Below are 60,948 nucleotides of genomic sequence, written 5' to 3' on the forward strand. Positions count from 1 at the left end.
TCTCACGTCGATCATGTACATCTGCTCCATGTGTATCAATCAAAAACACAAACATAATTTAAATCTTAGAATTAAAGTCTCAGATTGATTTTATATGGTTCCCTGATAGGATTAATTTATTCAATTTGATATATGTTGTGTCATGACTGAATTAGAAGATATTATATAGAGGGGCTGTTGAACGCTTGAATCTGATTGGTTGATGAACATTCTAAGGGGTGCAATTATTTTCAGGGAAACACACAGTTAAAGTACTTCCAGACAGGCCCCATTACATGTCCAAATCCCTTTGTCAAAAGATTTCAGTTATTTTAAATGGTCTTTACATGCAGTCTACAATAGCAAAATAACTAAACCCCACAACATGCAAATCAACATAGTAAACAATGGGATAAAAACAACAAATAATTTCAATTTTTTTATCACAAAATTACAGAAAGCACATACTAATTCTCCTACTCTCTTATCACCTTGGGTGTGTATTATATTCTAATAATTCAACGGCATCAGATATCACTTATGCGATCAATAACACATAGCATTCTGAATGCTGAACATTAAATGTTCCTTGAAAAAGCTTCAATGTTAACCCAATGTAAATGAAATAAATCAAACATTAAACACTATCAAGTAAAAACTCTCCCATTTCACATGAAATATTTCATTTCAAAAAGGCAGGCTGGGAACTGCATTTTCAGTAATGTCAAGAGCAAAAATGGATTAATTACTTCACATTCATCATCCATAATTTAATCCAGTAGACTGCACATTTTAGACAATAACATTAAGAATATTGTTGTGTATAGATCACAGATATGATTGAGTAAATCTGTTTTCCCATATTGTCAGTGCAAATGCCCAGAAAGTGTTTGTTCTCCAAGAAAATTAAAGTTTTTGTCACTTGTTAAAATATAGTAAAAGGAGTATGAGAAAATTCTTTGACTGAAACGGACCAATCCAATTGATGGCATTATAGTTCAGAATTTCATGACTCCAGTTCTGTACATGTATAATATTTTAATGTAATACTGAAGTAATACACTCTTAAGGCATATTCACACCACAGATAAATGCCAACAAACACTTTGGCCGTTGGATTTAGAATTTGATGAAAAATAACTGTCATGTTCACACTGCCCACACAACCACCAATAAACGCTGAATGAACATGAACAAACCCCAATCGACGGCAACAGACATCGACAGGGTTAACACACTGATCCGACAAAACTGTGTGATGTGACTTGGCCTTTAGAAGAAAGGTTTTATAGGGCTTCCCATCATGGGATCAGTTTATGAATTCAGTTTTAATTCATTTTGCTTAGTTGAAACAGCTTGTAAACAGAACAATTTGAAATAACCTAAACATGAAAGTATTATGCAATAATTTAAGATATTTCTCCTTATGTAGAACCTTTTAGATATTTAAAAGAGCCAAGAACCCTTGGGATCTACATATAAAGAACCCCAATGAGCCCTTTTTCTCCCCTAAGAGTGGCATCATAAACTTAAACTGCAGCAAAACCATCCTGGGCTGTGTTTCCTAAAATCATCACAGCCAACTATTAGCACCAGCGGCCTGCAATCTATGATCTGCTCTTTTGGGAAACCCATCCAAGGCCTGTCTAAAGAGTAAGCGTTAATAGTGACAGTAAAATCACATTTACAATTGATAGTAAACAGCTTCAATAAAACTGTCAGCAACAACCCATATAGCGGTCAACCGCATCGATTTAATTCCATTACTTTAATTTTATAACTGTCACGTCATGAACGAACAACTACTTTTTTCTGAAGCCGATCCACTTAATTCATAAAGATGACATGACACCCTTCTCCTTCACAATGTTACCTAACACTTTTAGAACTCACGGAAGAATACACAGCAGGCTCAATAACAATCAAAACAAGCTCACGGCACAAGTTGTCATTCAGCTCATTACTGTACACTCGGTGCTAAAAACGGTGCTATATACTAAAAGTGGGCCTTTGGCTTGTAATCATATGAGGTTAGCACCAAATCTTGGTGATTCAGTGGTTCTTCAGCGGTTCTTTACCAGTTCTTTGGGATGACTAAGGTATAGCTACAGTCTTGTTCAAAATAATAGCAGTACAATGTGACTAACCAGAATAATCAAGGTTTTTCGTATATTTTTTGATTGCTACGTGGCAAACAAGTTACCAGTAGGTTCAGTAGATTCTCAGAAAACAAATGAGACCCAGCATTCATGATATGCACGCTCTTGAGGCTGTGCAATTGGGAAATTAGTTGAATTAGTTGAAAGGGGTGTGTTCAAAAAATAGCAGTGTGGCATTCAATCACTGAGGTCATCAATTTTGTGAAGAAACAGGTGTGAATCAGGTGGCCCCTATTTAAGGATGAAGCCAACACTTGTTGAACATGCATTTGAAAGCTGAGGAAAATGGGTCGTTCAAGACATTGTTCAGAAGAACCGCGTACTTTGATTAAAAAGTTGATTAGAGAGGGGAAAACCTATAAAGAGGTGCAAAAAATGATAGGCTGTTCAGCTAAAATGATCTCCAATGCCTTAAAATGGAGAGCAAAACCAGAGAGACGTGGAAGAAAACGGAAGACAACAATCAAAATGGATAAAAGAATAACCAGAATGGCAAAGGCTCAGCCAATGATCACCTCCAGGATGATCAAAGACAGTCTGGAGTTACCTGTAAGTACTGTGACAGTTAGAAGACGTCTGTGTGAAGCTAATCTATTTTCAAGAATCCCCCGCAAAGTCCCTCTGTTAAAAAAAAGGCATGTGCAGAAGAGGTTACAATCTGCCAAAGAACACATCAACTGGCCTAAAGAGAAATGGAGGAACATTTTGTGGACTGATGAGAGTAAAATTGTTCTTTTTGGGTCCAAGGGCCACAGGCAGTTTGTGAGACGACCCCCAAACTCTGAATTCAAGCCACAGTACACAGTGAAGACAGTGAAGCATGGAGGTGCAAGCATCATGATATGGGCATGTTTCTCCTATTATGGTGTTGGGCCTATTTATCGCATACCAGGGATCATGGATCAGTTTGCATATGTTAAAATACTTGAAGAGGTCATGTTGCCCTATATGCTGAAGAGGACATGCCCTTGAAATGGTTGATTCAACAAGACAATGACCCAAAACACACTAGTAAACAGGCAAAGTCTTGGTTCCAAACCAACAAAATTAATGTTATGGAGTGGCCAGCCCAATCTCCAGACCTTAATCCAATTGAGAACTTGTGGGGTGATATCAAAAATGCTGTTTCTGAAGCAAAACCAAGAAATGTGAATGAATTGTGGAATGTTGTTAAAGAATCATGGAGTGGAATAACAGCTGAGAGGTGCCACAAGTTGGTTGACTCCATGCCACACAGATGTCAAGCAGTTTTAAAAAACTGTGGTCATACAACTAAATATTAGTTTAGTGATTCACAGGATTGCTAAATCCCAGAGAAAAAAAAAAATGTTTGTACAAAATAGTTTTGAGTTTGTACAGTCAAAGGTAGACACTGCTATTTTTTTGAACACACCCCTTTCAACTAATTGCCCAATTGCACAGCCTTAAGAGCGTGCATATCATGAATGCTGGGTCTCATTTGTTTTCTGACAATCTACTGAACCTACTGGTAACTTGTTTGCCACGTAGCAATAAAAAATATACTAAAAACCTTGATTATTCTGGTTAGTCACATTGTACTGCTATTATTTTGAACAAGACTGTATATAGCACCAATACCATATACAGAACCTGTTAAGCCCCTGTATGGTTCTTCAGCAGTTTTTCAGAGGTTCTTTGGGGTGGCAAAAGGTGTTATATAGCACCACTGCAGTACAACGGACCTTTAAAGCCCCTTTAAAGGTTCTCTACACGCCAAAGAACTACTGTTGGTGCCATTTAGCACCATTATTAAGGAAGAAATAAAATGTGACTTGGCACCTCTTATGGGTTCTACATAGCACCATTTGACAAAGGAGCACCTTTAAAGATATGGTGCTATTTGGCACCAAAATTGGTTCACCTAAGATTACAAGCCAAGAACCCCTTTTAGTACCAAATAGCACCAATTTTGTATAAGTTGAACCACTGCCCAGGATAAGCCCAGAAGTTTTGTAAATCACAGGGGACAGCAAAATAACAATCTACTTGTCACATGGTTGCATTTGTTATTCAATGTCGGTTTAAAGAAGGAGAGCTATAATTTTGCGCAACACGTTGTACCATTTCCTCAGTAAGGAAAAGCAAAAATAATATATCACAGATAAATCATAGATTTTATTATAGCACCAGAGGCTATACAGGGGGAGGGAAAGATGTGACAAATAAAACACAGTATGGATTAGATGTACACAGACTCTGGGAAGAGGAAGAGTCATGCACTTCTGTTCTTACTAGCTTTCGTGTTGATCCATTTCGCTGATAACTGGTATAACGGACAAGGTTTTGGGAAGGATATGAACCGGAGTCATCACAAAAGGACATCGCCTTGAAGCATCGGCCCAGTGATCACTGATGAAGTTGCACTGCGTTTTGGGCTATGAGGTGGATGACTATTTGGGTGAGTTATTGGCTTCACTCCACCGAAAGCAGGAAAGGACCACAGTTCAACATACATTGGCCTTTTTTCAGTTAAAAACAAAAACGAGATAATTAAATACTCCTCTTTACATATACACATTTGTGCTGCGAGAGCGTTTCACTTACAAACATATAAAAATACTCATTAACTAGTCTGATAAGAAAATAATGTATAAAAGTATATAGTAAAAACATTTAATCATGTCCATTCAGAAGATCACTTCCATCTTTTTTCTTATATTACATGGTGATAAAAGACAAAAACTAAAACAGTTTGTATCCCTCATACAGAAAAGCACGTTGGAAAAAAGGAAGACGAAAATAAAACTTGACATTATGCAATAGTGATATGAACCCTTGGAGTATGATGCCAGGAAGCAAATTATCACCTGTCAGATTTGAAATACGAGATTTGTCACAGAGATGTCAAACCATATTAAAAAATAGTCTTGAGGGAATGTGGATGTCTGCTGAATGATATAAAATTTTTGATTTTCTCTGATGATATACATGAAAAGATGCCTGTGGTGTCAGCAGTTCAACTGTCCCCATGAAGCAAAGTATTCACGCCGTTTCAGTCACTTAAATACTTTTCCAAACCGATAAAAAACACAAAATAAAAAAATCAGTGTAAAAGTGAATTGATATTCGAGGCCAGAAAAAGACAATATTTTCAGGGAATACTCCTCTGTGTCATCGATCTTGGTGGGGTACCTAGTAGAGAACAAACAACCTATTGTGCACAGAGTGAGCGGACATCGTCAGCACATTGTGAAAACACCATAAATGGAGCAACCTGAGTCTGAAGATAGTCTGTAGAAATCTGAGCTGAGAGTCAAGGCGGCTTCAACAATCTGGCTACAAGAAGAATACATTTCACAATACAGATAGTTCAACCAAAGATGAAAATTCCTAGGTCGTTCCAAATCTGTATGACTTTCTTTCTTCTGCAATACAGAGATAATTTTAAAATATGTTTACTTTTTATCAAATTAATGAAAAACAATGGGGCCTAAAAAGAATTAAACGATGATAAAAAAATAGCCCCCCCCCATTCAATATGACTATATAATAATCATTCTTATTCAAAATATTTATATGTATTATTTCATTATACAAATTAAATTATTAAAGACAATAGATATTATCATTGTACTGTAAAATAAAAAAATATTGAATAATTTTTTTAGTTTTTTTTTTTAAAGAACAACAGTAAAATTAAACTTCTAATATTTCTTAATTTCAAACATTGAACAATAGATATTTTATTTGGGCAGAAAACAAAAGGAGGACCTCAAAGCTTCTCGTTTAAAATGTTTTCTAGATGCAGGCAATTCAAGTGGATTATATTCTTCATAAGAGAAAATATGGAAATGCAGTGAATAGAGATCTGGTTTCTGTATGTATGTGTGTATATATATATTTTTTTAGTTTTGTATAGTTTTGGTTTATAACAGCTTTGGAACACGAGGGCAAGTAAATTAATTTTCATTTTTGGGTGAATTATCCTTTTAAAAGAATCTAATCCATACATGCCAAGAAGTCTTACAATGCAAACGAAGAAGACAGAAAAAAATGGCATCGACCAAACAAGAAGTTGGCAATCTGACTTCACTGCTGACAAAATCGGCATGTTAAAGGCGATCTATGTACATATCTGCGAGAACATTAATGTTTTAATTCATGTCAAAACAAGCTGGTCAACCTCACACAGGGTACTTTGCGACTGAGTTCTGTCGTTATAAAGGTGGCCTCAACTCACACGAATCTTCACTTATGTACAATCGTTGCTTAGTATATGGAAGTAAAAACAGATATAGCACAACACACACACACACACACACAAAGCTTCAGAAAATCATCTCACTCTAAACGTCGGTGACTAAACGTCGTCTGCAATCCCAATGGTGTTTTGTTTAGTCTTTCGATCTTAGCAAAAGTACAAATGTCACAAGGCAAGAGAAAAAAAAATCCTTCAAAATACAAAAAAAAAAAGGAATTGTGTGTGTGTTTTATAGCAAATTTGTAAGAAGCGATGTTTAGTGTTGGGGGCACGATTACCATATTCTAGGTCACACTGATGTCAGTACTCTAGTTGAAGGTAGAATGGTGAGTTCGATCAAGGTTTTGTCAGTTTGGTTCTTCTAGTAGTGAAGTCCTAGAGGCACAAATGCCCCTGGTAAGGCTATGAGAAACACTGCTGTTTTGAAGACATGCACATGTAGAAAGGCAGCGAGTTCATCCGCACAGGACGTGATGTCAGAAGGCAGGGTGGGGGGCAGGGACCGGTGACAGCAGCTGGGTGAGTGGCGGCAGTGAGAGGCCAATTAGACAATCACACAATGGCAGCCGCTCTTATCCTTCTCTTTGCGCGTGGGCTCCGGCGAGGGTGGGCACTCTTGCTCCTGGAACTTCCTGTGAGAGGACGTGACAATCAGCCAATCAGGTCTTGCTCGGTGTATAAATCTTTGAGCTCAAGTTAAGATCTGCCTTTACACGTCATCTGAGACACTTGGCTTCTAACTGAATTTCAATTGATTTAGTTATAGTTAACTAAAACTCTTTAACGGTCATGTAAATAAAGCTAAAATAAAATATAAAAACAAACAAAAATGAGAAATGTTGACTTGGTTGTCAAAGTTTAAGCACTAAAGTTACTAAAATTAAACCTGAAATAAAAATTAATTCAAGCTAAATAGAAATATAAAAAAAATGAAAAGCACATAAAACTTAAACTAAAATGAAACTAAAATGAAAGCTAATTCAACACTATAATAGTGTATAAATAATACTAAAATAACACTGGACTGAAAATATTTGAGGCACACACATATTATCAGTATATTCACTATGTTCAGAATACAATAGTAATTATCCAGTATGGTATAATCCAGTAAGTATTTAGCGCTCAGTATGCAGATTTTGCTGTGTATAAAAGAGCACACTAGGCAAGACAATTTATCCCACAATGCAATATGCCTGTTTTGATTTTCCAATTTTTAATATGACACATTAAAGGAAGTGTATGTAAGATTGTGGCCAAAACTGGTACTGCAATCACTTTTAAATGACTGTAGAGCGGTGTATCCCCTCTCCCCCTCCCCCCTGACTCAAGGGTGCCAGATAGGCTGCAGGATCCAGCAGGAACGTTTGTAGCTGCAGCTGTGGTAACTAGAGCAGATCTGGCAACCCGGATGCCAAAACACTACTGACTTCATGATTAGCCGTAGGGCTGGGCGATATGGCCAAAAAAATTCGATTTATGATTTTAATTGATTTTTTTTTTCCTCCTACTTAAAATGCATCTGCATGACGAAGAAATTGTTCAAAACAAGTTTTAACTTTATTTTGTTTAGGTAAAATATTTGCGGCTTGGTAGAGTGCCTACCTGGGGTGCAAAACTTTCAGCATGTGAATAACCCAGACCATTCCACAGTATAAATGGGCACCATATTTTTTGCAATATACAGTATACATATCAAAGGTTTATTAATTGATATGTTTATTAATTGATATTACAACAGTAATAATGTGCAAAAAAAGTATAGGTAAAATTTAAATGTTATGCTATTTAATAATATGCTAATGATATTATTAAATATAGATTACCATTGGTCTTCAATAGTCTCCCACTGAACTGACCGACAGCTTCAGTTATTATAAAATGAGCTCTTTACTTGCTTTCTGTGTGATTTAGTTTTTCATGAGACTTGGTACTTTTCTCCCTATATTAGGGAGTGGAAATGGCTAATAAATCAATAAGTGCTCTTCTGCTGGTTATAGTGGTGGGCACTGCATATCTTTTTTTAATAAAAAATTGCTTGTTTGCCACAAAATGGATTAAACATTAAAAATAATAAGCTAAAAGACTATTTCTTTCACAAGACCCCTTTAAACTTTTAGTTTTACAAACCATCACATTAAAAATAACATATTTTGGATATTTAGAGCTTTGAAGTGCTGAAAATAAGTGCAGCAAGTGTACAAATAAGTGTACGAAACCATTGGAAAGTGCTTGAATTTCAATCTTAAAAGGTTGTACGAATCCTGAGATAAATAATGACAACAACATTAAATCCATGTGGTTTTACTACAGTAAATCATGGTGAATGTTGGTGATTTGTGACCGAGACCCCTGACCTTCGATATCTGTGATATCTGTGGTTCATAACAGAATTCTGTGCCGAACGCTTTCACTAGATCACAGTAGCGATGTTATTAATTCTGTGGTGAATTTAAACGCTCTCTCACTGGATCTCCAGCGCTGTGTATCGTGTCCGTCACCAGATCGGCCCGTGTATGAGCTCGCACAGCATTCGTTGTCCGCGCAGCTCAAATGAGCACAGTTCCGTTCAGACTTCAAACACACTTCACAGCGGGGTATTGTTAACTGTTCTGTGAAAAACTGAACCAATGACACTGTTGTTAGACGCTATACTTGTTGTTTGTGTATCTCTGTGGCACTGGCAAATGCGCGGGGGAGGGCTGAGCCATTACGGGAGCCCAGAGGGAGCGTCGGCAGATTTGAAAGAGAAAAACGATTTTCATTCACAAAAATCGACATGAAACTACAAACTCGAATTAATCGATAAAATCGATTTATCGCCCAGCCCTAATTAGCCGATAGGTGGAGGGTGGAGCTACAGGCCAAAACACAACTTGACAACATCAACATCAGTTGAGGGCGGCAACAACAACTTTTAAATGACAAAATCCTGGCCGGACTACTGTCAGTGATATAAGTATTTGAAATTAACATGATTTCTTAATGTCTAGTGACATATCAGGGCCATTTTATGATTCATTATATACATTTCTTACATAAAGTTCCTTTAATTAAAGTAATCAACAGCAATCTATTCATGAACTATCTGATTGGACTGCCAAAATGAAAGACATTTTTACCCATAAAATTGGATTGAAAATGAAGAAACTACATATATTTTTGTGGTGATAACTAAACAGCACATGCTAAATATAGAACATAATGATGTCATATGACAACATTTACATATGTTTTTTTTTTTTTTTCTTCAAAAACAGTGTGCAGTGCTAGTATTCCATTGCGACAGCAGCCTGCTGTTTGAGGGCTGCCACCATCTGGTGGTTCCACAGCTTTGTATGACACGCTCACCTTATGACTCGGACTAGCTCGTGGAAAGCCTGGTCTACATTCATCCGGATCTTAGCTGAGGCCTCCATGTATGTGACTTTGAGTTGTCGGGCAAGCTGCTGTCCCTCCTCCTGTGTCACCTAAAAAAAAGAAAACTCCGGAATTAAAATCCAGCAAGGCACTGAATCTTTTTAAACATTAAACTTGCTTTTGGCTTGATATTGATTAAAACAGTACTTCTTATAAGTTACTATTCATAAAGGCAATTGATGGCGTTAATTAAAACGTTCTCCGTTCTGACACTAGGTGGCAGCGCAACACAATCTGAGTGTCTTTCAATGGCAGAATGCACTCAGTAACCCTGTATCTTTTATTACCATCTCTCTTCTTCACAGACACACATGCTCTCTGTGATATTTTTCAGCCTTTCAGTGCTCTTCATTGATTTTCAGGACTGAATTTCATCCACACCGAATTGCCTCTTAACAGTGACATCGCGCTCTGGGTACTACAAGTGTACAGTATGTAAATGTGTCATTTTAAAACAGAAGCTCTACAATGGACACAATAGACTGCCAAGTCATGCTATGATTTCAGTGCAGACAAAGAGTAAAAAATGTTTGTATCAATACTGATTGATTTATTGCAGCTCTCTGAAATTACAGTACTTGAAGTGATTCATGCCACTCACTTGTCTCTGTTGCTCAAGATCAGCTTTGTTACCCACTAGAATCATGGGAAATTCATCCCTGTCCTTCACTCTCAAGATCTGTCGTTGGAACTTGTAGATCTCTTCAAAGCTGAGGAAAACAAGGTGATACATAGCCATTAAAAAGGTTCAAACAAGAACCTGCAATGCATTTTCACACAAAGAATAACGAAAATATAAATATGTGAATATAGTGTAATGTTATATACAATAACAGTCAAGTTTTAGAACGGTAAGATTTTTTAACATTTTTAAAGCAGTCTCTAATCCTCATCAAGGCTCTATTTATGTTGTGAGAAATACAAAAAAGCTGTAATATTGCGAAATATTATTTAAATATAAAATAACTGTTTTCTATTTGAATATATTTAAAAAAGTTATTTATTCCTGTAATGCAAAGCTGAATTTTCAGCATCATTACTCCAGTCTTCAGTGTCACGTGATCATTCAGAAATCATTCTAATATGATGATTTACTGCTCAAGAAACATGTATGATTATTACCAATTTTGATGAATAGAAAGTTCAAAAGAATAGCATTTATCTGAAATAAAAAGCTTTTTTAACATTGTACTACCATTTAAATGTTTTGGGAAGGTAAGAATTGTATTCATTTTTTTTGGTAAAGAACTTAAAGTAATGAATACATTTATTGAGCAGGGATGCATTAAATTGATCAAGTGACAGTATAGACATTTAGGCAAAAAGCCTAAAAAGTATAGGCTTTATATTTTAGATAAATGCTGTTCTTTTGAACTTTCTATTAATCAAAGAATCTTGAAAAAATCACAACTGTTTTAACATTGATACTAATCATAAATGTTTCTTGAGCAGTAAATCATCATTTTAGAATGATTTCTGAAGGACCATGTGACACTGAAGACCGGAGTAATGTTGGAGATGGTAATGGAAATGCTGAAAATTCAGCTTTGCATCACAGGAATAAATGACATTTTTAAAATATATTCAAATAGAAAACAGTTATTTTATATTTTAATAATATTTAACAATATTACAGCTTTTTTTGCATTTCTAATAACATAAATGCAGCCTTGGTGAGAAGAAGAAACTTCGTTAAAAACATTTAAAAAATTGTACCGTTCTAAACCTTAGTGACTGGTAGTGTATATATTACTGCACTCTCTCAATCTTTAACTTTGTAGAACATTTTTTAAATACTATAATGGAGTACACCAGCGGTCATTCTGCGGAGACACCTGGTGTGTCAACTTGAGGGGAACAAGGGGATAAAAAAAATCTCTTTATATTGGCCGATATGGTACCAATATATCATGCATCCCTAACGAGGGGATTTTCAGAAATAATGAAATGAAAGTGCACGTACATACACACACAAAGCAGAGCTCTTCCTCTCCACAAAACCTAAAAGGAATGCAAGCCCACCCTTCCAGCTGATGAGCTCTATCTCTCTGTTTTGGGCCACAGAACTGCATTACAGTACACAGGATGACACGAGGTCACTTGGTTCTCATGCTTTTGCAATAAACTTTCCAGTTACGCTGTAAGGCAGCTAGAAGCCATCATATGGAGAACAGTGTGTGTGTGCTGGGGAGGAAGGACACTGATATGAGGTCTCTGTTGATTCTAACAGTTCGAGCCGTTTAAATGTCATGCAGGAGGAGGAAGTGCTTGTCATGGGCTCTGGAGAGACAGTGAAGAGTGTGTGTTCAGAGAGGCCTGTGCCATCGGCTCCGAGCAGGGTAATGTAAACGAAGGAAGGAAAGACTGTTTACAGCATAAACACAAAAGTGGGAAGGACCCTAAGAGGGCACAAACACTCCCAAAACAGCTGATCACATACCAAATTCCTCGAGCATACACACTGCAGTGTTTGAGATCGGTTTATTTGCATGTGCTGGGTTTCACTCAGACAAAACCTGGGGCGTATATTAGCACTAATTTTACAGTTACAGAAAGTGTGAATGAGTGAAAGGAGGGGGGCATTAATAAAAAAAAATGGAAAGACAAAAACAGAATGAAAGTGAAACTGAGACAGACAATGTAGGGGAAAGGGGAAGAAAGAGAGAAAGTTGAGAGAAAACGTGAGTGGAACATTGCTCACCTTCCCCGGTCAGTGACAGAGAAGACGAGAAGGAAGCCCTCCCCTGTCCTCATGTATTGTTCTCTCATGGCTCCAAATTCTTCCTGTCCTGCTGTATCCAGTACTAACAAACACAGAACCGCCACGTTAGTCTACCACAAGCTCACTTCAGCCACATCATCAATATAGGTTTTCCATTAAGTAATTGATCTCCTATTCCATTCATATTTCTTTATCTATGGCTTATAGTGCCCCATTACAGTTCTTCGAATATATATATATATATATATTCAAAATCCTTTCATGCAGTGTGTAATAAAGTTGTTTGAGAATACAAACACTTTGCAAAGTTTTAAAGCCGAAAGTGCACAATAAAGTTATTGTCTCTCGCGAAAAATGAACAGACTCGTAACCACCTAAACAAGTTGTTTGTAATTCGAATCTCACTGCTTGGTGGTCCTACGTCACTAGAAAATAAATTTGCATAATGCCAGGCTATGTTGTACTCTGTCCATCCATGAACAACTTGACGAGCCATCAAACATCATTACTAACACTTGCAACCTGTAAGTAGGATTAATTATTGTATATATTTTCTACCGGGTGCTCAAAATACGTAGTTTTGTGTTTTATATTATCCAAGATTCTGGCTAACTCATGTTATTACTGGCTTACTGAAATAGTTCTAAGCAGCTAAAGGCCACTATTACCTAAAACTGTCTGTTAATGCAGATTGTCTGTCGTTCTTACTACTTTGAGTAAAGATAAAGGTTGGAGCAATTTGTGTTGCATCAGTCATTCGCATTAGTGCTGGACTAATGCATGTACTGTTATTGATACAGTTCCTGTATGTGTACCGCAATAAATTAGAAATATACACATCAGTTTGTTGATGGACATTAATGCTGATGGCGAGGAATTAAAGATGAAACATCTCAATGTACCTCAAATTGAGTAGCATCACTGAGAAACTTCCTGCTTAAGGCGTCCTTGCTATGGAGGTTCAGGTTGAATAATGAGTTCACCCAATGTTTCATCATCGGACTCGCTCTCGGATTAATATGGTAAAATCAACGTCATCATTGCTGTCTTTAAAGGGTTAGTTCACCCAAAAATTAAACATATATCATTAATTACTCACCCTCATGTCGTTCGTTACTTGTAAGACCTTCGTTCATCTTCGGAACACAAATGAAGATATTTTTGTTGAAAGCTGATGGCTGAGAAAGGCTTCAGATAGGCCTCCATTGGCATTCAGTTCATTTCCACTCACAAGACCCATAAAGGCACTAAACACATCCATACAAAGTCCATCTCACAACAGGGGCTGTACAGTATTTTTACAAAGCGACGAGAATAGTTTTTGTGCGCAAAAAAAATCTAAATAATGACTTTATCCATCAAGTTATTGTCTTCTGCGTATGCCTCGGACGTGAACTCACGAAGCACCACGATGCACGCGTGAGAATATGACGCAGATCCGCCATTCGAACACATGACCCAGAAGCGAGGAACTTTGTTAAAGTTTTTTTTCTTCTTTTTTTTCTAAAGCACGATCAGTGTAGAATTCAACAGCTTAGATATGGCGTGTCTTCCCTTCCTCTGCTTGTAAACAAAGTTCCTCGCTTCTGGGTCATGTGTCCGAACGGCGGATCTGCGCCATATTCTCGCGCATGCGTCGTGGTGCTTTGTGAGTAAATGTACTGAATGTCAATAAAGACCTTTCTGAAGCCTTTCTCAGCCATCAGCTTTCAACTAAAATATCTTAAATTTGTGTTCCGAAAATGAACTAAGTTCTTACAGGTGTCCAACAACATGAGGGTGAGTAATTATATATTTTCATTTTTGGGTGAACTGATCCTTTAAAGTGTGTACAATCACTGACCTTTAGGAAGCCTCCGGATGGTGCTGAAGTTCAGTTATGGCGGCTAGCTTCCGAAAAACACGCAGTACGTTGTCAGCCAATCACAACAGACTGGGCCATCTGGCCAATCAGAGCAGAGTTTGCTCTCGGAAAGGAGGGATTTAGAGAGACTGATTCATCCGTCAAGTTGTTTGAGAATCATTGAAAAATGTGGTGATGAGCAATGTCTATTATGAGAAACTGTAGGACACTCCAAAAGAAAATTAGGAGCCTTTAAAGCTACACTGTGTAACTTTTTTAGCTTATTCTTAGCTAAAATCACTTAGTTCTTTCAAAAATATATGTGCTCATTAATGTATATTTACTTCTTTCAAGTAATAATGCATTCTCGTAATATTATAATATACCATTGAAAATGCATAAGTGTTAGGGGTTCGGATGGCGGTCGCCATGTTGCTCCTCCATCTTGAAAGTACATTTGCCAAAGAGGGACATACCCGTAAATTCAAGCTTCGCTTTTCGCGTTTTTACACTCGATGGCACCGTGTCGAATGTGAAGAGGAGGATTGCTTGAGGCTGCTATATGATGATGGAGGATCACTCTTAAGCCCCTTTCTAAATGCACTTCGGACCCGCAATATTCCCGGAACATTGCCGGGTCGCCTTCTGTGTGAAAGCAACCACGTCCCGGAATTGATTACCGAATTCGACCCGGGTCGGGGACCTAGTAGCATTGCTGGATATGTATCAGAGTCGCCAAGGAAGCGGAAAAGAGAATTAAGACGGCAACGCAACGGGCAAATCAACAAGACAAAAGTAAATATTGGAGTGGCCTTTCCAAGATGGAAAGAGCTCATGAGGAGCAACGATTTTAAAAAGAACGCCGACGTTTCCTGCTTTCTTCTCGAGAGGTAATATTAATTCAGCCTTTTATTGTTGCTTGGCTAATTATATCATGGTGTGCTGAGCATAACACTAGAACGACGTCTAGGATAGTTTTCCTCGCGTCAATGATGAAAAAGTATTGTTTACCTTATAACATAAATCAGTGTTCTATGACGGATAACATGAGATTAATATTTGAATTGCATTATAATTTGTTTGCCTTACGCTAGTGATGTCATATAATATAAAGAATAACGATAGCACTGATAAAAAAAGTTACTTTACTAAGATTAGCTTGCATTCGTCTGGGAACCTGATAGCTGATGTTAGCAATGAAATGGTAAAAAAATAACGAAAACGTAAAACTATTATTCATTTTACATATATTAATTTGATCATGGATCATTTGGCAAATTAAATAACTGCAAATTATAATAGTTTTCAAAAGTAACCTCATCACTTGCAACACTCACCGAAGAGGTCGAACTGGAAGCCATGACTAAATCGGCCACCGTAGGAGTTGAAACGAAATCGAAATTAAGAGGAACAGAAACTATTATACACTGGATGGTCATATACCATTTCACCACTAGATGGGGGAAAATATCACACAGTGTAGCTTTAAAACAGCATAATAGGGGCACTTTAATGTAGTTCTGACACAAAGCACTTCAGTTTACCGATGATCATCTATATCTTCAACCACGAAGCTCAAACAGCAATGCACAACATTAAATAGATTTAGTTTAGTTTAGTTTCTTATAGAGCACGTTTTTACAGCCTCAGGTGCAGCCCAAAGTGTTTAGTTTAGTTTAGTTTAGTTTAGTTTAGTTTAGTTTAGTTTAGTTTAGTTTAGTTTAGTTTAGTTTAGTTTAGTTTAGTTTAGTTTCTTATAGAGCACGTTTTTACAGCCTCAGGTGCAGCCCAAAGTGTTTAGTTTAGTTTAGTTTAGTTTAGTTTAGTTTAGTTTAGTTTAGTTTAGTTTAGTTTAGTTTAGTTTCTTATAGAGCACGTTTTTACAGCCTCAGGTGCAGCCCAAAGTGTTTAGTTTAGTTTAGTTTAGTTTAGTTTAGTTTAGTTTAGTTTTAGTTTAGTTTAGTTTCTTATAGAGCACGTTTTTACAGCCTCAGGTGCAGCCCAAAGTGTTTAGTTTAGTTTAGTTTAGTTTAGTTTAGTTTAGTTTAGTTTCTTATAGAGCACGTTTTTACAGCCTCAGGTGCAGCCCAAAGTGTTTAGTTTAGTTTAGTTTAGTTTAGTTTAGTTTAGTTTAGTTTCTTATAGAGCACGTTTTTATAGCCTCAGGTGCAGCCCAAAGTGTTTAGTTTAGTTTAGTTTAGTTTAGTTTAGTTTAGTTTAGTTTAGTTTAGTTTAGTTTCTTATAGAGCACGTTTTTACAGCCTCAGGTGCAGCCCAAAGTGTTTAGTTTAGTTTAGTTTAGTTTAGTTTAGTTTAGTTTAGTTTAGTTTAGTTTAGTTTCTTATAGAGCACGTTTTTATAGCCTCAGGTGCAGCCCAAAGTGTTTAGTTTAGTTTAGTTTAGTTTAGTTTAGTTTAGTTTAGTTTAGTTTCTTATAGAGCACATTTCTACTGCCTCAGTTGCAGCCCAAAGTGCTGTACAAAGAAATCAATAAAAACAAAGGAAATACAAAAACACTACATCTCACGTAATTTTTCAAATCTTGGAGGAATAAATCAAAAGTAGATCAGTACACTTAAATCAGATCGCGAAATAGACTAGTGTCTGTGGATATTAAAAATCCTTAATTCTGCATGTTCTGCATGTCTCTGAGTGAATGAATGGTCCTATGTCCCACACACACTGAAGCACGCATGAAAGCAGTGTTTTGAGCCTTAGTCGCCTCACTATATGACATGAATGCATGAACTTCATCTCTAGAGCTGCTCTGAGAGTCACTTTCATTTTAGGAAAGAAAAAATGTATAATGAATATGTAATATGGTGCATATACACAAAGAAAAATTGTGTACTGTGCTTGATTAAGTGAGACTTCTTACAGCTCTTGCAGGTTGTTGCCCTTGTTTGTTTCGTTGCTTCTATTGCTCTCCTCTTTTTGTAAGTCGCTAAAAGTAAGTGGATAAAAGTGTCTGCTAAATGATTAAATGTAAATGTAATACAGCTCTGGAAAAAAATTAAGAGAAATTTTGAAATCAATGTTAAGTGGTGTCTTAATTTTTTTCAGAGCTGTATTAAACAAAATTCTCCTCTTTAGAGTTATTTTTTCTAGCTGACTAATGAGTTTATGAACACTGGATATGGTTTTTCTGAGGTAAATGTGACGTTACATGACATTGTTTAATGTGATATGATAAAGATTTCGGTATGTTGTACTATATCTTTTAACACACTTTCAGATGCTCATTCATGTCTGTTTATTTTGCGCTGTAACTGGCATTAAGGCGGAGGATGGACGTCATTTTAAATCTGAAACTTTGTTTCATATCAATAGTAAAGCACAGACTATTGCGATTTAATGGATGCGAGGCGTGCTATAATGTCCCGTTCATTCATCAGATGAAAACAGGATGACTAAGAGATTCTTGGGATTTAGGAATCGATATCAGCTCGAGAATGACAATTGATTAAAATTGAGAAATCGATTAAAATTAGAAACCTAATTTTTGATTACGTAATCCAGAAAAAATAAAATCCAAAAAACTGAGTTTCTGAGAAAGAAAAAAAAACATTTTATGGAATTGATCTTTCATAATTTATTGTTAAATCATTGATTTAACTGTGCTTTTACTGAATGAGCAATGTGCCACTGTACATCCGACTGATTGCACCTTATCTTATCTATGCATCATCTTTTTACTCTTTTTACAACTGTTTTAGTTTACTTTTGTTCTTATTTTTGGTTATTGTTATTTTATCTATACATCATCATTTTATTCTTTTTAATTCTCTTTGCAAATTTTATATTTTCATTTGAGTTAAATATGATGAGTGAAAATGGAAAATGGGTTTGATGGAAATAGCAAGTTTGACAAAAAGGTTTGAGTATGTGGAAATCTGTGGAAAGGTATGATGAGTGAAAATGGGTTTAACAAGAAGGTTCTTGAGTAAAAATCAGGGAATAGTGATTGAAATGGATGTTATGAACATAAAATGAATGAGAGGTGACCTAATTAAGATGGTACATGTATGTAGACTGTAAACTGAAGAATGTTTTATTTTTATTTCAGACCACTATTGTGTATTTGACTACTTTTATTTTATTTTTAATTTTTAATTATCTTTACAACTGTTTTAATTATCCTTGTCCTTCAATTCTTGCACATGGTTTACTTATTTATCATGCATGTTACCACTATTTTAATTAATTTCTATGTAAAGAACTTTAAATTGCCATTGGGTATTAAATGTGCTATACAAATAAGCTTGCCTTGCTGTGTCTAATTATTAAAATGTAATGAAACCATTAAAACTAATGGAAATAATGGAATTTGAGAAAAAAATATTGAATAATATTTTAAATATATATATTTTTTTTAACTTAATAAATTATTGTTTAAATTTTATGTTTCATGATTTCAATGAATTAAACATGCTTTTGATTACGTAATCCAGAAAAATGTAAACAGAAAAACAGAATTTAGAAAAAAATTAAATGGAATTTGAGGGCAATAATCTAAACAGATATCATAGGGCCCTAATCAGTGCAGCGATCAGGAGAAGTTTTCTTCCTAGAATTTTTTTAAATTACATTTAAAGCATTTCAAGACTTGAAGACTTTAGTAGATGCTTTTGTCCAAAGTGACATTACAGCACATTTATGATAGACGTCCCACCGTACAAGATTGCATAATGCACAGAACAGTAGCAAAATGCACTAGTTCCTCTGTAATTTATCTGATCTCTATGATGTATTATCAAATCATAAAGTGCTACATCTTTGCTGCCGGTTAGCAGTATGTTGTTTCCCTACATCCTGTGATTTGTTTGACAGTCAGGCTACCCCATCCATCTGCGGCATACTTACTGTCCAGCCGCGCAGGCCTCTCATCAATCACGCACTGCTTTGTGTAGGAGTCTTCAATTGTGGGGTCATAGTCAGTGACGAAATATGACTAAACACAAAAGGAGAGAGAATACAAACACAAGAAAGGTCAATATCACATCATATTCCAAAAATGCAGTATGAGGAGATAGGAAGGCATCAAGACACATCCAAATTCAAAGTTTGTGTCACATCCTTTCTACCAAGATTCTAGCTTTTAATATACCACAATCCTGTGCATGTGCTTTGATGGATAGTAAAATGAATGGAAGAATTTCATTTAGAAATGTAATTTCTTTTAATTAATGGTTTAATTTTCTACAAAGAAATAAGCTTTGTACTAATCAAAATGTGCTTGTTTATATCTAAAGCTCACTTGAATTCATTTTAGATCATTAGACATGATGTTACTGTGCCCTGGAAGCTTGTCTGAAACCAGTTTCTCTTTTGAGGAACATTCATACACAAACATGATTAAAAACATCAGCTTTGATTCAGGGATCTACATGCATAAAAGAGCACTTGTTTTGAAAGCTATGCTAAATGAGGGCTTATACTCATAACACAACCCAACAGACAAACTGTTCTGATTCTTCTGAAAAATAAAAAGAGACATCCGCTCATGTGTGTACACTGCAAACACAGACTCCATGTCAACATTATTTGTGTGGCCCTTTGTTTGAGGTTGATAATTACAGTTAATTAACCTTAAACTTTTTTTGTCACCACAGGCTGTTTCTATGCTAATCTGAACACGGTATCAGTTTGTAATGAAAGGGGGAGTTGTAAGGAAGCATTTTTCACATTTTTCCCATATTTTCTGTGCCTCCTCTCCCAGGAGGCTGTTTAAGTGACGACAGCTGAACGTTATGTTCAGGCTTGTCTCTGTGTCAACTGAACACATGCTTATGCTCACACACAACAATGCCAAAGCAGTAGCTTCCTATTTTGAGTTTGACTATTGACGTTCTTGTAACCGCTAGTCGAGTAATCTGTTTTTAGCAGTGAAACAAGAAGCACTCCAAAAATGAGAGTAGGGCTTAGCTTTGTTCTCCTTTCCGCATCAACCATTCAATGAGGATAGTTTTAACGTTTCAAATGTCCTGTATACTTTACAATTATTCTAAATTAATTACTATGTAGAAAATAGTAATAGTATAGAATGAGTAGGTTACTTCTGACAGGTGGTATATACACTCCCAACAAGGCTGCATTTATTCGATCAAAAATACAGTAAAAACTGTACTATTGTGAAATATTATTATCGCAATTTAGAATAACTGTTTCCTATTTTAATACATTTTAAAAAGTAATTTATTTCTGTGATGGCAAATCTGAATTTTCAAAAACCATTACTCCATTTGGTGCTCAAGAATCATTTCTTATAATCAATGATGAAAAACATTTTTTCATACTTTTTTAAAGTTAAAAAAGAACAGCATTTATTTAAAACCCTGCTGTTACCATTACACATTTCTTTACAGTCGCTTTTTTATCATTTGCTTTGAATGGTGGTATATACATCCTTGATGAATAAAAGGTTTAATTTCTTGAAAATTCTTATCTGACCCCAAACTTTTGCTTTTGAGTAAAGTCGTGGTTCCACTGCAGGAACTTTCCCCAGGAACTTTGCACCTGCTGGCGAGGTAGTACCATAGACTCTTAAAAAAATAAATAAATAATTGGATGTAGTGTCCGTGGTGTCACCCTTAGGTTTCTGAAGAGCATTTTTGAAGCCTAAAGTCGGCTGTTGGTATCTTGGCAGCGTGAGATTAGGGCTGGGCGACATGGCCAAAAAATCATATCTCTGTATTTTTTGGTTGAATGGCGATACGCTGTATATATCCTGGTAATTTCTAAGTTTTTCTATTTGGATGGGGAAAGAAAATCTGTATAAAAAATCTTTAATAATAATTCTATTTCACATTCTGCCCAGTGATGTCCTAAAAACATGTTGATATTGAAGACTATAAACAAATACAGTGAATGTAAGGCTATGCAATATATTTGGGGGTTTACACACTTTGGGAGTTTACAATCTAAAAACAAAATGAATAATTTTGTTTTAACATTCACTAAACTAAAAATGAAAATAAAAACAAAAGCAAATTATCCTATATTTATATGCATTACTCCATTATAGTGGTCACTTTCATAAAAATATTCCACATATGGCACATTTGTTGTCCAACATCAAAATTTTGAAACGTATATTTTAGTCAGAATTATTGCTTTCCTCTATTGCGTTCTGTCTGTTTGGCGCGTATGCACGCGACGGCGCTCCTGCACGGGAGAATTAAGTTTAGCGGATATTTACTTTTAGAAGGCTCGTCCTCTCCGGACAGCAAAGTGGACATATGTGCAGGACTTTCTAACATTTTCAGATCGAGAACATACCTGTGAAATGTAAATTATGCACTGAGGAAAGCACCACTTTTCAAACCCACATTTCACACCACATTTCACACACACCACACCAAATTTATATTTTCTTTAAATTTATTAAACAGCGCGAGTATTTATCTGTCAGTCAGCACAAGTAGCCTATGAGCGTCTGACAGGGCAAGCTGCTTTAAAGTATACGGTTTAACTCTATGTATATGTATATGTATATATATATATATATATACACACATATATAAAACGAGGACAAATTTTATTATGCACTTTCCCTGCAATCAGCTCACTGCGTAGCCTACTCAATTATCAGATGCATTCGTATCAATCAGCTATTTATCTCTATACACGGTATTACCTCATTCCGAGATGAGGTAACTTGATGACTAACAGAGAGCAGACAAAAACAGCAATCCACCACTTTAAGTGGCCTTAATTATGCAGAACTTTAAGGTTTAATGTCATTTAAACAGATGAGTAAAAAAATTCACCCCCCTAACAGTTATCATGAAGGGCAAAATTAGCTGTATAGACCAAAACCAATTTTTATATCAGGCTGTAAAAAAAATTTTTTTCTGCTGTAAAGTTGGGCATTATAACATGGGGATTTGACTCCCTTTTGGAGCGTGCCTCTAGTGGCCATTCAAATTGCAGTTTAAGTCATTCAAGAGAGACCGCAGGAGTCCGGGAGATTGCCGTTTGGGTAGTACTTTTTACTTTTTGTTTCAACTTTTGAGGGTGGCAAAAGGGCGCTGATTGGTTGAGTTCATGCAGCATTTTGATTGGCTGACTCTACGCAGCATTTTATTTCAATCACCAAGTAAGTTGTGGCGCGTGCAGTAAAAGATGTTTGCTGTTCGAATCAACAATGAAGTTTAAAAAATACGACAGACGGACGATGACGAGGTTCAGGCTTTATTATGCTTATATGCGGAGTGCGAAATCCAATGGGAACTGGAAAGTCGCTCACAGTCCTAGGTCACCAGAATAATCTTCACAGTAATTTAGACTGTGATGGAAACGCAGACAGCAACAGGTCTGGGAGAAAAGGATTCCAGGGACAAATTGTTCCGGGTAATTTCAGTGGAAATGGGGCTTAACTTAAGTCTTGTGTTTGTTTGGCTGTTTATTTTCTATAAATGTATTAAGGGCTTTGTGTAAAACAAGCATAAAAAGGCTGCCAATTTACACAATATTCACTAAACAAAGATACGCTCCCTGAAAACAAGTCTTGCCTTATGTAATTTTACTTCTTAGGTAAATGTATCTTGCTTTGAAGCTGCAGTGGGAATATTGTAGAAGCGTAGAAAATAAAAAAATCTAAATACTCTCCACTACAAAACAGGGATTCCTGCTCCAAACCGACATGTTTTCTGATTGGCTTATGCAGGCTGTGGTCAGATTCCTAGGCCATTACAGAAACGTTATATTATAAGACGTCTATTTCAGTGATAACTGTCACGTATTATAAACATTTTCCTGTTTTATTTGTTGTTGTTTTTTTAAGGGCTACAAAACAATGGTTTATTTGCCAAGTACTTTTACATTTAAAGTGCAGCCAAAGTACATTTGCAAATGTTTTTGACTGTGAGCAAATGCAGCATGTATGTATGTGCATTGACAAGAAGACTGAAACCACTCGCACTCCTTTCTTGACATCAGTCATCCTTTCACACAGTGGCTCGTCTGTATGCACTGCGTGCAAGACTCCATCACGTCCACTTTCCACTGTTCAATTATTCATCAGCAGTGCTGCATATGCAGTTGACTTCATTGCTCACTCGTCGCAGCGGGGATACAGGCAGAATGAGGTGAGAGAGAGCAAGGCAGACAGATAGAATACCTGCTGCTAATTCCAACAAATTCACAATATTTTAAGCACTGCACCCTGCATTTCAGCCACACGGTAAAATACGCACGTGAACTCAAGAACAAGCCACCAGATTTCGTGACAAGGCTACAGTCAATTGAGAGTGAAAGTGACACTTTAGAATGATGAGTAAGATAGAAAGAGAGTTGAAAAACATCAGCCTGCATGTGATCAGTCAGTCCAAACCTTTAGTCATGATGCAACATCATGAGTAAAGAATTCAACAACACAAGAGCAACATCTTTCAGAGCTTACAGCATGGCACTGCCCCTCCTGCCATGCAAGAACTGTATACACACGCGCACACACAAACACACACACACACACACACACACACACACACACACACACACACGCGCACACACGCGCACACACACACACGCACACACACCTACACCACAGTTTAAAAGTTTGATTTCAGTTTAATTTTTAATGTCTCACTAAATGCATTTTAATCAATAATACAGTAATAGCAATACAATTGTTAATATTAATGCAATTTAAATAACAGTTGTCCACTGTAATAATTGTTTTATTGTATTGTATTCCTGTGATGGGATTTCCAGCAGCCTTTACTCCAGTCTTCAGTGTTGCATGATCTTTCAGAAATCATTCTAATATACTAAAGAATTATCAATATTGTACGGCTCATTAGTTCACCCAAACAATTTAATTCTGTCAAAAATGACTCACTATCCTGTCGTTCCAAACCCATAAGACTTTGTTCATCTTCGAAATATAAATGAAGATCTTTTTTGATGACACCTAAGAGCTTCTGTCCCTCCATTGGCAGCTACACTACTGACACTTTGACTGTCATAAAGTTTATAAAGGATCATAAAAATAATCCATATGAATTGAGCGGTTTAGTCCAAAGTTTCTGAAGAGACACGACCACTTTATATGATGAACAGATTTAATTTAGGCTTTTATTCACGTTCATCAAACTCAACACATCAGATTTGGTAAGCTCAAGCACAAAAAAAAGAAGAGTGGTATAGCTCAAACATGTTTGCTTGATGTACGAGAACCAATGAGGTTCATTCTCGTGTGTTATGCATCACCTTTGAGCTTAATCAAGAACCAATCAGGTTTGTTCCTGCACATCAAAGAGGTTCGGTTGAACTTCTGCTTATTCACCTAAATTAAATCTGTTTATCAAATAAAGCAATTGATTCTCTTCAGAAAATTTGGACTAAACTGCACGATTCACATGGATTCGTTTTAAAATCTCGGTAAAACTTTATAATAAGGTTCATTAAACATCAGTTAACTATATTAGTTAACATGAACAAACCATGAACAGCTGTATTTTTATTAACTAATATTAACAAAGATTAACTAATGCTGAATAGAGGTTTAGTTCATGGTTAGTTCGTGTTAACCAGTGCATTAACTAATGTTGACTAATACAACCTTATTGTAAAGTGTTACCACAATCTCTTTATGAACTTTCAAGCGTCAAACTTGTAGTTGCGTAGCTGTCTTTTTCATTAAAAGATCTTTATTAGTGTTCCAAAGAAGAGCTAAAGTCTTATGGGTTTGGAACGACATGAGAGTGAGTATTTTTTGACATAAATTTAAAGTTTTGGGTAAACTATCCCTTTAATATTTTTGTGGAAAAAGATACTTTTTCCTAAGGATTTTTTTCTTTACTTTTAATCAATTTAACAGATCTTTGCTCAATAAAATTATTTTCTTTAAAACTTTTGAATGTTAGTAAAACCACTGAAACGGCAAACCATAAAAATTCAAATAAAAGGAGGTTGTGTCAGATTTAGGCAACTTCTAGGGACAAGCCAAAGAACAACTAAGTGAACCCACATAGAGTCTGCTTTGGTTGGGGGCAGGCGTAGAGGGTCTGTGGTTGAAATGCAAGCTTTGTTCAAAGTCACAGCAGCTGCGGTTGCTGTTCAGTAATGCCCACCTGTACACATCGCCGACCCGATGCCCACCTGTCCTACCTTTGCTCTGTGTGACAGCACGTCCCAGTTGACCTTCATCAGATGTATGAATGACCAGAACTAATGGCTAACTCAAACAGTGGGGGGTCCATCTGCTTTGGCCCTCACACAAACACACACACACAAACTCTTCCACAGAGAGTGTTTGTTCTTAGCAACAACCACCCTAAATGCAAATTACAGCTCTTCCTTTTAACAAAGCTACTACCCAGCCCACACGATTCAGCCAAGCTGTTGTCATGTGTGAAAAAGTGCCGCTCTGTGACTGTACCAGTGCAGACGATCCCTGCTATAAACACTTCAAGTCATGTCGTTCAGCTTTTTTCAGGGGGGGCCCAAACTCTCTGTATGCTCTATAACTGCTCTATAACTGCTCTCTGTGCCAAGGTATACCAATTAAAGAGAGCTAGCCAGAATTTCCAACTGTGTCATATAACTCTCGGCTGCCATAAGTGATCCAAGCCACCTGATTTAAAGCATTCTGGCCCACCCCAGTGAGTCGAAACCAACAGGGCACCTCCAGCATTTGGCCGTAAGGAAGGAAACTCCACCTACAGGGCTAGCAGCCAGCAAAGTACAGTCCTCTGGGTGGTGATGATTTCACAAAGGAGATATTCCTATTCCGCCCACCCTCCCACCGCACACAAGGACACTCCTTTCTACTTCAGTCACTTCTTTTTCTTTCTGCTTTTCAACACCCACCTATCCCTCCATCCATTCATGCATCCTCTATCCACCCAGTGAATTCATACCTTTAAACAGTAAGAGCTTGTTTGCCTAGGGAAAAAAAAGATGGGTCGAAGCCAACCAATGTGAACCACAGTCAATGCGATGAACAGCAGTCAGACTGGGGTGTTTTTAGTCTTAGAGCAATACAAAGAGATAAGGATCTTTAACTGTCTTGGACAATAAAAATACAAACATAAAAACTATTCACCATTCACTCCCTAACAGAGACGCCTCTATACATTGATTCAGCTAACGCATAGGCTATTTTAGATATTCACCTCACCTTTGATGAAGCTTTAATTGATTGTTTAAGTGTGTATACACACACACACACACACACACACACACTATAGTGTTTGAAATCATTTTTGGAAATTAATACTTTTATTCAGCAAGGACCTATTAAACTGATCAAAAGGTGATAGTAAAGACTTGCAGTGTTACAGTGTAAAAATATTGTTTATCTCAAATAAATGCTGTTCTTTACTTTCTACTTCTCAAACAGTCCTGAAAACAATGCATCACAAATTTTAGAAAAATATCTTTTCAACATTGCTAATAATAAGAAATGTTTCTTGATAACCAAATTAGCATATTAAACTGATTTCTAAAGAATCATGTGGCCATGATCATGAATAAGCTGTGCATGAATAAAGCAAATCCATCGTACTTCAGTTTCTAACTGAGTGTGTATATATGTTGTGTGTGTGTGTGTGTGTGTGTGTGTGTGTGTGTGTGTGTGTGTGTGTGTGTGTGTGTGTGTGTGTGTGTGTGTGTGTGTGTGTGTGTGTGTGTGTGTGTGAGAGAGAGAAATATCAGAACACAAATGTGTATAATGACATGGGTATGACATTGTATTACAAGGAGAGGGTGACATATGAGGACATTACCCAGGTCCCCATTTTGTAAAATGCTTATACATCATACAGAATTAGTTTTTTTGAGAAAGTAAAAATGCAGAATGTTTCCTGGGATGGGTAGGTTTAGGGGTAGGGGCAGTGTAGGGGGATAGAAAATACGGTTTGTAAAGTATAAAAACCATTACGCCTATGGAATGTCCCCACATTTCACAAAAACAAACATGTGTGTGTATGTGTGTGTGTTAGTAGTAGTAGTAAGGGAGTGTGTACTAGATGAGAGGTGTATTGCTCAGAGTTAGATTCAAGGAGACCCTGCTTTGAGTGCTGTTGCTTTAATTCAAGCCAGACTTTCGTTGTGCACCCCAAACATATCCACCTTGAGGGCATCATGCCAGGCCTTAAAAAGAAGCACCCACTCTTTTTTAAATTCTGTCCAAAGTGCTCCTATATATACTTGAAGTAGAAAATATGGCATAAATATAATATGATACCTGAAGACTTGAAATATAATGTATGGGTTAAATTGAGTCAAGACAAACTTGTAGAAACGCAACAAAATTGAAATTCTCGACATTGATAAGAATAATAATTTTCAGTAACACTTTAGTATGGGGAACCCTAGTCTTAACAGCCAGACCTTCAAACTGACGACAGGGACCGCCCAAGAGGATGTTTGACTAACATGTAACGCAACCAATCACAGTTAGTTGATCCTGGTAAGCGCTCAATGTCACAGTTGTAAACACGACGGCGTTCTTCCATGAGGGAGTCTGGCATCACAGAATTTGTTTCCATGCGGACCATTAAAGAATGCAATACACATCTCACAGACATCCTGTAGAATTCAACCAATAGATGACGACTTTAAAACTCCTGAAGTGTTTCCAGAAAAGTGTGCCATACGCTTCAGATGTTCAGCCAACTGTCTGTGGGGCGTGACGTCTGAGGCTGAGACTATAGGGGAACATGTATTCACTATAAATTACAAATATCGCTTGCCTAAGTTCCTCATTTACTGCTTATTAATAGTTATTAAGCTAGCTGTAGAATCGTTTTGGTATTGGGTAAGATTAAGAATATGGTCATGCAGAATAAAGCATTAATGTGTGCTTTATAAGGACTAATAAACAGCCAATATGCAAGCTAATAAGCAACTAGTTAAAAGTGAGAATTATTCCCCATACCAAAGTGTTACCTAATTTTCATATAATGGTCAATAACCAACAAATATTCCATATAATACTTTGTTAAAAAGTTACAAAATGATAAATGTGAAAGCAAAATCACCATACAAAGCAGAGATCATGGTTGTATTCCTCCACTGCATTGACTTTTCTGCTCAATTACATATCAATGCAGGATTTCCGTCTAGTTTACCATTCAAAACAGCTTATTGTATTTAGGATACACACTCTCACAAGACAAAGCCACTTCTGGGAAGGTTAAAATTAAATTAAAAATGCCAATGCCAACTGGTTTTAATTTTTATGGGCTCCGGGACACAATGAGAGAAGAAAAGACAGATTCATCCAGGAATGAATTAATCACAGTAGCTGACTGCTGCAGACAGTGCCAGCTTACAGTCTGAGACCATCTGCTACAAGAACAACCCTTGTCTTGTAGATAATCATGATGAAAAATAGGATGGTAAAGACAGAGAGGTTAGGGACACGTGATAAATTGCAGTTATGCTAAGTTTTTGAATGATTACCTGAAGCCATTCACCCTGAGGCCATGTTTGTAGCGCTCGCCTGTAAACCATACAAGCATATCAATCATGCTGAGCAACCTGTAACCAACAATCTCCTTATTCAACTTTCACCATGACGACCTCTTGACATTCATAGCTCTTCACACGGCTGACCTCCGCACGAGCTAGCGGACAAGCTTGGCCTTTGGCAGCTGTCAGTAATCATGGGCAAATAACTGTGTTGGGAAGGTTAAGATGAAGCAGATGGACTGCGTGGTGCTGGTGTCCACACCGAGAGTTCAGGACCTGCATTTCCCTCTCGTTCAGTACAGACTGACTCGCACACAAAAGAGCCTCCATTTCCTGGGGAAACGCCTATTTTTCCCATGAGCTCATGCAACGGCCAAAAAGACCATTCAATAATAACAATATGAACAAGAACAAGGAGTGTATAGGGAGTAATTGTTGAAAGAACTCAGGGAATCGAAATGTGTCTGGCAAATGTTCTCAAAAATGATGCAGTGTATCATAAAGTGTAGGTTAAACGATCAGAGTTGATCACAAAGAATTAAAAGTGGGCTCCCTTTAAAGGTGCACTATGCAACTTTTCATCTACTGGAGGGTGCCTATTCAAAACAAAGGTGTAGTTTAATGACGCCAAGTGTGAGCGCAGTATCTTGGGACATGTGGTCTTCACATCACAGCCGGTGGAAAATAGGACTCGGGCAGAAATCATGTTCATGGATGCGGTTATTAACGTTACTGTACTGTAAAGCAGAGCAGGACCAAGTGTTGTGGAGCTGAGCACGACTGCTGGAGTGACTGTTAAACAAACACACGACTCGCGAGCACCGGTACTTTTATTATGACGGGACGGGACACAGTCGCCGGGCGCGCACACTTCAGCTTTTTCCGGTCATGGTTATAAGGTAAAGCAGCTCTGTTTATCATATAAGATACATTTAAGTGTGTTTAAAATTATGTTATGACATGACTCTGTGCGTTCGCTCGGCGCTGCTGTGACATGTTCACACTGCTAAGAGAAAAGCGCTTCTGCAGAATAAAACTGAGGGTAACGCAGATATGACGCGATTGACAGGCGACTCGCTCAAACGCTCTGCTGAAACGTCCCGGTCCTTGGTTAAAATAGCAATTTTCTCACAATTTACAAATAGTTGGAAACATTTGGGATATTGTAAGTACTCAACTGAATAAAATATATAACACTGGCCTGGTGGTTTTTGTATATTTTAAATACTACATTATGCACCTTTAAAATCAGTAGTAATTTGAATTGGCTATGCCCCACAGGAAGCAGAACTGGAATTTGAATTAAGATGACCCAAAGAGGAATTTATCAAATTGAAATTCAAAGAAATGCAATCAACACATGCACTACGTCCGAACATGCCTACATAACCCTAGTATATTTTATGCAAAAAAAGCACCCAGATGATACTACTGAAGAGGATATCTGATAGACACTTCACTATCCCAGTCGTGAATGGCAGTGGAAGAGACACAACTGATGTTGTATGTCCAGACTGCATGTATACAGAATTTTAAAAAGTTATTTTTAAAATGTGCGGCTTTATGGAGTCAACATTCAACTTTGACAAATTTTGTTTTGCTGCATAAACGGTTGCATGAATTCTGATTAATTGTATTTCTACATCCTTGTATTTCAATATTTTGAAACGGCAAATCTGCATCCTGTTAGCTACCTCAATTGATATGAACTTTTAATTCAGAATGTAATTCTCACTGCTCGCATCTTCTGTTACTAACCGATTGTGCTTATGCTCAGCCGAAACCTGAGGGACAGTACACTTTCTGTTGACATGTGTTTCAGATAATGAACTGGTTCAAATTTGAATTTCAAATCTGCATCCTGTTTGGTACATCAATTAAAATTAAAATTCGACTTCAGGAACTGTATTCTCACTGCTTACATATTCTGTAACCAATCAATTGTGCTGACACTCATCCAAAAACTGAGGGACACAGTAAACTTCCTGTTGACATCATGTGTTTTGGATGAGCAGATGCATCTCCATGCATTTTTTCATCACATGAACTGCAGCTGGAGGCTTAAAGCTTAACCAACAGAATGAATAAGAGGACACATGACTCTTTATTCCCGTATGTAATCAAGGATTCTAGAAGATGCATTGATCATTCTCAGCAGTGGTCTGAACAAATCATCTGAAACCCCTAGAAACTCCTCAGAGCAGCTTGTTAGAAATAAAAACCTCCTGTGGGTGAAGGAATCTACAGGTTGCCTGTTAAAATATAAAAGCATTAAAGTCACAAACCACATAAACAGACTATTGGTCAAGTCCAAACCATCATAGATATGTGTGTGGTGTGGACACCTGTGAACCTGTGTTTTTGAAGATGAGCATCATAAACCTGAACTAGTCCAATGGAGCCTGTTGATGGCCTTGCCAACATGAGGAGCATCCCTGCAGAGTTTAAAAGAACAGAGAGACTGAGATAGCTGACCAATAGTTTCAGGGCTTCAATCATGTGGCAAAAGAACAGTGTGGTTTAAACACCCTGATTGAACTCTCCGGGGGGTCCTAAAAGACACACGACCAGCAACCGCCCCACTCAACACACTCAAAGAGCTCTTTTTACGCATCTAGCTTTTAATAGACGGCGGATCGATCTACGTCATGGCCTGTGTGTGTGTGTATATATATATATATATATATATATATATATATATATATATATATATATATATATATATATATATATATATATATATAAATAAAACCCACAATTTGAGGAACTGGTTCCCAGTTGTGTAACACACTTCCTTGTCACCTGCGTAGTTGACTTTGTTTTAAATCACACCGAAATGAGCCAAGCACAAACACTCTGAGCCTCCCTGTGAGCTCCAGCTACGGAGTTTAACCACTAATGTTGCTAGGCTGCCGCTGTGGCCTCTGATTTTGTTGTTGCAAAGAGAAAAACACACTTTTGTTTCGGTTGGCGTCAGTCCTTGAATGCTGATACTATGGTATGGCACAACAAGCTAAAGTTGAGTACACTTCAGTTGCCATTGCTTGGCTGACCAAGAAAACCAATCAGTCATGGACCAAGTTTAAAATTAACTATTTGACCTCATTCATCCCAAGTAACTTAGTGACTCCACTAATGCAGTAAAAATATCCTGTGCATGATCTAATACATCTACTAATCTCCATGTGATGTCTTTAAAATAGCAGAATAGCAACAGAGAATCCCATATGTCCGTCTTCATTTCAAGTTACTCCTCACAAGTAAACCCCAGAGAAACATTCACAAACAAAAAGAAAATTTTAATTACAAAAAATAATAATAATTTTTACATGTTTTGGAGGAATATAGTGTCTGATGTTTTATAAATATTGTGAAATGATAAAGAAACCAGTACTGGTATTAGATTGGCATTCGTATCAGCTAGGGATGTGCAAGACTATGCGACTAGTCAATTAAACGATAGTGCAGCTGCCTGCTAGTCCACTTAATAAATAATACATTATATTTTGTACATTTAATGTTTTACTTTATATTTTTACAAAGGCTACATTTAAATTGTTATGTTAAAAAAAATCTTGGAGTTAATATATTATTTTGAAAAGTGTATATCTGGAGCAAAAACAAAATCAAATTTTATTTATTTAATTTTACCTCAGGTTTAGCATGCGTTGATTTTCTTTGGCGCTTGCGCCTCACAGCGACTTCAGAGAAATCGCCATTCGGAAGATGAGCAAGGTGAAAAGCTTTCAAAATCCAATGTCCCTTAGGCTTGTTATAGAGAATTCCCTTAGGCTTGTTATACTCCTGGTTATGAGGGACAATACGGTTTAAAGGAGAAACATTATGAATGAAACTTACTTTACACTAGGGATACGATGGTGAGGGAATTTTCCCACCGGTTAATCGATGTACACCCTTAAAAAATAAAGGTGCCAGGAAGAACTAAAAATGGGTTTTCACAATGATGCCATAGTAGAACCATTTTTGGTTCCCCAAATAACCGTTTTGTGAAAGGTTCTTTAAAGAACCATTTTAGGGCGTTTTCACACCTGAAAGTCCGCACCAAGGTCCGAATCAAAGTTCGTGTTTGGACATTTGGTTCATTTTGGTTTGCTTTCACATTGCAGTTATGTCAGCGCACCAAAGAACTTTACATGACGCACTTGCGTCCTGTCGTCATCATCTATGTGGGCTGCATCTTAACATTGATTGGTTTGTTAGCGGACGTGCGTCTGACGTCAGTGTGTTGTCAATTCAGTGGGTAACTTTGACAAGAATGAATGAACAGATGCATATCGTTGCCAATACTGTAAATATTACGGGATTACTATCTGCAGCACCAACTATACTCGAGGCAAATTCACCAAATGAACGTCCTCGTTGTGCAAACATTTGATCAGCGCCGACAGGAAAGGAGGAGCTCCTAGAAGATAGGCTTTTTAGCCAAACAATGTATTTTGTTTTATAGTTATGTTTAAATATTATAATGTTATTTTTAAATTTCATCTAGGCTATATTGATTATGAAACGTGCACAGATGTGCAATAAATGTCAAAGACATCGAGTCAGAAATGATTTTGACCACTTCATTAAGTTTTGTTTTGTAGAAAGCTTTGTATAAATTGTATCTTAATTTAAATAAATGTTTCATCATTTGCCTGAATTTAATAAATTATTATTATATTATTATTATATTATATTATATTATATTATATTATATTATATTATATTATATTATATTATATTATATTATATTATATTATATTATATTAAAATTAAGGTTCTGTTTAAAATGCTGTGCGCTCCACTGCATGTGCTGTGAGTTTAATCTGTGTTTTTTCACTAATCCTACACCAGAACTTCCTGTAAATGGTCTGAAAGTCCGAACTATACAGAAAATGCTTTCACACAAGAAACGAACCGAACCTTTGGTCTTTTGTGGTCCGGACCGAGACTACCTCTTTTCGTCGGACCAAATTTCGTCTGTTTGGTCCGGACCATGGTCCGAGGGAGGTTTCACACCTGTAATTTTGGTTCGTACCAAACTGAAAAGTCCGAAAATCCGGACCAAACTAGGTAGGTGTGAAAGCACCTTAAAGAACCTTTTTGCACTACAAAGAACCTTTTGTTGGAAAGGTTCTTTGGATGTTAAAGGTTCTTCATGGAACCATACAGCCTGCCAAATAACCTTTATTTTTAAGAGTGTATGACAACACCGGTATCACCGGTGACGTTGGAGTATTTCCCTCTTTTGCACCTCGATTAAATGAAATGCGCATGTCGCATGGGCCTTCATAACGGTGGGAAGCAGAGTGAGCATTTTAAATTCATTCCTTTGGAAGATGAGCTTCCGAAGCTAATTGTAGTGTCTGTTCTCTAACTAAACTGAATGATTTTACTACTATAAAAAAACTGCACACTGAACACTGAACATATATATAATACAAAGCTTTTCTTGTTATTTTGCCTTTTATTTAAGGAAATCTGTTGATAATAGGCTATAAGGATTGAACTGCACTGCATACCGACTCGGTTGATTTGAATAAATGTCTATAAACTAACGTTGTTTAAGTGAACGCTCAAGTTTGATACAATGATCATAATTCAAGTCAAACACGTTACATGATCTATTTTTAGCAGCATTCAGTATGGCATTTGACTATTCATAGTTTAAGTGGTATTTTAAGTGGATTGCATATACAGACTGTCTCTGGGAGGGGTTAGACTAGTAGACTAGTCAGTTACAAAATTTCCATTTAAACGGTTAAGAAATTAGTCATTGCGCACATCCCTAGTATCAGCAGATATTCAAGATTACGGCATCGGTCATGAAAAAGTGAGCCATCACTAACAAAAATACATGTATATGTATACTTTCTTCCACATTGGTGGAAATGGTGCCACATTTCTGTATTTTTCTGAAAATGCGGGCGTGTGAATGTGCACAGGACAGCAATGGTTGCTAAACATTGCATAATTTTTCACCAATATTTTATTAAATTCACCCAATATATTCACCAAAATGTATCATTTTATGTTCTACAGAAGAAAGTTAATGTGTAAGATTTGGGTAAATTTGTGGGGGTTTTGGACACAAAAAAGTTTATTTACGCCTGTAGCACAAAAAGTGAGTTACATGCCAACATCTAATCCTTTGGGTCAATAGTTTCTCACCTCTTCAGTATGAGCAACACTAATAGTGATACTTGCCTTGGCCAGCAGCACTAATTACCAGACCGCTTTAGATTCCAGGAAGTACATGACACAGAGTTGGATGAAGTCATGTGTTAGCATACTGCAGTCATTAAATGCTTGGAATGTGGAATGAGCAAGTCGTGTCAAAAACGACTATCAGCAGCACAAGAGGGCCGAGAGCCGTTACCCCCTCGACCCCCGTCTAATCAAACAACCTTCCTTTATGGTTGCCTGACGTTAACCACCCACACGGTCCGAATTCCACTGCCACCGCGGCTTTCTAAGGACAAAAGAGGATTTTTTTTGTCAAAAAACCTTCACACAGCTTTCTGGCTACGTAATATTACAATATATTGGACGTTAAAGAGAGGCTTGTGTGTTGTTCCAGAAAGACTAACAGAATGAGATCTTTGCTTGGCAGCCTGACAGAAATACAGCACCATTACCGTTTTAGGCCAGCGGTCTCCCAAAGCACAGAGAACAGAAATGCTATTAAAGCACCGGACTGCTGCTAATAAATAAGAGCTAATGGCACTATGCACCAACTGTCCTCGTGAGCCCTCAAGTTTGAGAAAGAGAGGAGAGAGCAGTACAATTCATAACCATTTTTACACCCGGGGAGGCTGATACGGATCACTCTAAATCAGAACACTCCTCCTCTTTCAAAAACATCACTTATTCTGACAGAGGAATTAGATCCTAATCCTGAAAGAATGTTTCGGTTGCTGAAGATTAGAGGTTACCGCAAACAGAGGAGGGCCCTATGATTTCCGTGATGCAGAAAAAGCAGAGGGAATCAAAGAATCCAGTCATAAAAACAGAATTTGTTACATTTTATATGAATAAATAAAAAACAGGTCAGAGGACTTAAATCAAATCAGGATATAGGCTAGTGTCTGTAAATATTTAACCACAAAAGACAATTTAAAAAGAATCCTGCATACGCTGGATGTCTCATGTGCAAATGCCACAGACACGCACGCGGTTTCACACCAAGCGGCAACCTCCCCCCGTTTCTCTTGAAGCCAATACGGACTTAAACTGCATTTCCTTGACTGGCTGCTGTAGACAGGCTCCAGAAGGGAGCAGAATCTCATTGAGCCCAATGTTAAAATGCCCAGCTTTTCAGCCTCTGTAGCCTATATGAAGACATATACATCATATACGCACCAACATCATCTCCGGAGCCGCTCCAAAGTCACTTCATGAGCATTTTACAGTTTAATTTGAAAAACTACCGACATATAAACACACAGAGACGATGGTCTTAAAGGACAATCCATCAAAATAAAAGTTTGGATTGACTTGACAAATATATTACTGTTGTTCAGTAGAATTTTGCACAATACTAACACTAATAATATTACTGTATTTTTTAAGGAATAATCTACATTTTTCTTCCATGTTTTAATTTTAACAGTAAAGCTCTTCGTGCAGCAGGTTGTTTGACAAAAAGGTTTGTTTAATTTAATATGATTAAAAGCTAAATTCAATTAATGTTCTATGTCTTAATTTAATTATCTGAAAATACATAACACATCATTTGGTAAAAATAAATTCATAGGGCCCTAAACATGCAATTTTTTTTTTACTTAAACTGTATATGTTTCACTATTTCAATTAATTAGACATGCTTTTTTTTTTACTAACATTTTTATTTAATTCAGTCCCAAAAAATAAAAACGAAATTAGGAAAAAAAATATTTATGGAATTTGGGGGAAAATAAAACGGCTCTACGGCCCTACCAGAGATATACGGGTGCAATCTGGGGTCAAGTCCTGCAAAACAAAAATATCATGCCAAACATTTATCAGACCCACTTGACATGTGTCCTCCGAGGCCAAGTGGTTCTAGTGGGCCACATGCTTTCTGGCTCGTGAAGTAGGCTGAGAGACACACGTCCGTCACCTGTTGAGGAGCTCTCTGGCCCCCTGCTTTCTATGCGACAGCCCTGCAACAGCTGCACGGTCTAAACTGATCCTGTCTCGTTCGCAACTGGGTTGGCCACATGGACTGGGCCGCAAGATTCAGAAGATTGAGATCTTTTGCATTGATCATTTGGATATGGATGACATTGTGAACTGGATGATGTGTGCTTTAATTAAGCAGCAGAACTGATTACACAAATACATATTATGTTAAATGATTCTACAAAATATATTATATAAGGTCCTCTTTTATTGCTCTTCAATGTCCTTTGGCTGATTACAGGAAATGGGATTATTAGAATCACTGAGCCTCAGAAAAATATTTCTGAATCCCTGTCTACTCCAAAAACATGAATGACTTTCAGAAATCCATGGCATTGGATTACCAACACAGATGGTCTGGACTCTAACAGTAAACAGCGAACAGCAGGCTTGCTGCTAGCTGTGTTGCCGGTTTTACTAGTGTTCAGCAGCAAAACTGGTTATATCACATGATCCCTTTTTTATAGTAATATAAAGTGTTTAATTTAGTTAGAGAAGAGACACTACAGTTAAAAACTGAACACATCTACTCAATTCAGCTTAAGTTGAAGCACAGGTCAGCAGCAGGAGTAAGATTTCACCTCACTTTGCCTCACTCTTGACTGACAAGACGATGGCAATTTAGTAGCGAAATGTAACAGCGCCTATTTAAGCGAGTTTGTCATTTAACTGTTTTGTTGGTTTGTTGTTTATTAACAGAAATAATGAACTCACCATTCAAGGAAAATTGGGAAAAAAGGGAAAAATTTCATATATATCGGTATTATATTGTGACAGGTTGATTAACCGAATGTCCTCATGTCAAATCCTTAGCTAATCAATCAATTACAAAAAAGGGGGCAGAGAAAGGTCTGTTATTTTAGAAGAATATAGAGTTATGACATAACTCATCTGATGACATCTGATTCATAAAATGCATTTAGAAAAAAACAAGGTGAATTTTAATGTCATGTCATCTTTAAATGAGCTGGAAAAGTCTCATTTGTAAGTTCATGTAATGGTCAGCTGAAGGTGATAATGGTGCATGCTGGGCTAGGGCTGAGAAGTGTGGGTGGCTCATTCTGTGCTAGACCGGCCAGGGGACAGGGTGAGGTATGCATGCATACTGAGGGCACATGAGGAATGCAGGGAAGGGGGGGGGGATTCACTGGCCAGACTTCCGGGGGAAGGCGCCATGAGCTCAGTGACTTAAAGAGCAGCTGAACTGTAACTTCATCAAAGCCTACTATAAAGCCACTGACCCCGTGGCACGTGCCTGTGTGGAAAATCATCAGGGCAGGCGATGCCAAAAGGCTTAAACACTGCTCCACAGCACAATAAACGAAAGACTGAAAGACAGTGGGGGTGTTGAGCAACTGCAATTGTCTGGGGGTGTGATATCAGGTCAGCACTTTCACAACGTCCCTCCTGTGTGCGACTGTTCCACGCTTACTGCCACAATAAAGACTTGCATTGTTACCCACCCAGCATCAGAAAGCAAATAACTTTTCAACAAGCTTGCAAAAATAGAAAAGAGAACAGTTACTAGAGCAGATATTTTAATCATGAGTCTTTAAAGGGTTACTTCACTAATTTCTGTCATTAATTACTTACCCTCATGTCTTTCCAAACAGTAAGACCTTTTGTCATCTTCGGAACACAAATTAAGATATTTTTGATGAAATAGAGACCCTCTATAATCTTCCTGACCCTCACACCTCAGTCTCACACTTTAATATTTATAGCTACTAACTTAATAAAACAAGCTGTGTTCCAATGATGAATGATTAGCTAAAAATGCAAATCTGTATGCGCAATGTAGCTACTTTATCTGAATTAAATACAAACACATCTCTCGCTTTTGCTCACGTTCCAGCGGTTAAAGGGCAATATAATGGTACATGTACTTTTACAAGTTGATTTTATGGAAATGTGTGTTGGCAGTGCCTGTACACAACCATCCTGTAATGATAAAAATCCATCGAGTGTTTGTTTTTAAATCTCCTTATATGTTTCCCCCTGTATCAAATCGAGCCGTCCGACCGACAGCAGTGTTTCAACACAGACCCACCCTGAGTGAGCCGTCATCATAGTCCACCATTGTTGATATGCTGGAGCAGAATGCCGTCTAAGCGATTGTGGTGTTCTGTTCTAAATAATAACACAGCAGACATTCTGATTTTCCTAAATCCGAACTGGTGAAGTGGCTGAGTTTTGTTTTTCAGTGTAGCTAATATGTGATGATACCATCGCACTTAACACTGAGAATTTGACTTTGTGACGATCGGGTGCGGATGGATGATTTGTTTTTAACAGCGGATTCGGTGACGTTAGAGCTGATCTGCGCATCTCTAGTACGCCCATCTCTACTCTTGTTCTTATTTCAAGTTACCTTTCTGTCCAATATTTTTTTGCTTCTTACAAAAGCCACAAAGCCTCCAGAAGACAGTTAAGGCTTACGTCATGCCTGAGCTGAAGCTAAAACTTAAAAGTTAAGTTAGGTGCACAACATAAATGCAATGTTTAGGCATTATTGTTATTTATATTACTATAATTTAGTTTTATTGGTTTTAGGTTTAGTTTTAGATTGTACCATGTTTACCTTTTTAAAGTAGAATACTCGATTACTAAAAGAATCGATAGCTGCACTCCTAGTAGACATCATTAAAACAGTCCATTTGACTACAGTGGTGCAACCTTATTGTTATAAAGCGACATTAATACTTTTTGTGCCCAAAAAAAAAAAACTTTTTTCAACAATTTACTTTCTCCCATGTCAGTTTCCAAGGCTGTTCACGTGATCACCATGTCAAACACGTTTGACGCTGACACAACAGCCATCCAATATTGAGCCGGCGTTCTGACGTAGAACAGGGAAGCACTGCACTGTGTTTACAACATGAACAATTTGATATTAAAATAAAAACAACAATAAAATATTACAATTTGAGATGACTGTAACATGATCCTTCAGAAATCATACCAATATGCTGATTTGTGATCAATCATTTATTCTTCTTCTTTTTATTATTTTTGTTGAAATGGTTGCTCTGCTGAATGTTTGTGTAAAATGTGATTCTTTGATGGACAGAAAGCTCAAAACATAGTTTATTTGACATCGAAACCTTTTCTAACTTTATAAATGTCTTTCATTTCTCTTTTATCAATTTCATGTGTCCTTGCTGAATAAAAGCATTCATTTCTTTTTAAAAAAAAACAAATCTTACTGACCCCATTTTGAATTTTGAACAGTAGTATATACTCAGAGGTCCGTTTAAAGCGCAGAGAGCATCATGAAGAACAAAGAACACACCAGGCAAGTCCGAGATACTGTTGTGGAGAGGTTTAATGCCGGATTTGGATACAAAAAGATTTTCCAAGCTTTAAACATCCCAAGGAGCACTGTGCAAGTGATAATATTGAAATGGAAGGAGTATCAGACCACTGCAAATTTACCAAGACCTGGCCGTCCCTCTAAACTTTCAGCTCATACAAGGAGAAGACTGATCAGAGATGCAGCCAAGAGGCCCATGATCACTCTGGATGAACTGCAGAGATCTACAGCTGAGGTGGGAGACTCTGTCCATAGGACAACAATCAGTCGTATACTGCACAAATCTGGCCTTTATGGAAGAGTGGCAAGAAGAAAGCAATTTCTTAAAGATATCCATAAAAAGTGTTGTTTAAAGTTTGCCACAAGCCCCCTGGGAGACACAGCAAATATGTGGAAGAAGGTGCTCTGGTCAGATGAAACCAAAATTGAACTTTTTGGCGACAATGCAAAACATTATTTTTGGCGTAAAAGCAACACAGCTCATCATCCTGAACACACCATCCCCACTGTCAAACATGTGAAAACTTCTGTTCACAAACGCTCTCCATCCAACTTCACTGAGCTCGAGCTGTTCTGCAAGGAGGAATGGGCAAAAATTTCAGTCTCTCGATGTGCAAAACTGATAGAGACATACCCCAAGCGTCGTACAGCTGTAATCGCAGCAAAAGGTGGCGCTACAAAGTATTAACTTAAGGGGGCCGAATAATTTTGCACACCCAATTTTTCAGTTTTTGATTTGATAAAAAAGTTTGAAATATCCAATACATTTCATTCCACTTCATGATTGTGTCCCACTTGTTGTTGATTCTTCACAAAAATTACAGTTTCATGTCATTATGTTTGAAGCCTGAAATGTGGCAAAAGGTCGCAAAGTTCAAGGGGGCCGAATACTTTCACAAGGCACTGTATATGTGTATATATATATACACATATATATATATATAGGATTCATTCTAGCATAAAAAAACGCTAGACATCCGTTAACATAATGCAATAGAAAACAGGTGTCTCAAAATACTTAAACAGTTTTATAGACTGTTAAAAGTCTATAAAACTGTTTAAATATTTTGAGAAAACAGAGATTTTGATGATGAAAAAACTGCAATACATTATACATTGACTAAAGATGAATTATGTGTACATAGAATAACATTAAAAAAATGTTAGTCTATCTACCTCGTATATCTACCCCGGACACCACTGCAAAATGAATTGTGGACTTTTGTTAAATATTACATAAATAAAACAAACAAACAAACATACTGACTCCTAAGGTTACTTTTTGTAATGTAATTTATTCACAAAAATTTAAATAGAGTATTTTATCTGCAAACAATGATATTGATACGCAATTATTTGTTATTGAATTTTACTTAAAAGTAAAAATATCATATTTGTTGTAGACATAAACAAACTTCTGAGACTTTTGATTGTAATGTAATTAAATGTCAGATATATCAATAAGCAGATATTATCAGATGTCGAAGTTATGAATATGCTCAGCATCTTGTCGACGTGACAAATCTCCTTTTATTCCCCACATTTAAACCTAATAAACGAGCAGCGTAACAGAAATAAAAAACTTTTGATAGCCTCTTTAGAAAAAAAACACAACTTGCACAATTCCAAGAAAAGCATTGTTTTACTTCAAAATCTCCTCATACAAACATTCCACAGATAATGTTTGTTACGCAATGGAAATGTTGTTTTTTTTCGTCTAGAGTAGAGACATTGAAAAGGTGTGGTATCATTTTCAGAGCAGCGTAAAGAAGACAAGGTGCGAGTTCAGTCTATAGATGTTCATCCAGCAGTTAGCACAAGTAAACAGGATACCTCAGAAGAAGGCGAGCCACATAAAAGCCACAGAAGTTAACGAAAGAGGCAGTATGCGAGCAAGAGATGTGTGTGGGCGCCACTCAACAAACATCAGACAAACACAGTCTACATACCCTCCCCCTCTCGTGAAGAGACACACTCCTCTCCTTCAAACACACACATACTCAAAAACACATGTAACCAAAACTTACCACTACTGCAAACTGCTACGCTAACCAGTGCAGAGCTGTGTTTTCAAAGGCAACTCGGAAATGAGTGACTTCATTTAAATGAGGTCTGAAAAACATCCATGAGGTGTATTATTAGATGATCCGGGCGTGTGTAACCTACAATAGACGGGCAAGTAAATGAGGTACGCCGTGTGCTCCATTTCTTATGATGAGGTGTAGCCTCCTGAGACACTGCGATGAATTGGCCTGTCGCTGTGCTTTATTAAAGAACCGGATAAGTCAGCACAGCAGTGGATAAGCTACAGCTGGGATGAAGCATAACCCCTTTAAGAAGTTTATGCTTACAGCATCTGCCTAATGTGCTAGTTTGAATCAACGGATTTCTGTAAAGAAACCGATGGGAGGATCATGGTGAGGCGTCCTGGCCTCTTTCTCGAGTTAAATAAAGCAAAGGCCTCAACTAGAAGATCCTGACTCTGGTCTGAATAAGGTATTATTCCTTAGAGAGGTCATGTCATATACATAGGTCATATATATTTTTCCCCTGAAATCCATTTAATTCAATTCAATTATTGAAATGGACTGCATTTATATAGCGCTTTTATCCAAAGCGCTTTACATTTTTGCCTCACATTCACCCATTCACACACCGACGGCGATGTCAGCCATGTAAGGCGCCATCCAGCTCGTCGGGAGCAGCTGGGGTAAGGTGTCTTGCTCATGGACACTTCGACACTTGGTCAAGTGGAACCGGGGATCGAACCACCAACCTTCTGGTTTGTAGACAACCTACATGAACCACTGAGCCACTGCCACAATTTATTGAATTAAATAATGATTTGCATGTGAGTGCTGTGCTCCAGTTCTGAAACACCGGTTTTGTGGGATTGTTTTTATCAAAAAAAGGTTTAAATATAATTAAAAACAAGACTGATTCGACTGATGCGATCAATAGTGACAGTAAAGAGATGTTAAATGTATCATGCTTTTTACGGGCATGGGTATTTTTGTCCATTTTTTTATTTCGAGTGTTGATAGATCTCAAACACGACTAATCAGGGTCGTTTTTTTTTTTCGAAAGAAACATCTAAAAGGAATAGGTGAGGTGAAGCTGAAGAGTGATCAGTAAACTGAATCGGAAATACGGCAGATTGGCGGTGTACTTGTAATTTCATCTACTTTATCAAGCGATTCCAGACATCACTACGCCCTTTTTTTCAACGACATGACGAGAAACTATTTTAATTAAAATATACGCCGTCGCCTACTGCTGAAAAAAAAGAGGAAAAAAATACTGCTGGATTTTTAATTATATCATCAAAGAAACATCAAAAAGAAATATGACTGTCTCAAATAACCCAATCATAGTCAACAATGCTGGGCAATGCGCTAATGCTGAAGAGTGAAATGAATACTGAGGGCAGCTCTTTGCTAGCGGGTTAATAAACTCAACCAAAAGCATCTTATAGGGGAGTACTCAAATATATACAAAACAAAAGTAATATGACAAAACAGAGATACACGAAAGGGATGTGAATGTGCACGTGAACTCTCGCCTAGAAAAGATGGTGAGAATCTGGGTAATGGCACTTGAATGTTTTAAGTGTTTTCAATTGGACGTTTTTGGTTAATCTTGGTCAACATCACTCTAAATAGAGGTGTACTGCACGAACCTATTCTTGGACCAATCCTGTTTTCATTTATATATGCTACCTGTAGGTTTACGCAGATGACACTCAGGTGTATCTACATTTACAGAAACAGGATAGGAGTTCAATTAAGTAATTATTGGATTGTCTATACATTAAGTCATTATTCATGCTTTCATCTCTGTTAGACTGGATAATTGTATTTCTCTGTATGTGGCTGAGAGCCAATCACTGTTAAATCATCTTCAAATTGATCCAGATCGCTGCTGCCAGACTTTTAACAGGAACTCATAAGAAACAGCATGTAGCACCCATTTTATCTTCACTTCACTGGTAGCCATTTCAATACAGGATTAATTTGAAATAACTGATTCTAGTATATAACGCATTACACAAGTTGGCACCTCCATATTTAGAGCAACTTCTTCATATTCATAAATCAAAACCACTGATTCTAAGGCCATCAAGTCAGATGATTTTAGATGTTCCTAGGACAAGATTAAAATTGAGTGGTGTTCGGGCATTCGTGGTGGCGGCTCCAAAGAAATAAATCAGGGCTCGACATTACAGTTTTTCTCAATTGCTAAAACACTAAAACCCAAAGGCTTAAGAAAGTTCTCAGTGGCCTGAACTCCTTTAGCTAATTGTGCAGTCTGTTGTCAATACCTTAAACCATTTCACATGGTGAAACACAATTTGCAGATCTCACTTTGACTTTTCAGCAAAACTCTAAACACATTCTGCACTCCACTGCACATCATCCATACTGGTCGCAACAATCAAAAACAAATGGAAAACACAATGTTATTGATTGGTCAATTTATATTTTGGCAATTCGATTTTCCTTATGGAAATGGGTATTTTAAAAAAAACAAAAAAATGGCTCCTTTTTTGTTTTTTAAACAAAACGAAAAACAAGAATTTAGCTTGATTTTTTGTTTCATTTCCGCACAACAGAATTATAGTCATCCGCTCATACAGCTGTACTGATTCTTAACGCGTTTATTGCAGCTATATTTAATCTTTTATTAATCAAACAACCAGACTAACGAATGTCTTGACACAACCCGTAATGGGGCAGAGACTAGACAGGGCTTTCTTCTGTGTATAAATTCACAAGGCTTACACTTCGTATCAGCTGGGTACCCTATGGAAGGATGACAGCTGTCCACCCCAGCATTGAAGAGTTCAGGAAATACGGGGCAGTTATAGCTATATACCTTTGTTGTTGAGTTTATTTATTAATATTGAGTAGGCAATTAATTTATGTCAAACAAAACGGTGCGTGTTATTTTCTCTGCCAAGTTAACCTCAAAAGCACATCGCGTTCTCTCTGCGCTGTCTGTCCCCCGCAACTTTCACACAGACATTTTGAGAGTTGGCCATCCAAACAAAACAGGTCAAAGAACTAATTGACAGTGTACGGAATGAAGATGCGAGGTACATTCATAATTATGAAATAAACACTACATGCTATAGCCCGAGGGAGACAACCAGTGAGCAGCCGACACCCAGAAGAGAGAGCAGCCGCAGCGAGCAACATCAAACTCCCCTAAACCAGAAGCAAACGCAACAATTCAAACAAAAACCGCAGAGAAGCGGTGGAAAACAGTGAACAGCGAACAACGTCCTCTCAGTGGCTGCCAGCAATCAGCAACAGTCCCAATTGTAGCTCTGACTGTTAGACTAAATAAAATCTAAATAGTTCAGTTAACGTGATTTGTGGGTGGAGAAGCGGCAAACAGACAATGCCAGCGTCCTCTCCCCCGTTGCCTAGCAACGCATATATACATATATCTATGGCACAAATTGTATTTATCGTTCAATTTATATAGCAAAATGAATTTATATGTGCATATGTTACGCAGGTTTCGTGTGCATATGATACGCACTTTATATTGTGTTAATTGCACACACTCCACAGAACTAAACCAATGGGGTCACAATGCAAATCATATGAACATGGCTTAAAATTCGCACAAATGCAGTGTGAGCGTGTTATATGTCCACATCCACACCAATAAACCTATCCAATGGGGTGAAAAAATTATTTCTGATCAATTTTGAGCTACTAGAACATGTTTTCATTGATCAAAAGACAATGACGGAAAAATATTACATTTGTTTTGAAATTAAAAATGTACTTCTTCCTGAGAACTGTTTTAAACAATGAGTTTTCTATTTTTTGGTGTATTGTTTACTGATTGCTTGATAGTGTATATCATTTTGATTACTGTGTTTATGATTTGAGAGCAGTGTTGGATTTTGAACACAGGTAAAACTGTTTTGAGGCAAAAGTTTCATTCTGCCAGGGGAGTCAGAGGTTTTGTAAATAGCGCTTGAAGATGAGGTTATGTTTAATGTTTTCAGAAAATGGAGAAAGGTTTCAGAAATAGTGTTTTAGCAATTGAGAAAAACTCTAAGCCTTTTCATGTGCTGTGTCAATCAGTCATTCACTTGTCCGAGTTAAACATTTGCTTGTCCAGAAAAAAAAAAAAAGTAAATGTAAATACAATTTATTCTGAAGAAATATTCATCAGTGTTTAGTCAATCATCAGTGTTCAGTCAGCTTTGACATATTTATAATCTTTTAATCTTTATAAAGGACTCTTTTTTTCCCACTAATCGTTTTAAATATAAATCTAGTTTTAGAATTTAAAAGATAAAGCATATATTAAATTAGAATGATAAGACACCATAGGGCTTTTCCAATCAAATTAAATAATTACTCAAAAAAATTACAACTGCATTAAATAATGTTATATAAAGAAATGTTGGAAAGAATAATACTTTTAAAAACTAAACTAAACCACCAGTAGGTGTCGGCACGTGTCAATCTTAAAGGAAGTGCATGTAAGTTTGTGGCCAAAACTGGTACTGCAATCACTATCCCCTCTCCCCCTCCCCCTGACTCGAGGTTGCCAGATAGGCTGCAGGATCCAGCAGGAACATTTGTAGCTGCAGCTGTGGTAACTAGAGCAGATCTGGCAACCCGGACGCCCAAACACTACTTGACTTCATGATTAGCCGATAGGTGGAGGGTGGAGCTTCAAGCCAAAACACAACATGTCAACATCAACATCAGTTGAGGGCGGCAACAACAACTTTTAAATGACAATATCCTGGCCGGACTACTGTTGTCAGTGATATAAGTATTTGAAATGACCATTATTTCTTAATGTCTAGTGACATATCAGGGCCATATTATGAATCACTGAAATACATTTCTTACAGTTCCTTTAATGAGTGAGTCATTGAGTTATTCATTCAAACGATTCATTCAAATGGCTGATTTATTCAGGAATGAGGCAGTTGTTTATGAATGGGTCATTGACTCAACCGATTCAGTACATTATATATATCATATTATTATTGACTACATCAATCACCACTTACAGTAAATGAATGCAGAATCACTCACGTTTTGGCGATTCCCAAGTTATTTTTGTTATATTGACGTTTTAATCAGGATACTGATTAAAATTGCCCCTTCAAAAAATCCACTTATCCAGGACAAGCTGACAAGCGTTAATGTCGAGCCCTGTAACTTACCGCTACGTTTAAGATTAGCTTCTTCTCTAGACACTTTTAAACTCAACCTGAAATTTTGCTCGCATCACAATTTGGTTCAAATAGTTCATGTAGAATAAGGCTCTCGTTTATTTTAAAAGTATATTTCCTCTGTTGACTATATGCATATGGTATGATGTTATTTGCTGTGTAACAATTATGTCTTATTTTTATAATTTTATTTAACTATGATTGTACAGCTCATTGGTCAATGCCATTAACTATTTTCCACCTTTTCTTATTTTGATAATACTGAGAAATGTTTCTTGGGCAACAAATCATCATATTAGAATGATTTATGAAGGATTTCATAGAAGAATGATTTTCAAAAAGCAAGAATGAATAATAAAGAAAGTGCAGCAATCTTTGTCAGCTTAAAGAGATCCAGAAAACTATTATCATTTAGTCACCCTCATGTCATTCCAATGACTTTCTTTCTTTCTTTTGTGGAACATAACAGAAGATATTTTGAAGAACGTTGGTAACTAAACAGTTGACCATTATTTAATTTTTTTTATCAATATATTGGAAGTCTAGAGTCATAATATGCTATAAAGTTTTCACAAGACAAACAAAAAAAAGGTAAATACAAACGGAAAGTAACATTTTTCAAATTGTTCTGTGCTAAATGACAAAGTATCATTCTTTAGCTACTGCACTGGTTGACTTGATATGCCTCTGAGTAAGTTGAGTTGTTTACGTAGATTATGTTTTTGAGTCCAGCTTGCAACACTTGATCCTATTACCTTTCTCCAATTTACCATACTGTATCTGAAATAAAAATAAACATGAAATTAAACAAAAACACATCTTGTTGCACAAATGACTTAAACTCAGGGCTTAAACTTATACTACTGTTTAAATGTTTGGAGTTTGTCAAAAATGTTATGTTTGTGAAAGACATCCCTTATGCTCACCAATATGGATCTTGTTTTCAACACAGAATAAAAAAAATCCTTTTTTTCTCATTTGCGTGATATAAAGTCGCAATTGCGAGTTATAAAGTCATTATGTAATATAACATTTCTCAAAATTGTGAGTTCATGTCGCAATTCTGACATGCATTTGCGAGATATAGTCAGAATAGTGAGATATAACCTCGCAATTTTGAGAAAAAAGTCAGTCTTTTTTGCCCTGAGAATTGGACTTTATAACTCGCAATTGCAATTTTTATATCTCACAACTCTAAGAAAAGAATTGTGTGATATAAAGTCAGAATTGCAAGTTATAAAGTCCAGTTCTCAGGGGAAAGAAGACTGACTTTTTTTCTCAGAATAGCGAGTTTATATCTCACAATTCTGACTTTATATCTTGCAACTACGTGTCAGAATTGCACAATTCTGAGAAAAGTCACAATTATCTTTTAAGTGTTTTATTCTGTGGCAAAAAAAAGCTTCCAAACACCAAGGCTAGTTTTCCTTTGATTAAAACATACAATAAATACAGTAATATGGATAAATATTATTACAATTTTAAATAAATCTACTATGTTTTTTTCATGTTTCAATACCGGTTGCTGATTTTCTTTTTAGATTATAAAGCTAATTTATTTGTTGTTTATTTGAGCAGAACATTACTTATTATAATCATTGTTGAAAACATTTTTGTGAAAAATCATATTTTTTTTGAGGATTATTTGATTAATAGGAACAGCATTTATTTGAAATAGAAATCTTTTGTAACTTCTTTATTGTCACTTTTGATACATTTAAACCATCCCTGGATATCAGTATTTATTTCTTAAACTTTTGAAATGTAGAACTAATGGAAAAGCTGAGAGATCCTTCCTATTCGGATAGTGAAGGAGGGTCCACAGGAACAATCAGAACTGCCACATAAGCTTAGAGAAAATAGTAGCATGTTTATCAGTACAGTCAGTGTGTGTATGTTTTTATCAGTACAACGGTGTGAGAAATCACCAGGTGAGTCTGCAGGAAGAAAACAACATCTATACACTTTTTAGCAGCTTCATTCAAGCACACAGCCTCCCACACATAGTCCTTCACACTTACAACTGTCAAACCTACTTGGTAAATGTAGTGATTTGTTTAAAGGAAAAGTTTTTTGAAAAAAACAATTTCCATGAATATTTAAGTCTTTATTTGAACTGACAATCTTTCCTTTCAGTGGGCTGATAACCACCGAGACAGAAGCAATGTGTCAGCAAGCTAAACTGGCATTAGTCAAAATTGGGACCAAATAATTCAAACCTGTTTTGTGAACTATAACATCTGATTTAATCAGCAAGCTTTGATTTAACTACTGCTGGGCAGAATGTCATTTTACAGTCAGAGTTTCCTTCCTAGGATGGGACTATATTGTTATCATCAATTTACTTTGATGTTGCGAAAAGTTATCCATACGGCTCCAGGGGGTTAGAAGGCCTTCTGAAGAGAAGCAGTGCATTTTTGTAAGAAAAATATTCATATTTATACGTTTATAAGCTTTAATCACTGGCTTCCGGTAAGAGCTCTGAGTCGAGTTTTGGTGGAAGAGTGACCTCTGACCTGATGCATGACGTAGGATGTAGGAGTATCGTCAGCTTAGGTGAAAGCAGATCCATTTGTCAAGCAATTTGTAAAGCACACTATTTCAGTATATCTCAATAAATGCGCAGTGTGTTTGACGCACAGTATAAACAATAGCGTGAGGCGTACGACTCGTCGCCGATTTGCAGAGAGCGCTCTGTATTTCTCACACACTCAAAGAGAGCGCAAGAGAGTCTTATATCATGCAGAATTGACATGCTACATGTAAACAATATGCTTTGTTGTACTTCCTGCAAAATAATGGTGTCCATTTGGAATTATCCAGCCTTTATGAACAAGCAGAAACGGCAATCTCATTGGCTGGTGCTCATCTTTTACCGTCCCTTATTTGATTTTAGAAAATCAGTTCAAGCAAACGCTGACAATGTGGTCAATATTCATAAACCCAGCAGTTCTATCATTAAATCATTATTTGCTTTTTTTTGCTTTTTTTTTTTTTTTAAATCTGAAGACATGGTCAGGATTGTTACTTTTGCTCTTTGCTCTGTTTTTGCCATTGTTTGCAGCAGCAGAATGCGAATAAATACAGAATCTTTAACATTTTTACAGAAAAATTTACATTGCAAACTTGTCATTTATTTGAATTATTAATGTTTGTATTGTGCAATGTTTTTTAGCACAGTTCCACTATCACCTGCACCTTTAAAGGAGAAAATTATACCTAAAACCTTTCCATTTCTGAAAAGGCTGGTCTTTGGAGTTGTACTGTTTTTATTTTAATTATTTCTTTATGTAATTTGTTTATTATAGAAGACTATTAATGATGGGTATGTTTTAATTTAGATCAATGTTTGTTTTTTCGAGGCTCTCAAGAATACACGCAGCTCTCACCTAGCCAAAAACATGGTGAACGGTATTAAATTTGTATTGTCATCGCAATATATACCAGAAAATATTGTGATATATTTTAAGTCTATATTGCCCATACCTACATTATATACTTTTGGGACACCCCTCCAAATCACTGAATTTGGGTGTTCCAATCACTTTCACGACCACAGGTGTATAAAGTCAAGCACCTAGGCATGTAAACTGCTTCTACAAACTTTTGTGAAAGAATGGGTCGCTCTCAGGAGCTCAGTGAATTTAAGCGTGGTACCGTGGTTTCCACCTGTGCAATAAGTCCATTCGTGAAGTGTCTACTAAATATTCCACGGTCAACTGTTTGAGGTATTATGACAAAGTGGAAGCAACTGAGAACAACAGCAACTCAGCCACAAAGTGGTAGGCCACGTAAAATCACAGAGTGGGGTCAGCGCATGCTGAGGTGCATACAAGTCACCAACTTTCTGCAGACTCAGTAGCTACAGACCTCCAAACTTTATGTGGCCTTCAGATTAGCTCAAGAACAGTGCAAAGAGAGCTTCATGGAATGGGTTTCCATGGCTGAGCAGCTGCATCCAAGCCTTACATCACCAAGTGCAATGCAAAGCCTCAGATGCAGTGGTGTAAAGCATGCCGACTCTAGAGCAGTGTAGACGTGTTCTCTGGAATGATGAATCATGCTTCCCTGTCTGGCAATCCTGATGGATGAGTCTGGGGTTGGCAGTTGCCAGGAGAACGGTACTTGCCTGACTGCATTGTGCCAAGTGTAAAGTAAGGCTGTGCTATTAATCAAAATCATAATGAAATTGTGATGTGAGTATTCACAATTTTCAGACCGCAGAAAGCCCGATTTTCCACTACACTGAGCTTTCAATGCTGTTACGGAAAGGGTGAAGCTTGTTCTTATCACATGACCTGTCATGAACTTGCGACATTCTGAAAATGCTAGTTTTTCTACATTTTTGCATCTATATTTAAAATAACAAACTTGAGCGTGCAAAAGACGCAATGCGATCTGTACTGGGAAATCTTAATCAAGCATCTGTTTACCATTACAACATGGAAGCACAGAAACAGGGAAGTTGAATTGAGGGCAAAGGAAGGATCAAAACAAAAAAGTGTGAAATGATGTATTAGAGTCAAGTTAATTTAAGACCTTGCAAACTCTCACTGCGGCAAAAAGGGGTATTAAAGGCCATTCACACAGAATGCATTTTTGTCTTTAAAAACACAAGACGCTGGTCTAGAGATGCATTTTTTAAAAGTTTAACTTCTTTTAATATGAGCACCACGTAAGACATTGTGTCATGTGCAAGATGTTGCAAAAGACACGAAAACCTGAACCAACAGAGCACCTTTGGGATGAATTTGAGCGGAGACTGCGAGCCATGCCTTCTCGTCCAACATCAGTGCCTGACCTCACTAATGCACTTCTAGAAGAATGGTCAAAAAATCCCATAAATACACTTGTGAAAATCCTTCCCAGAAGAGTTGAAGCTGTTATAGGTGTAAAAGAGAGCCAACTCCATAGTAAGCCCTGCGAGAATGGGATGTCATTAAAGTTCGTGTGCATGCAAAGGCAGGCATAGCCAAACTTTTGGCAATAGAGTATATGTATATTATGGCCCCTTCATTTTAAGATGGGACCCTCCAAAAATAACAGTTTGGCTACGCTACTGACATGAGCCTCGGAGCTGGACGTTGTTTTTTTCTGTTTCCTCTACAGTATAGGCCTTGTTTGAATCTAAAACACTGACATACATAACCACATGGTCTGACCATGCAGTCGTAAGAAAACGGTGCTGCAGGGAGTCCGTTCTCTCAGAAACGAGAGAGCCAGTGATAAGAGCTAATATTAGCTAGCATGTGATCGTGCCTTCAACAGAGCCATGCTATGCTTAGTGTACTCTGAGACTGTCTGAAGCAATAAAAAGGTCAGTGAGGCCTGCGACAATTTCACTTTCACACTTTTGCTAATGAGGAACAGGCGTTACTCACAAGAAGCTCAGTGGGGCACTAAAACCTTCTAGGAGACAAAAACAATGATTCTTGTAGCTGTAAATCACATAAATTACAAACTACATTTACCCCACATTTTTTGAATAGTAATTTTTTTTTTTTTTATTCATCTTGACCAGTAGATATATTACTAAATAAAATATTGTTAATATCAGTGAACATGAACTAACAATGAACAATACTTCTCTGCATTAAATAATCATTTAATCATAGTGTTTTTTTATCAGAAGTTGTATCTGTTAGAACTACCTATTGCACTGTGAACTAACGAACAATAGTATTTTTATTAGCTGACTTAAACAAAGATTAATAAATGCTTTAAAACACGTAGCTCATTGTTAGTTCATGTTAAAAATGTAATACATTAACCAATATATGCAAATGAGACCTTATTACCAAATATTATTGATTAAACATATTAATTTATTAATTAAATATATTGTTAATTAATATCTACAACACAAGATAAAAAAGGTCTTGATGAAAAAGTTCTTAGATAAAAATCATCTTGACCTGAAGATTTCTAGATTACATTATTAACAATCATAAAACGACAATAAAACTAAAAAAATGGAATGTGCTACAAAATAATATCCATATCAAACTCCATGAGAGCCCATATACTATGCAGCTTAATTGGATTGCATCACAATGACGTAAATTAAATCCATTTTGGTCTGAGTCACATGCCTGACTGTAGCTGATCATGACCCATGTCATGACGCTGGTTTGAGATGAACTAGTCTTTCTTTTCTTTTCTTTTTTTATGAAGTCATCAGTGTGGCACCCTGTAGCCAACGACTTACAAATGTGTAGCAGTCAAGCAAAGTTAATGCATCACTAGTTTCTTCACCCAAATTTTGACAGCAATCAATTATGTTTCCAGACAGGATAACTAACGAATAATGTCATGCATGCACATACTGTCGCAAAGCGCTGTGAGTCAGGAGGCAGAGCATAGTTTTAGTTTCCCATACACATACAGTAGACTGAGCAGGAGTGGAGGGACTTCCTCTTTCAGAGGCCGGATTCCGGCTTCTCCATGGTCATTAACCGAACATGACTCAGATGAAACCTCCCAGAGTAACACACATCTGAATGGGAAAGCCTGGAGTCAGAAAACAGCTGGGCTGTGCTTTCTCACTAGCAATACTTCAGCAGGAAGGGTCTTCTATGGTTTTCTTTGGATGACTCTTGATTTCACACATTTACCACCTGGAAATTTAATCTTCTTATATCCCACAATTAAAAAACAGCTAATTTCTTTTCGGCATGCTGAGTGTGTTTGGTTAATGTATAATTGTAACCTGCTTTTCATTACTATCTACAGGTGTTTTATTCAGCACATTTGCTAGTAACAGATCATGGCAAATGTTGATTATTAAGCTGAGATGTGGCAAAATCAGCAGCATTTAATAAAAATCACAAGGGAATAAGGTGATTGAGCATATTCATGTTTTGCTATTGCTTAGAAAAAATCTGGGCAATTCTATAATCAAACTGGTATATGAGGAGGAGAGACTGTGGATTAAAACATTTATCATTGTTTTTTTCTTCTTTGCACAGATAAAACAGTTAGGCTTGAATTTACCCCTAAAAGAAAATATACTCTTATTTCCTATTAAACGTTCATCACTAAAACAAATCAACCCCCGCCACTTGGGCATATAACCACATTTTCTTGAATTACGCCCAAAATAGCTCATCGACATGTTGCCAGTCTCGCCAAGTTATTTAACACACTGTTACCCGGTAATCTGCTGTAATGTAGCTGTTATAAATGCCTTTCTAAAAGTTAATTAGGACCAACTAATACAGATGAGACTACATTATGAGAGACTAATTTAGACCGTGTCTCAAACCTTAGTCAGGCACATAAAATCACCTAATATAAACACAGTGATTAATTGTTTTCTTGTATCATAGCAACTTATTCTTGAGTACTGAAACAAAACAGACTACAAAACAAAACTAAATTAAAGTTTGTGTCAAGGAATTATTATTTTTTAAGGGTTTGTTTTTATTTATTTTTACAGAATGCATGTTTTTTTTCTTCTTGCATTTCACATAGCATGAGTCAACCTGTCAAATACAATGTATTATAGCATTCACTTTAATGAATGAAATGAATGAAATGAAATAAATTAACGAACTGAGACCACATGGTGGTTTCGAACTTAATTTCAGCTCCATCTATCACCATCGCCAGATAAAATAATCTTACAGTGTTCACAGATTATGATGTTTGATCACATAATTCAGTATCCCTTTTGTTTTTCTGATGTTCCTATAACAAGGCATATTTCAACTTTAGGAAAATATATTAAAAAAATATCACAAACACACACAAAAAAATCTGACACATATGCTAATATATTTCTATCAGGACATGAAGTCTGATTAATGGTCTGAGAAAAAATCAGAACAATTGGTACATTTTTGTTACAGATGTGTTGCCATCTCGGATTCATTTTAATGTGTAAATGTTTGTACTTGCAGGATAGACATGTTTTGTCCCATGTCTTAACACCTATCATCAACAATTAAAATTCCATAATGATTCTGATATCTTATTATGCTAGAAATTCCATTTTCATTAGATTTGACAAAAGAAATAATAACCACAGTAACAACCGAACCGAGTTATTCTGGCAGAAACAAGGTAGGCTACATTTCTAATGGACTTGGTCAACTATCAAAAAGAAGGGGGGTAAACTTGTGTCAATATTGTTTTACACACTGTTGCATAACTTTGTTATGCAGTTTAAACATAATTATAGCCACTATAGTGCCTTTGAACGGTCAAACAAACAGTTCAAGTATTCCAATCGCGTGCTTTGTTCAATAATTTTGAAACTCAGAATAAATGCAACAGTTTAGCCTACGAAAGTGTTTCTTATGTCTATGAACTACATACAGCACTTTCGCTACACAGTTCTAACCCTCACTGCAAGCATTATTCTTGCATTTCTCCTGATATGTTTATGTTTACGTTTGAGCAGTAATTTTCTTGACTATAAGCCCAGGCCTCGCTTGAATTCCTGAACCCCCCTTTCCGCTAATGGGGTCCCCATTTCTGTGAGCAAGATCCACCCATGTCTGCTAATCACACTCACATCTTTTTTAAAGGGCCGAAAACCTCATAACATTCCGCCATCTCAGCTTACCTGGATAAACTGGATAGTTAATGCTGATTTTCCGACGCCACCACCTCCGACGACCACCAGGCGATATTTCTCCTGCACTGAGCCGTCCTTCCAGCCAGCCATCGGGGACACACTGCTGCTCTCGCTCCGCTGTCTAAACACACGCACACCGAGCCACTTTACTATGTGACAGGCCTTCAGATGGAGAATTGCGTCGGAAAAATGCGATACGTCGTTCAGGCGATGTGTGAACTCAGTGGTATTCCGTACGAGATGAGAAAAGTACGACCACAGACTGTGGGAAATGCATTCACTGCTGCCTCAAGTCCATACGCCCTCGTCTAAATCGCTACCAGGCACTGACTGCCTGTGCTGCAAGATGAGGGGAAGATAGGGCTAATGAGTTCAACCAGTACACGCATCAGACGATAGGGGGCGCCCGCTGCTTTTCCCGTATGTGTTGGTTTGTAACTCATCATGTAAAAGTATTATTGATCACTCGCAATTGCTAAATATCTAAAATTGTGTCTGCCATTAGGAAACCCATATATTCTGTTATCTATGGTCATTCACTGCTAAATGCCAGCCTGAAAATAGTTTACCTGACTGACGCCAATGCTGGAGACCAGTTAAAGGGATAGTTCACCCAAAAATGAACATTCTGTCATAATTTACATTTACATCAAATTGTTCCAAACCTGAAACAATTTCTTTTAGCTGAACACAAAAGAAGATATTATGAACAATGTTGGTAACCAAACAGTTGATGGACCCCCACTGACTTCCATATGTTTTTTCCATATGAAAGTATAAAGGTCTATTAAGTGCTTTATCCATATTTTCAAAAAATGTGTGTGTGAGAGAGTGTGTGTGCGCGTGTGTGCGTTCAGCAAAAGAATGAAATTAAAACAGGTTTGGAAGGGTGTATGTGAACTAAGACCAACAAATTTGGTTTAAATTATAATCGCTATGCTTTGCAAACATCTTAAAAGAATAAATGTCCTCTAAATCAGTGGTTCTAGGGCCCAAATATGCTCGAAAATAATCATACCTGAACAACACTTTTATTTAAGCATCAGGGTTCTTGTATAGTCTTAGAAAACCTGGATTTGGGGATTTTAAAAAGTGTGTTTTTTAGATCTGGAAAAGTCAATTCATAAAATATTATGGAAAATTCTATGTTTTATTTATGTCAAGCGCTAACCTATTGTATCAGGTAGAGATTTTTAAGAAATTGCTGTTTGTGAGTAAAAGATATTAATTTAAAATATTTTTTTAAATTAAAAATATTTGATTGGACTTGGAGTCAAAAGAACATGCTCTGTCACTTTTCTATTGTAGCCTAATGTTGAAAATTAATACAAGTTTTGTTATATTTACAAATTTACTGTGTTATTTATTTCCACTTCACTTTACTCTCCTAAGTGAGCTGTCAAGTTTAAATTTACATTGTGGAAAACTCATGGGAAAATTATTCAAATGATTGCATCCCTCTATGTAAATCTGAAGAGGACAACAAGCAACACGGCACCTGTGTGTGTGTGATAAATACAACAATTAAGTCTCTTTTCCACCCACTTGTATGTGCAGGGTCTATAATGGAGCTGTTTATTTCCACAGCTGCAGAACAGTAGACACTACTTGATGGCAGCTCAGTCTATCTTAACACAATGACACAAAACCCCCAATGTGAATGTAGATCAACAGGTTTTTTTGTTGTTGGACAAAATGAGGAAGTATGAGCTGTGAAATGTAAATCCTGTAAATTCTACCAAACTCCATGAATGCCCTCTTTAAAGGGGTCATGACAAGTCTAATTTTCCTTGATCTTTAGACATATTAAGAGGTCTTTGCATTATAACAAAATAAAATAATAAATAATATGAACCTCAAGGAACATATTTTAAAAAAAAAAGATATTATATATATATATACAGTGCCTTACGAAAGTATTCGGCCCCCTTGAACTTTGCGACCTTTTGCCACATTTCAGGCTTCAAACATAAAGATATAAAACTGTAATTTTTTGTGAAGAATCAACAACAAGTGGGGCACAATCATGAAGTGGAACGAAATTTATTGGATATTTCAAACTTTTTTAACAAAAAAACAAAACAAATTAAAGCTGCGAGCAGCGATGACGGGCCCAAGCCGGTGGCACCGCCACCCCGGTGGCATCAGCTTAACTGTGCACAGCAGGCCAATAGGCATTTAATATGGGAAAAAATAAATAAAAGGACTATGTCAAAGTCATTTGAATTCACCTCATTAACTGCAGCAACTGGTGCTGCTATGACCAGGAACCACAACAGTCACATCTCTGAGATCAATTACATTTTATTCATTAATTTTATGTCAGGTGATGTCAAATGTCAATTTCAAAATGAGTGCAGAACACTGTCCAAATGCTGAAGTTGTATTATCCTTACACTTCTCTTAAAAATAAATTAAGCCAAATCACAGAGACCGCAACAATGATTTTAATATCAGTGTCAGGTAAGAGTAATATGCATGCATATAATTTATGGAAGTTTATTATAAACAGCGATCTTTGTAAACACAGCACATGACCTTCTTTAAAGCCCATGTTATAGAAAACAATTAAAAGTATTAGGATATCACTTTCAATTATGTGCAAATATATTTTTTGCAGCTCAAAATTTTGTAAGTTCAGAAGACCAGTATTTAATTAAAGATATAATATATGTTTTTGTTTTTTACTTATTTTTCACAATAAAGTGATAGATATTTGTGATAGCCTATGATATGAAAGGGTTAAATTATGAAAAAAAAACAAGAGACAAGGTGACACACACACAGAGTGAGAGAGACCCCCTCCACACACACACACATACACACACACACACACACACACACACACACACACACACACACACACACACACACACACACACACACACACACACACACACACACATAGTGATCCTAAGAGAGGGAGAGTGAGGGGGAAGGGGGAATGACAGACACAAAATCTAAACAGTGAGAGAACATTGTTTTTATTTCACTGTCTGAAAACGGTTTTGCAATAACAACAATAGTTTTATCTTCAAAACAGTGTTCCCTAGGACATATCCAACCTGGTTACTAAATAAGGCTACACTTCCACCTTCTGGTTATTCTATATACCGGTAGCTCATTGGTTATCATTTTTGTCCTTAAACATTAATCTTCTCATTTTTAAGTTACACACACCAATTACTTTTTGTTGAAAAAGACAATTAAATGTGTTTTTTCCTTTGTTAGTAATTTTTTTTATTTATATTTATATGTTTTATTAATAATTATTTGTATTAACACAATTATTTAACTAATTATATAAAACAATATTGTCAATGCCCTACAAATAAACTGGTTTTATACATTTATTTTTTTATTCAAACCCAGAATAATATGTTTAATCCTTTAATGCAGGCCAAAGCACAGCATTGAGAGGTAATCTTTTTAGACAGAAGATTGGCTCACACACACACACACACACACACACACACACACACACACACACACACACACACACACACACACACACACACACACACACACACACACACACACACACACACTTACACACACACACTTACACACACACACACACACACACACACACACACACACACACACACACACACACACACACACACACTCATGTCTGGTTCACTATCTTTCTGGGGACTCATTGACGTAATGGTTTTTATGCTGTACAAACCATATATTCTGTCCTCCTGCCCCAACCCCTAAACCTACCCATTTCAAAAAAAATTCTGCATTTTTACATTTTCAAAAGAACTCATTCTGTATGATTTATAAGCTTTTGTACCCATTGGGACCTCAATTTAGGCCCCTACAGTGACGTGTCCCCATGAGTCTGTGTGCATTCAGGTTGAAGTCCCCACCAGGCTAGAACAACACACACACACACACACACACACACACACACACACACACACACACACACACACACACACACACACACACACACACACACACACACACACACACACACACACACAGTAGTAATGCTGAAGTATGCTGCAGGCAACTCAAATCAGCTCAGCCCATCCCCCCATCCACAACACCCCCCTTCACCCCCCCACCCCTCACACACACACACACACACACACACACACACACACACACACACATACACACACACTCATGTCTAGTTCACTATCTTTTTGGGGACTCACCATAGACGTAATGGTTTTTATGCTGTACAAACCATATATTCTGTCCTCCTACACTGCTCCTACCCCTAAACCTACCCATCACACAACTTTCTGCATTTTCACATTTTCAAAATAACTCATTCTGTCTGATTTATAAGCTTTTGTACCCATTGGGACGTCCCCATGAGTCTGTGTGCATTCAGGTTGAAGTCCCCACCAGGTTAGAAAACCATTCACACACACACACACAGAGGTAAGGTTTTTTGCTTGAAAACTTATACAATATTGCCCTCTTCTGGACATTTAAGGGAGAGCATGTGTTGAGAAAAACAAACAAAAAAAAAACACAGTGTGATATATAGAATAACCAGCAGGTGGGAGTATAGCCTTATTTATGAACCAGGCACTTGTGTTCTTATTTTGTGTTTTTTAGGCTTTTGCTACGGGATCACCGTTTGAGATATCCAATAACCGTTCGCATTTTAGCATCTTCTGTATATTTACTTCATGTTGTCCGAGTTTGGAGGAGATTGAATGAATCGCTTTTGAGGAGAGGGTAAAAACTCAGAGCTCGCTTTCGACTTCTTGTTATCTTCCAACAAAATTATCTGACTTCCTGTTGGTCAGAGCTAATGACTGTAAATTAGAAAGTTGTCCGGCTCGAAATGTACAATATATATACCGAGTTTGGTGAATGCAGATAAAACTAACCCCCCACTTTGGACAAAAGTGACACTTCCTGCTGCCAGTTGGTG

General features: G+C 36.9%; 1 protein-coding gene across 1 annotated transcript; it reads right to left on the bottom strand.

Moving 5' to 3' along the window:
- Positions 1-4,254: 4,254 nt before the first annotated feature.
- On the bottom strand, positions 4,255-56,413 carry rras2 (RAS related 2). Its single transcript, XM_067442858.1, has 6 exons — positions 56,031-56,413; positions 19,209-19,296; positions 12,482-12,584; positions 10,382-10,490; positions 9,712-9,830; positions 4,255-6,992 (listed from the first exon to the last, which is right to left on the bottom strand). The coding sequence occupies exons 1-6, from the start codon at positions 56,130-56,132 to the stop codon at positions 6,905-6,907; spliced, it is 609 nt and encodes a 202-aa protein (XP_067298959.1). The 5' UTR covers positions 56,133-56,413; the 3' UTR covers positions 4,255-6,904.
- Positions 56,414-60,948: the final 4,535 nt, after the last annotated feature.

The sequence above is a fragment of the Pseudorasbora parva genome, chromosome 1 (assembly GCF_024679245.1).
Source record: "Pseudorasbora parva isolate DD20220531a chromosome 1, ASM2467924v1, whole genome shotgun sequence".
In the NCBI taxonomy this organism is placed as follows: Eukaryota; Metazoa; Chordata; class Actinopteri; order Cypriniformes; family Gobionidae; genus Pseudorasbora; species Pseudorasbora parva.

Excerpts from the sequence above, each read along its gene's own strand:
- rras2 (XM_067442858.1), bottom strand. The coding sequence starts at position 56,132 with ATGGCTGGCTGGAAGGACGGCTCAGTGCAGGAGAAATATCGCCTGGTG. Across the intron at positions 19,297-56,030 it reads TAACTATCCAGTTTATCCAG|TCATATTTCGTCACTGACTA; the intron begins GTAAGCTGAGAT and ends TTTTGTGTTTAG. Across the intron at positions 10,491-12,481 it reads TCTGTCACTGACCGGGGAAG|CTTTGAAGAGATCTACAAGT; the intron begins GTGAGCAATGTT and ends TGTTTTCCTCAG.